Source organism: Oncorhynchus mykiss, chromosome 19, assembly GCF_057628025.1.
Source record: "Oncorhynchus mykiss isolate SJ-2025 chromosome 19, ASM5762802v1, whole genome shotgun sequence".
Taxonomy (NCBI): Eukaryota; Metazoa; Chordata; class Actinopteri; order Salmoniformes; family Salmonidae; genus Oncorhynchus; species Oncorhynchus mykiss.
In genome coordinates this window covers 52,252,011-52,323,537 of record NC_143040.1, presented here as the reverse complement: position 1 = coordinate 52,323,537, position 71,527 = coordinate 52,252,011, and the positions used below count along the sequence as shown (strand labels likewise).

The window sequence follows — 71,527 nt, the reverse complement described above, 5'->3', positions numbered from 1 at the left end:
GACGAATGGACATGTCAATCAGTTCATCCAGGGAGAGGGTGGTGTCCCGACACGCTAGCTCCCTGCGGACATCCTCCCTGAGGCTATAACGGTTGTGGTCCATCAAAGCTCTGTCGTTCCACCCCGCCCCTGCAGCCAAGGTCCGGAACTCCAGTGCAAAGTCCTGCGCGCTCCTCGTCTCCTGTCGCAGGTGGAACAGCCATTCACCCGCCGCTCGGCCCTCCGGTGGGTGGTCGAACACAGCCCGGAATCGGCGGGTGAACCCGGGGTAGTGATCCCTTGCCAAGTCTGGGCCATTCCACACTGCGTTGGCCCACTCCAGGACTCGCCCCGTCAGACAGGAGATGAGGACGCTCACGCTCTCCTTCCCTGAGGGAGTCGGACGAACGGTAGCTAGGTATGATGGGAGAGGAGGTGCGGCTGCTCCTGCTGACTCCATAGTAACAGGTGTGGGATTCTGTCACAGGTGAATAGGAGTGGAAAGTAGGAGTCAGGTGCAGAAAGCAGAGGGTTCAAGAAAAATAGCCTATTTATTCCGGCACAAACGGTCATGCCCAAACACAGGGCGGAAAACCCTGACCAACCCAAAACACAGGGTAAAACGGTCTGGAGCACAAAACCACAGCCAACACTAAATGTGAACACAAAATAATCCCACACAAACTAGAGCGGGCCTAACAAGCTTAAATAGGCTAGAAAATCAAGAAAACACAAATAGGAACATGTGCAACTAATAAGAGTAAATTAACAGAAAAGGAAAAAGGTATCGGTGGCGGCTAGTAGGCCGGTGACGACGACCACCGAGCACCGCCAAACAGGCAGGGGAGCCAACTTCGGCGCGAGTCGAAGGTTACTCGCATCTCAGTACAGTTTTTAACCCAGTAGCTAGGTTTTCATCCAATTGCTGACAGATTTTCACGTGAATATTCTAAAACCTACATAAAAACAATATGCGTATTTTACCACCAGAGAAATGTTTCCATCAATTTAAAATAACTTTTGCGGTTAAATTCCCATGTACTGAATAAAAAATACAAGTTACAGTGCCTTGCGAAAGTATTCCGCCCCCTTGAACTTTGCGACCTTTTGCCACATTTCAGGCTTCAAACATAAAGATATAAAACTGTATTTTTTTGTGAAGAATCAACAACAAGTGGGACACAATCATGAAGTGGAACGACATTTATTGGATATTTCAAACTTTTTTAACAAATCAAAAACTGAAAAATTGGGCGTGCAAAATTATTCAGCCCCCTTAAGTTAATACTTTGTAGCGCCACCTTTTGCTGCGATTACAGCTGTAAGTCGCTTGGGGTATGTCTCTATCAGTTTTGCACATCGAGAGACTGACATTTTTTCCCATTCCTCCTTGCAAAACAGCTCGAGCTCAGTGAGGTTGGATGGAGAGCATTTGTGAACAGCAGTTTTCAGTTCTTTCCACAGATTCTCGATTGGATTCAGGTCTGGACTTTGACTTGGCCATTCTAACACCTGGATATGTTTATTTTTGAACCATTCCATTGTAGATTTTGCTTTATGTTTTGGATCATTGTCTTGTTGGAAGACAAATCTCCGTCCCAGTCTCAGGTCTTTTGCAGACTCCATCAGGTTTTCTTCCAGAATGGTCCTGTATTTGGCTCCATCCATCTTCCCATCAATTTTAACCATCTTCCCTGTCCCTGCTGAAGAAAAGCAGGCCCAAACCATGATGCTGCCACCACCATGTTTGACAGTGGGCATGGTGTGTTCAGGGTGATGAGCTGTGTTGCTTTTACGCCAAACATAACGTTTTGCATTGTTGCCAAAAAGTTCAATTTTGGTTTCATCTGACCAGAGCACCTTCTTCCACATGTTTGGTGTGTCTCCCAGGTGGCTTGTGGCAAACTTTAAACGACACTTTTTATGGATATCTTTAAGAAATGGCTTTCTTCTTGCCACTCTTCCATAAAGGCCAGATTTGTGCAATATATGACTGATTGTTGTCCTATGGACAGAGTCTCCCACCTCAGCTGTAGATCTCTGCAGTTCATCCAGAGTGATCATGGGCCTCTTGGCTGCATCTCTGATCAGTCTTCTCCTTGTATGAGCTGAAAGTTTAGAGGGACGGCCAGGTCTTGGTAGATTTGCAGTGGTCTGATACTCCTTCCATTTCAATATTATCGCTTGCACAGTGCTCCTTGGGATGTTTAAAGCTTGGGAAATCTTTTTGTATCCAAATCTGACTTTAAACTTCTTCACAACAGTATCTCGGATCTGCCTGGCCTTGTTCTTCATGATGCTCTCTGCGCTTTTGACGGACCTCTGAGACTATCACAGTGCAGGTGCATTTATACGGAGACTTGATTACACACAGGTGGATTGTATTTATCATCATTAGTCATTTAGGTCAACATTGGATCATTCAGAGATCCTCACTGAACTTCTGGAGAGAGTTTGCTGCACTGAAAGTAAAGGTGGCTGAATAATTTTGCATGCCCAATTTTTCAGTTTTGATTTGTTAAAAAAGTTTGAAATATCCAATAAATGTCGTTCCACTTCATGATTGTGTCCCACTTGTTGTTGATTCTTCACAAAAAAATACAGTTTTATATCTTTATGTTTGAAGCCTGAAATGTGGCAAAAGGTCGCAAAGTTCAAGGGGGGCGAAGACTTTCGCAAGGCACTGTAAATCGGTTTCCAGGGCATTTTCAACTCTACTGATAGTTTTGTCACAAACAATGTTGTGTTATATAGCAAATGTGCCCGTTCTGGTCTTGACACGTGCTCCAGGCATTGTACTTGATGACAATATTATGGACATAAAGATCAATATAATGTTTATTTGTCAAACGGCAGCCAATCATCGATCATCATGTCATCAGAAGAATACCCTAGATATTTATTGGAAAGGAGCATCAACCTCATCCCCGTGCACTTTCACCACCCTGTAACCGGGTAAAGAACATGGCCCATCTAGCCTTTTGGTTTTTCGTTTATTCACGTTGTTTTGTATTTCTGTGTTCAGTTAATAAAAATCATGAACACGTACCACGCTGCACTTTGGTCCACACCTTCTTCATACGACGACCGTTACAAGAGGCAGGAAATCAAGTATTTTAGGATATGGTTACTGGAAGCAAGACTTATACACTCATATGATGTTGCTACTCAGCTCTTTATTTTACTCTTTATTATTATTATTATTATTATTATTATCTTTCCTGAAGCCTAGTCACACCCTCACATGTACATATCAACCTCAAATACCTCATACCCCTGCACATTGATCTGGTACTGGTACTCCCTGTATATAGCTCCACATTGATCTGGTACTCCCTGTATATAGTAGCTCCACATTGATCTGGTACTGGTACTCCCTGTATATTGCTCCACATTGATCTGGTACTGGTACTCCCTGTATATAGCTCCACACTGATCTGGAATTCCCTGTATATAGCTCCACATTGATCTGGTACTGGTACTCCCTGTATATTGCTCCACATTGATCTGGTACTGGTACTCCCTGTATATAGCTCCACACTGATCTGGTACTGGTACTCCCTGTATATAGCTCCACATTGATCTGGTACTGGTACTCCCTGTATATAGCTCCACATTGATCTGGTACTGGTACTCCCTGTATATTGCTCCACATTGATCTGGTACTGGTACTCCCTGTATATAGCTCCACACTGATCTGGTACTGGTACTCCCTGTATATAGCTCCACATTGATCTGGTACTGGTACTCCCTGTATATTGCTCCACATTGATCTGGTACTGGTACTCCCTGTATATAGCTCCACACTGATCTGGTACTGGTACTCCCTGTATATAGCTCCACATTGATCTGGTACTGGTACTCCCTGTATATTGCTCCACATTGATCTGGTACTGGTACTCCCTGTATATAGCTCCACATTGATCTGGTACTCCCTGTATATAGCTCCACATTGTTCTGGTACTCCCTGTATATAGCTCCACATTGTTCTGGTACTCCCTGTATATAGCTCCACATTGTTCTGGTACTCCCTGTATATAGCTCCACATTGATCTGAGCTCCATTCTTGTGTATTTTTGTTCCTCTTGTGTTATTATTTTAGTCTACACCTGTTGTTTTTGGCGCATGTGACAAATACGATTTTCTTTTATTTGACATAATCCATTTAACATACTATGGTAGATGTTTATAGTATGTAACATTCAACAACAAAAATGTTTAATTTTGGTTCCATATGGATTTATCAATCATTCCCACAATGTTATTTTGTTTTGGAAAGAACCCATGCTTGATTAACTGTAAGCTGAGGTTCATCATGTGCTCTCTTCAGTGCCCATTGGAGGAGATCTCAACAAAGTATAAGCCTCAATTGAACCCAATTAACAATGAGGTTTAAGTGTCAGAACATTTTGATGAGATTTAACCCACAACATGAGGCAAATTTGACCTTAATAGGTTCCCATTAAGCATCATAAATTCATGATTTTTCAAACCATTAAACCTTAACACATCCCACTTAGGCTTACTCAGCACAATGTGCTGACGAGGTATACTTGAGCTTTGTTCACAGGACAAATCACTTAGTCTTCCATTGACATCAATGCATGACAAAGTGAATTGACTTAAGTGAAAGTTAGGATTTGCCGTCTGAGAGCTTGCTTACGGTAACAAGGGATGACACCACAAATAAGAGATCAACAGGGATTTCTGTCACTAAACATAACTAATCATTAGACTCCAGAAGAGCAGGAGGTAAGGTTCACTTCAGGTCAGAGCTCAGAAGGCTAACACTGATAGCTAGCGACACCACTGAGAGTGAAGCTCTCTGTCTCTGTGTATGAAAATCAATTAAATCTTGTTAGGGTCATGCGATCCTGGGTGAGAGGACTGTCTGAGAGGAATGGGAGTGGAGAAGTGTGATGGGGGGAAGGCAGTGTTTCTGAGGCTGGGGAACAGGCCACTCTCTCCTGTCTGCTGCAGAGGCCTCCAGGCAGGAAGACACTCTAGGCCCTTCCCGTCCCAGTGCTTCAGACAGATGTTAGGAAAAAGGGCTCCATTCATCATGCCACTTTAATGGCAGCTCTTTGAACTTCCTTTTATTCTGTGTCAACCTGTATCAGTCAGTGCAGAGGCAGCTTTATCAACTCAGGCTGTGGAGCTGTGGATCTGACCTTTATCTGCTAGATGTTACAGGCTATGTCCCACCATCAAAACCAAAGTGTTCTGTAAAGCGGGAAATACAACTCACAGCCTTTTTCACAACTTCATTACCCAATCTGGGATTTCCACACACGACATTAACCTCTACAGGACCAGTGTCCCTCCACCTGGACAGTTGAGCTAACGTGGGCAAATGTGATAAGCATGACGTTGTAAGTAACAAGAACATTTCCCAGGACATAGACATGTCTCATATGGGCAGAAAGATTAAATTCTTGTTTATCTAACTGCACTGTCCAATTTACAGTAGCTATTACAGTCATAAAATACCATGCTTTTATCACGGCAACTGGCTTGATACATTCACCTCTGAAGGTAAATAATGTACTTACATTCAGTAATTGTTGTGTTTGATAAAATACATTTTTATATTCAAATGTAGGAACGGTTCTAAAGTTTGAACCACCCCTCCCCATCAATCTAGATGTGTGAAGGTTAGTGTATTTTCTGTTTGGAAGCTATGTATGACCTTCCTGGGAGTGTGTAAACTTACATTTTTTATTACAATATCATTTTTGTATGTTCTCTATAGTTATGTACTTCAAAATGTATCAATTGACCAATTCGGCACATTTAGGCAGACTTGATACAACATTTTCTGACATATTGCAATGGTTCACGTTGCACTTACACTGCTGCCATCTAGTGGCCAAAACTGCCTAGACTGCAATAGTATATTATGGCTTTTCTTTTGCATTTCAAATATGTTAAAAAATGTATATAAAATAAACATGTAACAGATGTAATGTGTTGTATTCTCCTACATTAATTTCACATTTCCACAAACTTCAAAGTGCTTCCTTTCAAATGGTATCAAGAATATGTCATTGTCCTGTTGAAAAACAAATGATTGTCCCACTAAGTGCAAACCAGATGGGATGACATATCGTGGCAGAATGCTGTGGTAGCCATGCTGGTTAAGTGTGCCTTGAATTCTAAATAAATCACTGACAGTGTCACCAGCAAAGCACCATCACACCACCTCCTCCATGCTTCACGGTGGGAACCACACATGCGGAGATCATCCGTTCACCTACTCTGTATCTCACAAAGACATGGCGGTTGAAACCAAAAATCTAACATTTGGACTCATCAGACCAAAGGACAGATTTCCACATGTCTAATGTCCATTGCTCGTGTTTCTTGGTGCAACCAAGTCTCTTCTTTTTGGTGTCCTTTAGTAGTTTCTATGCAGCAATTCGACCGTGAAGGCCTGATTTACGCAGTCTCCTCTGAACAGTTGATGTTGAGATGTGTCTGTTACTCCGTGAAGCATTTATTTAGGCTGCAATTTCTGAGGCTGGAAACTTTAATTAACATATCCTCTGCAGCAGGTAACTCTGGGTCTTCGTTCTCTGTGGCGGTCCTCATGAGAGCCAGTTTCATTATAGCGCTCAATGATTTTTGCGACTGCACTTGAAGAAACTTTCAAAGTTCATGAGATTTTCTGGATTGGCTGACCTTCATGTCTAAAAGTAATGATAGACTGTCATTTCTATTTGCTTATTTGAGCTGCTATTGCCATAATATGGACTCGGTCTTTTACCAAATAGGGCTATCGTCTGTATACCACCCCTACCTTGTCACAACACAACTGATTGGCTCAAACTCATAAAGAAGGAAAGAAATTCCACAAACTAACTTTTAACAAGGCACACTTGTTAATTAAAATGCATTCCAGGTGACTACCTCATGAAGCTGGTTGAGAGATGCCAAGAGCTGGTGTGAGTTTGTGTTAGATGGGAGACAAGGGTGACATGGGAAGGATTGGTCCACATAGGCTTGCCCCTAGTCGACTCCCGCTGACGCCATGACTGATACACCAGTATTTCTACTTGCACATCATAATTTGTACATCTATCACTCCAGTGTTAATTTGCTAAATTGAAATTACTTCGCTACTATGGCCTATTTATTGCCTTACCTCCTCACGCCATTTGCACACACTGTATATAGACTTTCTTTTTTTATTTTGTCTTATTGACTGTACGCTTGTTTATTCCATGTGTAACTCTGTGTTGTTGTTTGTGTCGCACTGTTTTGTTTTATCTTGGCCAGGTCGCAGTTGTAAAAGAGAACTTGTTCTCAACTAGCCTACCTGGTTAAGTAAAGGTGAAATAAAATAAAATACTAATGAGTTGGACCGCAGAGTGAAGGAAAAGCAGCCAACAAGTGCTCACCATATGTGGGAACTCCTTCAAAACTGTTGGAAAAGCATTCTAGGTGAAGCTGGTTGAGAGAATGCCAAGAGTGTGCTTAGCTGTCATCAAGGTGGCTACTTTGAATAATTTAAAATCTAAAATACATTTTGATTTGTTTAACACTCTTTTGGTTACTACAAGAGTCCATATGTGTTATTTCATAGTTGTGATGTCTTCACTATTATTCTACAATGTAGAAAATAGTAAAAAATAAAGAAAAACCCTTGAATGAGTCAATGTGTCCAAACTTTTGACTGGTACTGTATCTGCATAACATGTTGACGAAACAACCACCATGTGTTTACTATACTGTACCGTTTTTGTATTTATGTTAGAAGGACTTCATATCAAGATCACTGTATCATAATTCAACCATGCAGCCTATGGGGGCTACAGAGTTGAGCAGTCAGGAGAGAGCAGGAAGAGAGGCCCTGTGCTCCATGGTCTCGGCTACAGAGTTGAGCAGTCAGGAAAGAGCAGGAAGAGAGGCCCTGTGGTCCATGGTCTTGGCTACAGAGTTGAGCAGTCAGGAGAGAGCAGGAAGAGAGGCCCTGTGCTCCATGGTCTCGGTCCTTGAGTGCTGCTGAGCACCCAGCAGGCTTCAAGGGTGAACGGTCATTAAGGAGCAAAGTTTTAATAAGCCTGCAGACAGACACGCTCCTACACAGCCCAAGTGCCAGGAAAGGTGCTTTTCTTTTGTGCACTCACTTCTTTCTCCCTCATGACTCCAGATATCGTGAATGACCTGCAGCCAAACACCGCTCAGTCTCCAACATTCACCCATAACACAGGATGATCAGTAGCTTTTCAGATAATTTGTCAGTAGCCGTTGTCTTACATGGATGGGTTGACCCAGTAGTCATAAGATTGTTAGTGCCTTCCTGATAAATTGAGGAAGGCAGGGTTGGGAGGTGGTGGGAACATGGACACATCAGTAGGGTGTCAGGCTGCCTCCTTGCTCAATGGCCTCTCGGAATCATCCCCACTCCCTCACAAATTTACACTAGATGTACTGTACACCATAACCTTCACCATGCAGGAATACTTTGAATAGCTCTCAATTCAGATAAAACTTAAAATACACACACTATAATACCTATGGTCCAGGGGCAAATGCCAGAACCAGGAGTGTAATATAACTGTACTGGAGAAGTAGTACTATAACAGTCATCTGTTCCACTGTATGCTCTGATGGTGGATGGACAGTAGAAGAGGATGACAGTGGGGAAAGAGAGAGGTTGTGTCAACAGGCGGTAGGTTGGATCGAAGGGGAGTAGGCAAGGAGGCTGTGGCATTACCACTAGACCATCCAGGATGGTCTCAAAACAACCTCCAGTCAAAGTGAGTCACCCAGTTTCAGTCCTTTCACTGTCCTTTTAAAATTTGGCCCATGCTGGGAACTGTCCTATTGAGACTTTAGGGAAAAGGTTGGTTAAAAAGGTACAGAATGACAGCTTTGGAGACAGGCACCTGACGACAGACAAAACAAATATCAGAACCTGTTAACGAACAAAATAATATTTCACAATTATCTTTCAGCATTTTGTACTTAAGTAGGCTGACTCCTGGAATGTGGCAGAAAGCAGCCACACAAGTAAACCCTGAGAAATGAAACAAGCACTTTACCTTGTTACATTGATTTACATCATGTTCTCTCAAATATGAATATGTTTTATTGATCCTCAGATAGTGTAGCTATACTTCCTACTGCGAATGAGAAGAGTTACAGATACACAGTGACACACTTTACAAATATACTGTAGGTTACAACTTTTAATGTACTGTCTGGGAGGTGTTGGGTTAATGCTCTTCAGCTGCCCCATGGCTGTTGGGAATCATACCTTTCATTCAGAAAAGAGTGTGTTTAATTGAAGTGTGTGTCTGTGGAAGTAGGACCATAAGGCTGTCAATGTTTTACAAAATATAGTGTGTTTTGAGTGAGCTGATGAAAGCCAGTCAGCGTTCACAGCCCTGTTAACCATGGATGGTCTGTGGCACTAATATACAGCCCTGTTAACCATGGATGGTCTGTGGCACTAATATACAGCCCTGTTAACCATGGATGTATCCAGAGCATTCTCAGGATCCCTTTGAAAATAAACACTCAGTCGCGTTTGGCACCATGACTATGCACATTCTAACAAGACAGAATTTCCTCACTCATGAAATGGACAGCAGAGGAGAGTTGGCAGAGAAAAACCGTGATTTCCATAAGGGCTGTAGTAGTGGCCATGTTTGTGTTTGTCCTACTGTTTCCTTCAACCACATTTGTGTTTTCATCCCCCTTATGGATAGCCTGTGACTGTGATGAGAAGCTGAATAAATGCTAGCTGTGATCACTTGGTGAGGGGTCAGATCACCTGTCCAGCAGTCTGCTGAGGTGTGACATGTTTGCTGGTTGGAGACTGGTCTGCTTATCAGATCAGTGCATCATGTTTAATGATGATCAATGGTGTCAGCTAAAACGTATCTTTTAAACTGGAAATCGTTTCAAAGTATTATTCATTATATTCAGAAAGGCATGTGGGACCAAATCCGGATTCAACCTGTGGTGTGGACTGAGCAAGGCCTAACTAAATAGAGAACACTCAATAGCTTTGGCTAAGGCGCAAAAGTACAACATTAGGTCAATTAAAAAAAATGTCTATTGTTATGACAACTTTGTTCTTGAGTGAAGGGGGAATGAAACAAGTATGAAAATTAATTATGAAAATTAGAACTGCAATAAATGCTGTACAGGTTAACCAAGTAATTTGGGAATGTATAGTATGTTGTACATATATCATAACATACATATAGCATTCTGCCATATCCAAATATGTAGACTAAATATACACTGAGTACAAAAACATTAGTAACACCTTCCTAATATTGAGTTGCACCATATTTTGCCCACAGAACAGCCTCAATTCGTCAGGGCATAGACTCTACAATGTGTCGAAAGCATGTTGGCCCATGATGACTCCAATGCTTCCCACGGTTGTGTCAAGTTGGCTGGATGTCCTTTGGGTGGTGGACCATTCTTGATACACAAGGGAAATTGTTGAGCGTGCGACTGGCACCTACTACCATACCCTGTCTTGCCCATTCACCCTCTAAATGGCACATATACAGTTGAAGTCGGAAGTTTACATACACTTTAGCCAAGTACATTTAAACTCAGTTTTTCATAATTCCTGACATTTAATCCTAGTAAAAATTCCCTGTTTTAGGTTAGGATCACTACTTCATTTTAAGAATGGGAAATGTCAGAATAATAATAGAGAGAATTATTTATTTCAGCTTTATTTATTTCATCACATTCCCAGTGGATCAGAAGTTTACATACACTCAATTAGTATTTAGTAGCATTGCCTTTAAATTGTTTAACTTGGGTCAAATGTTTTGAGTAGCCTTCCATAACCTTCCCACAATAAGTTGGGTGAATTTTGGCCCATTCCTTTTGACAGAGCTGGTGTAACTGAGTCAGGTTTTGTAGGCCTCCTTGGTCGCAAACACTTTTTCAGTTCTGCCCACGCATTTTCTATAGGATTGAGGTCAGGGCTTTGTGATGGCCACTCCAATAACTTGACATTGTTGTCCTTAAGCCATTTTGCCACAACTTTGGAAATATGCTTGGAGTCATTGTCCATTTGGAAGACCCATTTGCGACCAAGCTTTAACCTGACTGATGTCTTGAGATGTTGCTTCAATATATCCACATAATTTTCCTATCTCATGATGCCATCTATTTTGTGAAGTGCACCAGTCCCTCCTGTAGCAAAGCAGCCCCACAACATGATGCTACCACTCCCGTGCTTCACGGTTGGGATGGTGTTCTTCGGCTTGCCTCCCCCTTTTTCCTCCAAACATAACGATGGTCATTATGGCCAAACAGTTCTATTTTTGTTTCATCAGACCAGAGGACATTTCTCCAAAAAGTACGATCTTTGTCACCATGTGCAGTTGCAAACCGTAGTCTGGCTTTTTTATGGTGGTTTTGGAGCAGTGGCTTCTTCCTTGCTGAGCAGCCTTTCAGGTTATGTCGATATAGGACTCGTTTACTGTGTATATAGATACATTTGTACCTGTTTCCTCCAGCATGTTCACAAGGTCCTTTGCTGTCGTTCTGGGATTGATTTTCACTTTTTGCACCAAAGTACGTTCATCTCTAGGAGATGTATGACGGCTGTGTGGTCTCATGGTGTTTATACTTGCGTACTATTGTTTGTACAGACGAAAGTGGTACCTTCAGGCATTTGGAAATTGCTTCCAAGGATGAACCAGACTGGTGGAGGTCCACAATTTTTTTCTGTCTTGGCTGATTTCTTTTGATTTTCCCATGATGTCAAGCAAAGAGGCACTGAGTTTGAAGGTAGGCCTTGAAATACATCCACAGGTACACCTCCAATTGACTCAAATTATGTAAATTAGCCTATTAGAAGCTTCTAAAGCCATTTTCAAAGCTGTTTAAAGGCACAATCAACTTAGCGTATGTAAACTCCTCACCCACTGGAATTGTGATACAGTGAAATAATCTGTAAACAATTGTTGGAAAAATGACTGTCATGCACAAAGTAGATGTCCTAACCAACTTGCCAAAACTATAGTTTGTTAACAAGAAATTTGTGGAGTGGTTGAAAAACAAGTTTTAATGACTCCAACCTAAGTGTTTGTAAACTTCCAACTTCAACTGTATAGTGTAGCTAACTGGTAATGCTTGTATCTTAACAATAGCTTATAGAATACAACCACACACAGGGCCATAACCTTGGACTAAAGTTATTTCTAAATGAATGCCATTATGTAATAGTGTCACGTGTGCTCCCTCTCCTGCCTCTAGGCCACCAGGTTGCTCGTGATGGTGCACACCTTTGTCACCATCGTTACGCTCACCTGGACTCTGTCTCTTCCCTGATTACCTATATGTCACTCCATTTGGTTCCTTCCCCAGGCGTCATTGTTTCTGTTTCCTGTCTGTGCGCTGTTCGTGTTTGTTGTTTTGTTCATTTTTTTATTCAATTATGCACTCCCTGAACTTGCTTCCCGACTCCCAGCGCACACGTTACAAATAAACTCATTCGTTCTGTTTAATGTCAATGCCAGACCTCAATGAAGAAGCCTTTATGGTCGAAGTCTGCGCTGACATGTTTTTTTCTGCCACAGAAATCTTAGTGTAGCCAGAGTTCTCTAAAGAAGCAACACACGGATCAAAGATTGATTCGTCGGACGGAAAAGGACGTGTTCAAACCATGGTGTGTTTGCACAGGGTGGCATATATGACCAAATTTGAATCTTCGTCCAGGCTGGGCTGACCCATGCTGAGAGCCCGGCTAGGAGGTTGAGCCCCCTCTGTGACAGCAGCAGTGTGGAATGGGCTGCCTCAAAAGGCAATTTTAATGACTTTTAGGAATTATCACTGCTAACTAGCTTTGTGGAGAATGACACTGGGGGAAAAAACAGAGAGAGAAGGGTCAAATCTTTGATGTCAGAATGGCTCCATCCTGCATGAGTGTGTGCACGTGTGTGAGAGAGAGAAAGAGACAGAAAGAAAGATAGGGAGAGGGACTAAGAACTTGCATTTTACTCCATCCATTCCTGCCACAAGTCGTCTCAGTCAGGGCCTCCAGCAGCTGTTACTAGTTCCTTTCCACCTGCCTCCACCCCACAAGGACCTAACGTCCCTCTGACCAGGTTCTGCAGCTCTGCAGCCTGGAGAAGAAACACCAACGGGCCTCTCTGAACTACAGCCCTGTCCAAAGGAAGCAAATAAATCAGGAGCCTGTCAGACTCTCCTCTGTCAATCAACACAGAAGGGCAATATACTGCATGTATTTTAAATTCATGAATTTACGTGCTGACATTCCCAGGCAACATGTCTTCCTCTTTTAGACATCAAGATAATTCATCTGACTTTGATGTTGTCACTGGTAATTATTAGAGTATTTTAAAGTGAAGTCATCTCCAGATGTTTCTCATCTTTGATGTCTGATTCAAAGACCATTCTACCACTCAAATCAGTCAAAATGCCTGAGAAATCACAACTTCTTTAATATATAAGCTAATAACAATGCCGTCTGTCAACTTTACTGAACCTTCTTACACGTTTTAATTTAGCTCACTAAAAAGTCTGAAATGGGTCCAAGAAACCTTTCTTGGTAAAGGAGAAAAAAGCTTTGAAATAGGCACGGATCATCTTACTGAAAGAGTAAAGGTAGTTATTAAAAAGACAGATCCTTTTTACACGTTTCTCCCTGATATTCCTGTTCGAACAGTGTGACGACTCTCAGAGGACCTCCGCTGCTGAGGCTTCTCTTCCAATCACCATAAAAGAAAAATATACAGCCAGCTCCTTCCACGGCTCCCACTCCAAACAAAGTCAACACAGTCTGCCATGGCTGTGGGCCTTCTCATGTATCTCACATGGATCTGGCCTTTAATGTCCTCCCCAGAGGGCATTGGATGTTATCCTCATCACCACATTGGGTGGCTGACACTTTTAAACAGGAAGAGGCTCTTGCACTGACCCGCAGCACTAACACAGTTAGCAGAGAGGATGGTGTGAGTGTTATATCACATCCTGCTGGCACCTGGTAATAACTAAGGGACCAACAGTGTCATAATGTGTTGAGAGATGGAGAGAAGCATGGAAATTGTTCACCTTTGCCCTCATACAATAATCAGGAATTAGCTCAGTACTGGTAGGACAGTGGAAATCAAGGACATTCATTAACCCGTTAATATTCTTGTGAAATAAATACTTCCAAGCAGTGAGATTATACACATGCTAATTTACCTTGCATGTCACAGCCTGATCTGTTTCACCTGTCTTGTGCTTGTCTCCACCCCCCACCAGGTGTCTCCCATTTTTTCACATTATCTCCTGTGTATTTATACCTGCGTTTTCTGTTTGTCCGTTGCCAGTTCGTCTTGTCTTGTCAGGGTTTACCAGAGTGTTTCCCGTTTTTCCTGTTCTCAAGTTTTTATTTTTTAGTCTTCCTGGTTCTGACCTTTCTGCCTGTCCTGACCCTGAGCATGCCTACGGTCCCGTACCTGCCTGACTCTGACCTTGTCACGGCTTCTAGGAGTAGTGGGTGGAGGAGTCAGGCGCATAGAGCAGAGTTAGTTCAAACGTGGGTCTTTATTCCAGGAACAGAGTAACGGTCACGCCAAACGCAAGGGCGCATAAATAACCAAGTCCAAAAAAAAGGACGAAACCGTCCGGAAAAAGAATTTCCCCCACATGAACAGAAAAACAAAACAAGCCCGCACAAAAGCAGGCGGGCATACCGGGTTTAAATAGCCCAAAACAAAACCCAAACAAGAAAGAGGTGAAACTAATCAGACAAAACTAACTGAAGCAGAAAAGGGGATCGGTGGCAGCTAGTAGGCCAGCGGCGACGAGCGCCGAGCGCCGCCCGAACAGGAAGAGGTACCATCTTCGGCGGGATTCGTGACAGACCTGGTTTACGAACCTCTGTCTGCCCTCGACCTACCTTTTACATGCCCTCCTTGTTATAATAAATATTCTGAGAATCGTACTATCCGCCTCCTGTGTCTGCATCTGGGTCATTTTGGGTCTTCACCCTCAAAATACATTACATAATCTGTCAAGCAGAAACACTTCTGAACTAACCTATGCGTGTAGACACAAATGGCTGGACTCAAATCAGCCTTACCACACATCATAGCTTTATATAGATTGAGTGGTGGTGGGCATGGAGGCAGTATAGTTACCTAATAGTACTCAGTCAATCTTTCAGTCGTGTTGAACAGAGCCTCACCCTGTTCTCTGTTACCGCACCACCAGGGTGGTCCCATGGATCTGTAGGCTGTTGAGAAGGCTTGGCAGAGGATATCACCCATGCCAGGCCCAGACAGGAACGTCCTTCACTGACTCAGCCGTTTCCAGCAGGTGTATTCCCCCTGGTCCCTCTGTCCAGCCCAACCCACCCTGTCCTTCCACCCACCCCACCCATCCTCCAATCAGTCCTCCTCAAGAGGCAAGTCCCTCAGTTCCCCCTGCATAGCTCCAGCCCTGCTCAGTGCCAGTGCAGACACATGCACCACTGTCCTGGCCGAGCTAAACGCAAGGCTGAGCAGCTTCCTTATTTTGCAAATTTCTACATCCTGTCTTTGGTGCTCCTTTCAAACCCCTGTAAAAAATGTTTTGTCTATTTTCCCCTCCTTCCTACACTGTGTGTGATTGCTCTAGCAACCAAATGTGATTGGGAGAGGGTGTCATAGTACAGTACCATTACTGACTGACCCACACAAAGAGGTGCCACTGATAGTGGGCTTATGATACATGTGGTCACCAGATGTTGCTATTGTTGTGGTTGTTCGGTTGTTGACATATTTATCCATTTAAAACCTCCTCTTCTCTAATTGGGGGAAAGCAGGGGCAAAGAATACATTCTCCACAGACTTTATGAATACATTCTCCACAGACTAGATCAACTGTGTGATTACAATTCTCACAGAGACACTTGGTGCTGCACATACTCACTCCTCTCTCTGGCACATACCATAGCTCCTTGACATGGAGAGACTCATCCACAGACCACAACACAACCACTGTGGTGTGTCTGTTTTACAGTAGAGAACCAGGCTCAGCCCCTCAATGAGGAACAGGCGTTAAAAATAATCCAGGCAGAGCAGGCTCGGTTACAAGAGACAGAGAATGTATATCTCGCTAATTTACGAGTGCAGATTGCACTAAATCTAACTTAAACCAACACTACTTTGAATTTCCATAAAATAAGGTTCCTGGTCAGGACAATGTTCATTGTCATCAACTGTTACAGCAGAACCTCATTCCAAGGATTTACTGAGGGTAGTAAAACAAATATACTGTAAATGAAGCCCTGTGTGTCACCAGGGGAACTGCAACAGAAGCAGGAAATATACAACAGCTATACTATATAGCGATATAGCACCACTTTGTACTGTACTCTCCCTTCAGATCCAAGACCGGATACATCCAATCTCTCATACAGTATTTGTGTTAAGTCTGAACAAAACTCTTTGAAGAGCAGCAGTGCTCCGACCTGGCTGGGTTCAGGTCCTCCTGAGTGGCCGGGATCACTCTGTAAGCCTGCAGTCAGTCACTGCGGTTGGAATAGGGGCTTGTGCCAAACCCATTCCTGTGACCTGCCAGCCAGACCTTGGTGCATGTCGAGGCCTTCAGAGATGTAAACATCCACTCAAGCCCCAAAGACTTGTGATACCAGCAGGCAGAAAGGCTCTCATTGTGCAGATTGAATTCATGACATTGACTTTGACTGTGACCTTGAACTTAAGCATAGCCGTCCCATGGCCAAGGTCCCCGCCATTCGCACACACACCAGGAGAACATGTCTTCAACTGTACCATGTCCTTCTGCATGGGTGAACATCAAGTGTTTTAATATGCGTTTGCTGCATAAGGGACAATTTGACATGGACATGTTTATGTGACCAGGAGAAAACACTGTGCTGTTCCATGGTGTTTGTTTTACTTACCTTTACACGGTTCCTGTTTCCACTTTATAACCCATTCATACCTGATATGGTGGTGCTGGGGGACCCTGTATGCTGGGGGACCCTGTATGCTGGGGGACCCTGTATGGTGGGGGACCCTGTATGCTGGGGGACCCTGTATGGTGGGGGACCCTGTATGGTGGGGGACCCTGTATGCTGGGGACCCTGTATGCTGGGGGACCCTGTATGCTGGGGGACCCTGTATGGTGGGGGACCCTGTATGCTGGGGGACCCTGTATGGTGGGGGACCCTGTATGGTGGGGGACCCTGTATGCTGGGGAACCCTGTATGCTGGGGGACCCTGTATGCTGGGGGACCCTGTATGCTGGGGAGAGAGAGACAATTGAGGACGTCTAACAATGGAGGACTGAGCTTCAGAGAGCCAGGCAATGCAGAGGAAATATGAGGACATTAAATGTTTCCCGACACAGAAAATAATACGGCTGCACATCCCAGCAGGACCACCAACCCCATGAATCAAGGTGGCCTCCTCCAACACAATATATAACACAGACAGTGACAGACTGGGGAGCATTCCATTTACTCTAACTCCAAACATCTTTCCAAGTCCATTGCTAGTTTTTTAAAATATTTTGGATGAAAGAGGATGAAAGAATCTGTACATGTCTGACCTCAGCCTGCACTATGCAAGGTCTTGGATAACCCGTGTTGGTTGTTTTCTAACGAGGACGTAGGCTACATTTTAGAGAGAACAGCTGTGTGTGGCCTCTTCACGGCCCCTCTCTTTCCCTTTTTGACATTAACATTTCAACACCATAAATATCTCACATTCTGTAGACACTGTAGTGACTTCACCTCCCGTGGATTAGCATGAGAAATCTCTGTATTTAAAGCGTTCACAGCCACTTGCATCACCTATAGTCTATTGTACTGTATGGAGGCAAGTAGTGGTGGTGTAGCTGAGGGTATGGAAATCTCTCACCCTGGTACATAGCTCCTGCTATGAGGTCAGCGAGAGCAGCAGGAATGGTCTCTGCTCCAGGCCTTGTTTAGATTGGAGTCATTCCGAGCGTCCCAATAAGGGTGATGAGTTCCAGGTCTCAGTGCAAACAAGAGAAAGGAAGTAATGAGTAAGAGAGAGATAGAGAGAGCGTGAGGGAGAGCGAAAGAAAGAGAGAGAAGGAGAAAAAGAGAAAGAGAGGGAGACAAAGTCTTTATCAGCCGCATCCTATCCACACATTCCTCCCCCAGTGATCTGCCAGAGCGCCGTCATCAGCTGGCAGCCCATCTTCCCCAGGATCATATCATAAAGCCACACACTGCTGGCCCTGGCAGCGGTCCAGCAGGAATTTCTGGAGGGGACGGAACCGGTGGTGGTAAATATCCACCAAAGTAATTTAGTAAATCGATCACTTTGTCAGAGCTGTTGTGACTGCCCAGCCGCTATGCTCTATTACAGGGGCTGAGTCACTGGCTTACTAGGGCTCTTTCATACCGTCCCTAGGAGGGGTGCGTCACTTGAGTGGGTTGAGTCACTGATGTGATCTTCCTTTCTGGGTTGGCGCCCCCCCTTGGGTTGTGCCGTGGCGGAGATCTTTGTGGGCTATACTCGGCCTTGTCTCAGGATGGTAAGTTGGTGGTTGAAGATATCCCTCTAGTGGTGTGGGGGCTGTGCTTTGGCAAAGTGGGTGGGGTTATATCCTTCCTGTTTGGCCCTGTCCGGGGGTGTCATCGGATGGGGCCACAGTGTCTCCTGACCCCTCTTGTCTCAGCCTCCAGTATTTATGCTGCAGTAGTTTATGTGTCGGGGGGCTAGGGTCAGTTTGTTATATCTGGAGTACTTCTCCTGTCCTATCCAGTGTCCTGTGTGAATTTAAGTATAATCTCTCTAATTCTCTCTTTCTCTCTTTCTTTCTCTCTCTCAGAGGACCTGAGCCCTAGGACCATGCCTCAGGACTACCTGACATGATGACTCCTTGCTGTCCCCAGTCCACCTGGCCGTGCTGCTGCTCCAGTTTCAACTGTTCTGCCTGTGATTATTATTAGTGGACCATGCTGGTCATTTATGAACATTTGAACATCTTGGCCATGTTCTGTTATAATCTCCACCCGGCACAGCCAGAAGAGGACTGGCCACCCCACATAGCCTGGTTCCTCTCTAGGTTTCTTCCTAGGTTTTGGCCTTTCTAGGGAGTTTTTCATTTCCACCGTGCTTCTACACCTGCATTGCTTGCTGTTTGGGGTTTTAGGCTGGGTTTATGTACAGCACTTTGAGATGTCAGCTGATGTACAAAGGGCTATATAAATACATTTGATTTGATTTGATTTGCTCTACTCCGTGCTGAGAGCATTTGGTCTCATTTTGAGGAGGATGCTCCATGTGGCTGACGTTCTCCACAGTTTGGACCTAGGCCTAAGGATCCGATCACACGTAACATGAAGTCAGTCCTCCATAGTGCCTGCGAGGAGAGGAGGATGGAGGCCCATGGAGAAGTCTTGCCAAGGCTGCTCCTGGAGAGCGCCTGCCTGCCTGTCCTATCCTTTAATATTGATTGAGACTGGCCCCTCAATCAGCACGGATGATAAATACCTACAGCCAATCAAGTTGCCAGTTAATCAGCGCTGTCCAGTCAGGTAATCAGGAGCCCATGTTGGATTTGGGAACAGGCGGCCCTGAGGCTGTCCAGCAGGAGAAAACATCAGTCATGTTCTTCAAACATTAAGACTGCCGGGCCACACTTCTACTCTCTGTTCCACACGGTACAGTACTGTCTGTGTACAATTATCCTGTAATGGGCTAGCAGACAAACAGATAGACTTCCCCTCAGGAATAGAATGGTTAAGTCGGGAGAGGAAATGGAGCTCAACCCTTTCAAGGCAATCCAATGGTTTCAGCTAACCACCCACAACGGCACTTGTTTAGACCATTGCCTAAGAATTGAAACATTGTCAGAAATTGATGATGTCCCAAAGGATTCCTATTGATGAAGATGATTCTGTGAATTCATTGTATACATCATAGATTATCTTCACACGATATTGCTCATGGTAGGGGATTAACAAATCAACAAACAAACAAATATGGCACAATATCACAATGGAGGGCCAGAGGCAGACATTTTGATTTGTGGTTCTTATGTTTCGAGCATTCCTGCAGGGAATTTGAAAGGGGCCATTATGCAAATACCCAGGTGCATGCCAAGACTGAGGGACTGAACCCCTGTTTCCGAGTGCTTCAAGATGCCTTCGCCTAGCCCTGATAGGATTTACACAACAATGGTCGGAGGCAGGCAGTTTGTGAGCATGTGAATCTAGTGGGGAGGGCCAGGGGTTTTGCATGTTTGGAGTACTCCCCATTCCAACAACAAAACCATTGAATGCTAGGCTTGGCTCTACACTGGATATATGTAGTCCATGCACAGTGATGGTTGTCTTAACCTGCCATTTTACAGGCACAAGTTTACATTCAAGCCTTCTTTTGGCACCGGTTATCACTTCTGTATACTCAAGTATCACATTCCAGTGCACAGTAGAACACTCAATTGGTTGACTTAATTAAGTATTTAACTGATGGGAAACCAGTCTTATTGAATGAGGTGTATTTATTTTTAAACAGCAATGAGGTGTGAGTAGGCTGGTTCGCTGAAGTGAATCAACTCACTAGATAAATAAATCAGACATCGGTAATCTGGACCATTAATCATTGGACTCTAACTCTTCCTGACTGTGCAGGACTGGAGATTTCAGGACAGGCGTGTTGGACAGTTGAAGAGAGGAAGGCCCCTCATCCGTTACTCTTAGTGGGATCTGTCTCTAGAGTTAGCGGTAAACTGTGCTGACTGGAGGGAGTCTTGCCATGCTGTTGCTGCTTTACTTCTCATGTAGAAATACTGCCCCCTTGTGTTTGAGAGAACATCGTATTCTGTTGGAATCATGTGATTCATTATATATTTTTTTAACCTTTATCAGGGAGTTGTACTGAGACCAATGTTTATTTTACAGATGAGCCCTGAATTACAGAAAAAAAACAGAAATACACACATCGATAAACAAATACATAATGTTAGAAAACACAGTCGGAAATTTTTATAAATTAGCAGAAGCTCTTATCCAGAGTAATTAGGATGAAGTGCAGTGCTTAAGGGCACATCAACCGATTTCTCACCTAGTCAGGTCTGGGATTCAAACCAGCGACCTCTCAGTTACTGGCCCAATGCTCTTAACTGCTAGGCTACCTGCCGCCCTTAAAAACAAACACATTCATAATAAGGTCCTCAATCAGCTTTCTTTAGAAGCACCAAAACATCAAATTGAAGAACATTTTGAAGTATGTTCCACCAATACAAAGCAAAAAACCTCTAATGACTAAAGTGATGAGATGGCATACTACTTTACAGGCCTACAGGCCAAGGCAATGATGAAAGAAAGTGTGTCCATTGTTATGAAGGTCATTTTTTATGCACTAGCTAAACATAACATGCCAATCACACAAATGACAGGCATAATAAATATATCAATAGTAGGAGGGAAGTGAAAGCAGTCTGGTAGCAAACTAGAAGCTCCAGTCCAGGTGAAGAGCAGGGCTCCAGATATTCTCAGCATGTGGCAGTCAGGCAGCATCTGGTTATACTCTACATGTAATCTTAATGAAATTCTAATGCAACATTAGGCCTTCCCATTTCTGCACCGGGAGACTGGCCTGTCACTAGATGGGATAATTGAGGCCAGGCTATGGTGAGGCTGCCGGATGAAATCTCCTCTCCTCTCTGTTCCTTTGATTGTGTCCAAGGACAGACCACTGGGATGTCACATAAAATAGAAATCATCCTGGAAGGAGCAAGACCTTGTCTGTCTTTGGGAATAATCTTTCATTTTGGACTGTGGAGAGGAGGGTTGGTGCGTCCAGGCTGCAGTGAAAGGGCACATGCTGTATCGACTAGCCAGCCAGGCTGCTGCGTTCATTACTGTCATGTAGTTCCACCACACTCTGCTCAGTCAGCAGTCAGAGAGCTGGGGCCTTGTCCGGATTCTCATACTCACAGCATTAATCTCACTCTACATCAGAGAGGGTCAGACACAGGGCTCTCCTCAAAGTTTGTAGTCACTACTCAGGGGGCCATGGATTGGTCCCTGAACTCTTTTTGAACGGTAATAATGAATCAATTCAATGCTTTGATCACTAAATTACACCCAAACATTGTTCAAATCAATGTCTGGTTTTGCATAATTTCCCCCCTCATTTTTTATTAATGGAATTTGCAATGAAGGTGAACCTTATTTGACCAATGTAACTAAGCATACTTGATTGATTTTTTGCCATACCATAATGGAGTAAATTAATTGCTTGCTTATGGTGGTGCAATGTGTCAGATGATGGAATGCCATAGCTCTCTGTTGTTCATGACAGCTAGTAGGCCCTCTGTTCTGAGACCAGTGTCTCTGAAGATGTTGTCCATGTAAACTCAGCTAAAAAAGAAACGTCCTCTCACTGTCAACTGCTTTCATTTTCAGCAAACTTAACATGTGTAAATATTTGTATGAACATAGTATTCAACAACTGAGATATGAACTGAACAAGTTCCACAGACATGTGACTAAAATAAATGGAATAATGTGTCCCTGAACAAAGAGGGGGGGGGGGGTCAAGATGTTACCCCACTCTTCCACCAAGGCACCTGCAAGTTCCCGAACATTTATGGGGGGCAATGGCCCAAGCCCTCACCCTCCGGTCCAACAGGTCCCAGACTTGCTCAATGGGATTGAGATCCAAGCTCTTCGCTGGCCATGGCAGAACACTGACATTCCTGTCTTGCAGGAAATCACGCACAGAACAAGCAGTATGGCTGGTGGCATTGTCGTGTTAGAGGGTTCTGTCAGGATGAGCCTGCATGAAGGGTACCACATGAGGGAGGAGGATGTCTTCCCTGTAACGCACAGCATTGAGATTGCCTGCAATGACAATAAGCTCAGTCCGATGATGCTGTGACACACTGCTCCAGACAATGACGGACCCCACCTCCAAATCGATTCCGCTCCAGAGTACAGGCCTCAGTGTAACGCTCATTCCTTCGACGATAAACACAAATCCGACTATCACCCCTGGTGAGACAAAACCGCGACTTGTCAGTGAAAAGCTCTTTTTGCCAGTCCTGTCTGGTCTAGCGACGGTGGGTTTGTGCCGATAGGCGACGTTGTTGCGGTGATGTCTGGTGAGGCCTTACAACAGTCCTACAAGCCCTCAGTCCAGCGTCTCTCAGCCTATTGCAGACAGTCTGAGCACTGATGGAGAGATTGTGCATTCCTGGTGTAACTCGGGCAGTTGTTGTTACCATCCTGTACCTGTCCCGCAGGTGTGATGTTCGATGTATCGATCCTGTGCAGGTGTTGTTACAAGTGGTCTGCCACTGCGAGGGCGATCAGCTGTCTGTCCTGTCTCCCTGTAGCGCTGTCTTAGGCGTCTCATAGTACGGACATTGCAATTTATTGCCCTGGCCACATCTGCAGTCCTCATGCCACCTTGCAACATGCCTGAGGCACGTTCGCGCAGATGAGCAGGGACCCTGGGCATTTTTCTTTTGGTGTTTTTCAGAGTCAATAGAAAGGCCTCTTTAGTGTCTTAAGTTTTCATGACCGTGACCTTAATTGCCTACCGTCTGCAAGCTGTTAGTGTCTTAACGACCGTTCTACAGGTGCATGTTCATTAATTGTTCATGGTTCATTGAACAAGCATGGGAAAAAGTGTTTAAATCCTTTACAATGAAGATCTGGGAAGTTATTTGGATTTTTACCAATTATCTTTTAAATACAGGGTCCTGAAAAAGGGACGTTTCTTTTTTTGCTGAGTTTAAGTTTCATGTGGTCTTCTGCTAGTGTCCAGCTAGGAATCCTTGAAACAGTCACCAGCAAATCTCAGCCTCCTTAAACAAAGACAAATTGACACAAAATGTAATAATCTCCATCACGTTTTAATTCCATGAACAATAAAGGGACTGCAGAGCAGGAACCCTGACATCCATCAGCCCACAGTTTTGTCATTTATTTGACACATAAAAAATTCCCACCTCCAAGCTGTAGGCAACTATGTCACAATATGTACACCGATCCAAAACCAAACCACACCAACCACTGAGCTTTCCCCATCACTTGAGCTGGAATCTTAAACACTGAGAGCAGGACCTGCTTATGAGTGAAACACTATCTGAACAATAACTTTAAAATCACAGCTGCCGTTTCTTTTTACATCTTCATTTTTAAAAAAATCTGAACTGCATTTAAACTATTTACACTTTTGTAAATGCACATGGTTTGATTAAGAATATTTAATATCTTGATTCCTATAGTACAATGCAATGCTACTTCTGCCAAGTCTTGTGTCTGACAGCAGCTACCATTTCAGTTGACTAGGTCATCTGATTAGTCTAACATTTCAATGCCCATAGACTTTCAGTCACTGCACTGACGCTAGTTAGCATCGGGAAACTACCTCTAACTGGACACAGAGACATACAAATGGTATCCACGAGTTGATCTGACTCTGGGAAAGTAGACAAAATCCAGAAGTATCCCTTTAAGACTTTGCCCTAGGCAAATCATGGTGGAGGATGAAAGCTCACTGTGTCTCAAAGGAGAAATTCTGAGTGACTGGGAGGTGTGTGCAGTCAAGTCAAGTTATTCTGTTAGTACGAGGAGCTTGGGAAGTGATACGTGTATTCTGTTCAACAAGAGTGAGGTGATGTTTAATTAAGTGGAAATCTATTAGTGGCTGCAAATGCTAGAAGAGTTGAATAACAATAACGTAACCCGTCATGGGTTTGCATTTGTGGTAAGTTGTGAGGCTAAAGATTCAGGTGAATACAAAAAATACAATAATATTGCATAAGAATGTGTCTGCTTTAGGCTACTGTGCTATGTTCTAGATGTTGGCTTTCCTAAATAGCCTGTACATGTGGGTAGCTGCACACTGCAATATGGGGTATCTGTACTTTACTATTTATATTTTTGACTACTTTTACCTCACTACATTGTTTAAGAAAATAATGTACTTTTTACTCCATACATTTACCTTGACACCCAAAAGTACTTGTTTCGTTTTGAATGCTTAGCAGGGCATGAAAATGGTCCAATTCACACACTTATCCATTGAACATCCCTGGTCATCCCATCACTGCCTCTGATCTGGTGGACTCACTAAACACACAGGCTTAGTTTGTAAATGATGTCTGAATGTTGGAGTGTGACCCTGGCCATGCCTAAATAAATAAAACAACTAGAAAATGGTGCCATCTTGTTAGCTTAATTTGAAATGATTTACACTTTTACTTTTGATAATTAAGTATATTTTAGCAATTACATCTATTTTTGATAGTTAGTATATTTTAAACCAAATATTTGTAGACTTTTACTCAAGTGGAATTTTACTGGGTGACTTTTACTTGAGTCATTTTCTAATAAAGCATCTTTACTTTTACTCAAGTATGAAAATTGGGTACTTTTTCCAATCCTGAAGAAATATTCATCTTGTGTTTCCTGTCTCAGTATCCCTTACTCAGGTGGCTTATCTACTGAGTTGTAGGAGTCAGAGACAGCACACTATGGGTAGTAGTTAGAGAGGAGGCAGCTGAGATCACACAACCATGGGCAGGGACACAGAGGTACAGGGACACACACACAGGGGATGCATAGATGAGATGCGGAGGTAAACCCAGACAAGACGGTGAATGAAAACCAACAGTCAAGAGCACAAGACATGACAGCTATCAAGATAACCTTGAGTTCCAATCTCTTCACATGTTAACATCCAATTGATATTCCCATGTCAAACTGCAAAAACTACCAACAGTAATATCACTGTTGTTATACTAGTCTAGGCTTCGTTTAACTACACACTTCTCCAGATTAAGTCAGAGGCAAAGGGCTTGAATAAGGCAGGTTTTAAAAACAAAAACTGTTACGGCTCAAGACAAATAGCATTGTCATCAACAAGTCATCAACGGTATGGGTGAAAACAACATAAATCAGTCCATAAGTTAAAACAGACACACTGACATGGGGTAGCAAACCGTTTGTTCTTTTGAAAATCCATGTATTTGTAAACTGAAGTCATTGTGGATGTGAAACGATGATAACTAAAAAATACATGAAATCAGCTGTAACGTGTTAAACTCCCACCAATAAAAAAGTATGACCTCAAAGATCTATCAAGTACTTTTAGTCCCTTCTGTTTGAAAATATATCTGAACTGTTGCTATGACAACCTTTTAACATGCATGTACACATATTGAAATGAAAGAGGGATATAATATATACTGTATATACATTTGACATTTTAATCATTTAGCAGAGCGACTTAAAGTATGAGTACATACATGTTCATACTTTTCACAGTATATACACACACATCCTTCCCTGATCAGGTAAGGCCAAAGTGCTATGGGGTGCGCAGCTTCTCCACACTTTGTGTAGGCTGCTTTTGCATTTAAATGTTCCTCAGCTTTTTTCCAAAATAAAATTCAAAAAACCAAAACAACACCAAGCTCACTAGGCTCTTTAACTAGCTCTATATTCTGTCTCAAAAACGTAAAATTCAACAGCTCTAACATCTAGAATAAAACTACCCAGCCTTTTCTAACACTAGGTCATGTTCTTCATTAGAAAAGCAAACATTGTACAGTATATACACATAGTGCAGACACCTGACGACGTCCCAGAGCCTACTGGACTTCCTGTGGAATTCCTTTAATGCCCTCTACCGCTGAAAGAGGATCATGGGTAGCCCGTGTGAGTCGAGGAGGGATGTCCATTGTCCAAAGCGGATGGAGCGGGTAACAGGCGTACCAGGGGCCTGGTTGGTGCTGGTGTCATTGGTACCCCACTGCTGTATGAGCTGGACCACAGTGTGACCAGAGTCTGGGGGTGAGCTCCAGGGATAGGGCCACTCAGAGTCTGGGGGTGAGCTCCAGGGATAGGGCCACTCAGAGTCTGGGGGTGAGCTCCAGGGATAGGGCCACTCAGAGTCTGGGGGTGAGCTCCAGGGATAGGGCCACTCAGAGTCTGGGGGTGAGCTCCAGGGATAGGGCCACTCAGAGTCTGGGGGTGAGCTCCAGGGATAGGGCCAATCAGAGTCTGGGGGTGAGCTCCAGGGATAGGGCCACTCAGAGTCTGGGGGTGAGCTCCAGGGATAGGGTCACTCAGAGTCTGGGGGTGAGCTCCAGGGATAGGGCCACTCAGAGCATGCCGAAGCCCTCACTGCCCTCACTGATGGCCAGCTTCAGCATCTTGTGCAGCTCCTCATAGGAATCATAGGTGGGGAGGCAAAGCTGGTTAAAACTAGAGAGAGAAGAATTCACAGATAGTCAGTCACTTTACAGTTTTTTATGAGACAAGTAGTGTGTCTGTGCATTACTCAAGTAAAGAACTGAAACCGACTGTATAGCACATGTTAATGAATGTGTAAGAGTGCATGTGTATGTGTCTGAGTGTGTGTGTGTTTGTGAGGGTGCGTGCATGCCCGTCCACTCACCAGGTGTGTGCGGTGGGCAGGGTGCTGTGTGTGGGAGCAGCAATGATCTGGAATGAGGGGCAGAGGGTGTTGAAGCCCCCAGGGGGAAGCTGGGAGGAGCCGGTGGTGAACTGCAGCAGGCGAGCCAACTCCTCCTGGGTGAAGCTGGACACCACGGCCCAGAACCACTTCATCACCTAGCACAACACAACACAGTCAGCATGGTGCACAACACTAACACGTTTGACACATCTCAATCAATATAACGCTGTAGCAAAGCAGTGTCGTTCACCATCTACTATGGCTCCGACCAGGTGGTGTCACACACCTTCTCTCTGAAGTGCCACGACCCTCCTACGACCACAGCATGGGCCTTGAAGTCCTGGACATTGATGTCTCCTGTACCGCACATCAACAGCTGGGGACAAACAGACATTTAGACGTTACAGTGCCATAGGCCTGAGATTTAGAAAGTAGGACAAGGCATGCAAGCTTGGAAAGTTTGATAGGGGATGTAATTAGAGACAAAATCAGTTTGTTTTTCAGTTTGAGTTTTATTCAACATACCTCCAGCTCATTCTCATCAAATATGGCCAGGAGGTTCTCCGGAACAAGTTCATTCAAACCTGCAATTCACAAAACAGTTCATTGCCAAAAGCTTGGTTGCCTATCCCCTTAAAGACATTCCAGATTAGATACAGGGGTGAATGTGAAATGACTCCCTAATATATGGGTGTTTGTATCCCTACCTTTGAGAAAGTGCTCCACCTCGTCTCGCACCTGACTGGCGAGCCTGTACTGGGCCAGCAGGTTCAGATAATGCATCTTGTTCTCATTGTTGACAGCAATCTGAGCTCCTCCAGATATCAGCTCCACCACCTGAAGAGTGACAGAGTAACAGAGCTCAGGACATGACTGACAACACACCCACACACAGACCACGCACTGCCTTTCTAGGAGTACTAAGCAGTCTGCCAAGGAAATAATTATTCTGTTTTGTTAGTGCTTTCTTTTTTCTGTGAGATGACATGGTGGATAAGGGAAGTCATGTCAAACAGAAAGGTTCCCTCGTCACCTTCTCCAGCTGTCCTGACTTGTACTTTTCCTCAGCAAACACCAGGTCCATTTCACTGACATCATTGTTTAGGATGAAGCAGACTTTCGTTTTGTAGAACTCCTGATCATCCGTCTCAAAGTACTGCCGTGGAAAATTAAATACAAATACAGGAAAATAGATTTAAAATAAACGTGTCATTCTAACTCGGTGAAACAACAAGGATGACTTATCCACTTAGAGCAGCAGGATGAGATCTTAATGTTCTAGAAACACCACAATATACACCTCATACGCTATGAAATAAACAGATCGCCTTTCTAACCAGCCAAAGCATTGGGAGAGAGGTAGGCATTGGGAGAGAGGTAAGCATTGGGAGAGAGGTAAGCATTGGGAGAGAGGTAGGCATTGGGAGAGAGGTAAGCATTGGGAGAGAGGTAGGCATCGGGAGAGAGGTAGGCATCGGGAGAGAGGTAGGCATCGGGAGAGAGGTAGGCATTGGGAGAGAGGTAAGCATTGGGAGAGAGGTAGGCATTGGGAGAGAGGTAAGTATTGGGAGAGAGGTAGGCATTGGGAGAGAGGTAAGCATTGGGAGAGAGGTAAGTATTGGGAGAGAGGTAGGCATTGGGAGAGAGGTAAGCATTAGGAGAGAGGTAAGCATTGGGAGAGAGGTAAGCATTGGGAGACAGGTAAGCATTGGGAGAGAGGTAAACATTGGGAGAGAGGTAAACATTGGGAGAGAGGTAAGCATTGGGAGACAGGTAAGCATTGGGAGAGAGGTAAACATTGGGAGAGAGGTAAACATTGGGAGAGAGGTAAGCATTGGGAGACAGGTAAGCATTGGGAGACAGGTAAGCATTGGGAGAGAGGTAAACATTGCGAGAGAGGTAAACATTGGGAGAGAGGTAGGCATTGGGAGACAAGTAAGCATTGGGAGAGAGGTAAGCATTGGGAGAGAGGTAAGCATTGGGAGAGAGGTAAGCATTGGGAGAGAGGTAAGCATTGGGAGAGAGGTAAGCATTGGGAGAGAGGTAAGCATTGGGAGAGAGGTAAGCATTGGGAGAGAGGTAAGCATCGGGAGAGAGGTAGGCATCGGGAGAGAGGTAAGCATTGGGAGAGAGGTAGGCATCGGGAGAGAGGTAAGCATTGGGAGAGAGGTAAGCATTGGGAGAGAGGTAAGCATTGGGAGAGAGGTAAGCATTGGGAGAGAGGTAAGCATTGGGAGAGAGGTAAGCATTGGGAGAGAGGTAAGCATTGGGAGAGAGGTAAGCATTGGGAGAGAGGTAAGTATTGGGAGAGAGGTAAGCATTGGGAGAGAGGTAAACATTGGGAGAGAGGTAAACATTGGGAGAGAGGTAAACATTGGGAGAGAGGTAAGCATTGGGAGAGAGGTAAACATTGGGAGAGAGGTAAGTATTGGGAGAGAGGTAAACATTGGGAGAGAGGTAAGCATTGGGAGAGAGGTAAACATTGGGAGAGAGGTATACATTGGGAGAGAGGTAAGTATTGGGAGAGAGGTAAACATTGGGAGAGCGGTAAGCAATGGGAGAGAGGTAAGCATTGGGAGAGAGGTAAGCATTCGGAGAGAGGTAAGTATTGGGAGAGAGGTAAACATTGGGAGAGATGTAAGCATTAGGAGAGAGGTAAGCATTGGGAGAGAGGTAAGCATTGGGAGAGAGGTAAGCATTGGGAGAGAGGTAAGCATTGGGAGAGAGGTAAGCATTGGGAGAGAGGTAAACATTGGGAGAGAGGTAAACATTGGGAGAGAGGTAAGTATTGGGAGAGAGGTCCATCTCTAGGTCCTCAGAGGATGTGGGACTGAGACGGAGGACATACTTTGTAGTTCATCCTGAGTCCGATGAGCTGGGCCAGGAAGGAGCGGGTGAAGCGAGCGCGGACCAGCTGCTTGTAGGCCCCGCCCAGGGCTGACTCGTACAGGCACTTCCCCACCACGCGCCCCGCAAACTCATACATCTTCAGACGCAGGTGGACCGGCCGCTCAGCGTTGGGGTGGACCTGAGAAGATAGACGGACAGACACAGTACCTCACTATCCTATTGGCTAACCCCAGCACTAGGTCACTGAATCCTGGCCTTAGCCGTATTGTTCTAGTTGTGCTTGTGAGAAGGGAGGTCTTACCAGGCCCTGGTTGTCGTCACTGAAGCGAGTAAACAGCTGATTGGTGGTGTCAAACAGGGTCTTACAGACGAGCTCAAACCACTCCCTTCGCGGCCCTCCCCAGTCCAGAGCTAAGGGCCCACACAACACATATACTGCGTCATTCAACAGCCCTCCCCACACAACACCAGCTGACTGGCCTGTCATCTGCTGATCTTACCTTCCTCATCCTGAAACACCACCTCAAAGTTCTTACTCCAGTCCGACACGGAGAAGTTCCGGGTGGATTTCAGAGACTGGGGAGAGATAGACATGTTAAAACACTGTCATTTCCACACTCAATATCACCTTACAAGTCTGCAGTAGCAGTTCTTAATCTCACTGTGGCTCGGAAAATAGTTACACTGTGGGTTCACTCACAGAGTCCAGGATGCAGTGGCGTGTGATCTTCAGGCAGGTCTTGGTGCGAGGTCTCTTGGAGTGGATGTGTCTGAGCTCCCTCTGGAAGAAGCTCACCTTGTCCTGGAACGTCTCCGAGCCACCTGTCAACGGCACAAAAACCATCCAGTCTCAATGCTTCTACAGAGGCCAAAAACGATCTATACCAGGTACACCCCCCAGTGTTATTGGACTTGAAAAGGAGGGATACCAACCGATATTCTTGTGCAGGAAACGGATGAAGGTGGCAGCCATGATGTTTCTGTCTTTACAGCTCAGCTCCACTGGCGGCTGGATCCCATCATCCACCACAAGAGTCAAGTACTTGTGAACGGGGTCAGGGCCATAGTATGTGAACTGAAGGGGCAGAAAGACGAGGGTGAACACACAAGCTCATTAAACCTACTGCTAAAGGTCAGACAATATTATGTGGAAATCACACGGTGTTTCACAGCATGGCTGCTTGTCCTACCTTTGTCCCTGGGCAAACTCGAAAGGTGAAAAGGCGCCATGGAATGATTTTCAGGTAAAACTCCTTCACTGACAGTTGCTGTGTAGCAGAAAAGTAAATGGTCCAGTCAATGACAGAAGTCTGCAACAAACCCGGCTGTAGAGCATGTGGTATGTCTGGTCAATACAAAATCCTTTCTATCCTTTCTTCACCCACCTTTGGCGATATGTAGCAGTAGACCTTTTTTGGTTTCTTGACCTTCTCCGGCTGGCCCTCTACAGGGGAGTCATGCTCGTCCTCCTCGTCCCCCATGGAGGGCCGTCTCTGAGGGGCCATCAGAGCCGAGGCTGGGAGCTGCCACGAGGAGTTACTGTAGTTACTGTAGTTCCCTGTGCCGTAGAGGTACGCCTCAAAGTAGATGCTGATCCCTGTGGTGGACACGTTCTTCTCCACACACTTCTTCTCATTCTCTGTTTGGTGGAAGGGTAGCAATTGAAACAAAAGAGTGATATGAGAACCCTACAACCACAGCTTTTCCTCCACCAAGACGAAAGTCTAGACTCTACATGTATTTCACTGTGGAGTATCTCATTTTGAGTATGATAGGCTGAAAATACATGTAGCAACTTGGTGAAATACCATTTGATCCACTATCCTATCACCTTCCTTCACATGGGCCTGTTCAATCATATCCTAAAATAGGACCCTTACTCACCACTGAGAACAATGATGTCGAACTCCCCGTTGCTGAGGGGCAGGTCGGTATAGGAGATGCGTGCCCGGAAACAGCCCTTCTTCCTCAGGGTGATTTTCAGCAGTACCTGGCACAGCTGCTTGTTGGATGACACTGACTTACAGTAGTACTCCTCCAGGCTGTCGTCATCCACCGTGCCCAGCTGAGAGGAGGAAGACACAAAATTGATTCCCATTGTCCAATTCCACAGTCTAAAATCAGGAAACAAATTAATTTATTCTGTTGTATGAGTGTTGTGTCCTGATATTGGGTTCTTACCGAGTGGACGTGGACACTGTAGTTGACTTCGTCTATCAGTGAGGTGGAATTACTGGTGGGGTTGCCATATTCGTCCCGAGGCTCGATCTGCAGGGTATGCTGCTGGCCATATACTAAGACCAGGGTGGAGAAGTGGTAGGCTATCTTCGTTTTGGACGGGTCCACTGTCCCTGAAATGGACACAGAACATGTGGGGAAGAGATGAGCATTCAGGGGATATCTCAAATTAAAGTATGTAGTGTTTACCAGTACAATACATACATAGGGCCTGAGACAACAGAGGAAAAACAGCTTTCATTTACACAAAGATCCAAGTTGCTTCCATGTGAAGGGATCGTTTCAACACTTGTCAAACATAATTGAGCAAAGCTGTAGAGCATAATACAAATATTTCCAAAAATTGTAATAAAAAATCAGATTCAGATAAAATGTTCAGGAAAATATCGATATTGCCTTAAATAAATGTTATGATCATCCTCACCTCGTGCTATATTTCGTAAACAAAGCCGAACTACAAAACATATTGTGATGATGAATACTATTAACATACTTATTATCATGTTATGAGGACAAGCCATGGAAAGAACATTGGAAGAAACGTTCAGTGGTATCAATTCTGGTCTGGGTGGTCATTAATCATTCTTACTGCGCAACGTCAAAGTTCTGTTCTTTATCGTACGCAAAAACACAATTATCAATATCAATTACTTAAACGTCCTCATGTCATCCATGCTTCGCAAATATATTACAAATACAGCACAGTCCAGTCCTGAGATGGGTTAGTCACACAGTCCAGTCCTGAGATGGGTTAGTCACACAGTCCAGTCCTGAGATGGGTTAGTCACACAGTCCAAAAGGTCATGACTTTCTTTACCTGATTTGAATATCTTGTAGTAAGGGCTGTAGGCCACGTTGAGTCCTCCCAGTTTGACAGCTACCTCATAGCGTCCGGCCTTGCGGACAGTGAAGGCCAGTTTGACCACATTGGACTCTGGCTCCTGCAGAACCTCCTGGGTGATGGGGATGTCTAGGGCCAGCTCTATGTGAGTGATGTTGACCCTTAACCCCACGGGTCGGTGGGCAGGGAAGGGCTGGCCGTTCTTGTAGAAGAGCTTTGGTAGAGAGTCAGAGCAAACCATGACAAACCATGGCAGGACGTCTAGTACCACAACTTGTGCCAACAGTCTATTCTCACCTTGATATTGAATTGTATATTGTATTGTTGGGAAAAAGCTAGCAAGTAGGCATTTCACTGTACTGTTTTACACCCGCTGTGTTCCGTGCACGTGACAAATAAACCCGAAACTTCATTGTGTGCTTTATGTCCCCAATAGAAACCCAACCGATAAGACAAATAACAGAATCACTGACTAAAATCCGCAGAAACAAAAAAGTGTATCCCTCCTCTACATTCTCTTTAAAGGCCCATTGCGGTAAAACCTGATTTCCTGTTTTTTCTCTCTCTACACTATGAGGTTGGAATAATACTGTGAAATTGTGAAAATTATGATAGTGCCTTTTTAGTGTGAGACCTGCTTAAAAAGAATACCTGAAGATTTAGTGGGATGGAGTTTTTGCCAATTAGTTAATAGAGAGTTCCAAACCCCCCTTGGGGTTTCACAAAGAAGAAAACATATCACATGACTGAAACTTAAAGGAAAACTCCACCCCAAAACAATATTTTGGTATTTGTTTCATTAGTCCATTGTTGACATAGTCCCAAAATGTGAGGGAGAACTTTAACCCTTCTCCAAACCTTTCTGCCAATAACAGCTTGTTTTCAGTTTTTCCCTCCCCACTCAAACCACTCACAGACAGTCCTGGCAACATTATTGCTTGAGAAATTGCTCTTTGCTAAGTAGCATTTTTTTAAATGATTTTTGACCATTTGAATTGAAAACAACCACAGTAAGGTACTTAATTGTTACCCAGAAATGATTTGATATTGAGATAAAAAAACATCTACATTGGACCTTTAATATTTGAGGTGGGTGGTTGTGCTCTAATCGTAGTTTCAGAATTGTAGTTTCAGAAATTGAACTCTTAAAATCCAGAAATGACTGAAGTATCCTAGATATGTGATTTCAAGCAGATAGGTAGGAAAGGATCTTACGTGAACACGGAAGCTCATAGTCTGGCCCACTTCCTGTGGGTCCTTCCAATCCCAGGACACCTTGCAGGAGCGCGGGTCCAGGTAGTTCCCTCGTACATAGTCGTAGATGCTGCGGTCACCCCTTCTCCCGGGATCCTCATTCTGCAGGAAGCTAACCACCCGCGCAGCAAGCTCACATAGGAACTTGATGGTAAAGACAAACGCTATGATGGAAACAGTAATTCCACCTGCCAGGGGGAGACATTCAGTCAGAGACCTTGTTTGAACACACTGAATGTGATTAAATGCACAGCATACAGAGGATGGCTCATAGAGGTCTTCACGGGTCCAACAGACCACAAAATTTGGAGATCTGACACGGGACCCAAGCGGGTCCAGGTCCTAAATTCAGACTTTTGTCTCGGATCTGTGACGAGTCTGATATAATTGGCACGGGTCTCGGGTATGTGCAATTCAAATTGATTTACCGACTGGACCTGATTGGACCTGTCCTCTGTTAATTTACTGTTTGTGTGATGAGAAATGCGCGAGCTTGTTATCTCTGTTAGCCAATTGCAACTCAATAAATTGTATAGTTATGTTCGACTGAAAATGGCTCCAGCTGCTCACCTCACCTGCTGGAGAGAGACAGTAAAATGAGCCTTGGCCTAGGCTACTGTTGATTGTGAAGATTAAGTTATTTTTCATTGAAGTAAAACGAAAGTTAGAGGAGAAAGAGTACAGTAAAAAGAAGCCGACAAGGGTAATGTCCTCGGGGACAAGTTTTAATATTATAGTGGACAAAGATGAGAAGAATGTTGGTGGCCAAATGGACTGTGTGCAACTCACTATTCAGGTTTGATGCAATTGTCTACCTACCATTAATTTATTTCCATATTTATTATTGAATGTTTAGTCATTATTATTACTGTAAATACTTTGTATTATTATTGTAGGCCTATTTTATCATCTAAACGGTTTCTCTGCATAGCCTATGCAAGTTTTTTTTTTCATTTTGTTGAGACATTTTCATTGGCTAAATTAAGTTTGTCTTTTCAATTTTGTGATCCGTATTTAGTTTAAGGTTAAAAGTAGGCCCGTTGTAAAATAAATAGCATTAACCTATTACTGTAATTTGTTGAGTAGGCCTACGGTAGGCAATGACCTTTGTTGGTATTAGCTGCAATATACATTGCATTTGGAAAGTATTCAGACACCTTGACTTTTCCCACATTTTGTTACGTTACAGCCTTATTCTAAAATTCATTAAATATTCCCCCCCCCCCTCGTCAATCTACATGCAATACCCCATACACACAATACCCCATAATGACAAAGCAAAAACTGCAAAAAAAAATAGCACATTTGGGCAAATTTGTTAAAAATAGAAATATCACATTTACATAAGTATTCAGATCCTTTACTCAGTACTTTGTTGAAGCACCTTTGGCAGCGATTAAAGCCTTGAGTCTTCTTGGGTATAGACGCTACAAGCTTGGCACACCTGTATTTGGGGAGTTTCTCCCATTCCTCTCTGCAGATCATCTCAAGCTCTGTCAAGTTGGATGGGGAGGGAGCGTTGCTGCAAAGCTATTTTCAGATCTCTCCAGAGATGTTCGATCGTGTTCAAGCCCCGACTCTGGCTGGGCCACTCAAGGACATTCAGAGACTTGTCCCGAAGCCACTCCTGCGTTGTCTTGGCTGTGTCCTTAGGGGAATTTTCCTGTTGGAACCTTCGAACAGTCTGAGGTCCTGAGCACTCTGGAGCAGGTTTTCATCAATCATCAATCCTGACTAGTCTCCCAGTCCATGCCGCAGAAAGAAATCCCCACAGCATGATGCTGCCACCACCATGCTTCACTGTGCGGAATGTTGCCAGATTTCCTCCAGATGTGACGCTTGGCATTCAGGCTAAAGAGTTCAATCTTGGTTTCATCAGACCAGAGAATCTTGTTTCTCATGGTCTGAAAGTCTTTTGGTGCCTTTTGGCAAACTCCAAGAGGGCTGTTATGTGCTTTTTTACTGAGGAGTGGCTTCCGTCTGGCCACTCTACCATGAAGGCCTGATTGGTGGAGTGCTGCAGAGATGGTTGTCCTTCTGGAAGGTTCTCCCATCTCCTCAGAGGAACTCTAGAGCTCTGTCAGAGTGACCATTGGGTTCTTGGACACCCATTTGACCAAGGCCCTTCTCCCCCAATTGTTCAGTTTGGCCGGGCGGCCTGAACTAGGAAATGTCTTGGTGGTTCCAAACTTCTTCCATTTAAGAATGTTAGAGGCCACTGTGTTCTTGGGGACCTTCAATGCTGCAGAAATGTTTTGGTACCCTTCCCCAGATCTGTGCCTCAACAAAATCCTGTCTTGGAGCTCTTTGGACAATTCCTTCAACCTCATGGCTTGGTTTTTGCTCTGACATGAACTGTCAACTGTGGGACCTTATATAGACAGGTGTGTGACTTACAAAATCATGTCCAATCAATTGAATTTACCACAGGTGGACTCCAATCAAGTTGTAGAAACATCTCAAGGATGATCAATGGAAACAGGATGCACCTAAGCTCAATTTCGAGTCTCATAGCAAATGGTCTGAATACTTAAGTAAATAAGATATTTCTGTTTTTATTTTTAATACATTTGCAAAAATGTCTAAAATCCTGTTTTCGCTTTGTCACTATGGGGTATTGTGTGTAGATTGCTGAGGATTGTTTTGTGTTGAATCCATTTTAGAATAAGTCTGTAACGTAACAAAATGTGAAGTCTGGATACTTTCCGAAGGCAGTGTAAGCCTGTTCAAAACTTTTTGGAATGTTTTATTCTGTTGAGCCATTTTCGGTGGCCAAATTAAGTTCCAGCTGTAATGTTGTGTTTGCCGCAATATAACAAAATTACCGGTATTCCCGGTAGGCCTACTATGCTACTCGCACACAAACCATGAAAAGGAAGAACAAAAGAGGGAAAAAACTTTATTTAATGCAGCAATATAATAACCTGTTCGTATTTTCACTAGAAACAATGACTTGACTTACTTGTGATATTACCCTAATAAAGTTTTGTGACGGTTTGGTGTGTTATGACTATTATTAGGCTTAGCTACTGCAGGCCTTTGACTGCGGTGTGCACTGGCACTCCAAGTGACTCCGACAGTTGAACTTGAGGTGAGGCAGAATGTTTTAGGCCTACCAGACTTACTCCTTTAATCTAACAATCACAGGAGGTAGGTGGCACCTTCATTGAGTAGGACTGGCTCGTGGTTATTACTGGACACTATAAAGTTTTGAACTTTGAAACAACAAATTTCGTTTTTTTGTAATTGGTTATTTGGCGTTTGGACAAACGGTGGATAATTTGGCCAATATCACTTGTTTACTAATGGCGCTGGCAGCGCCAAGTTGGAGGTTTCTTTCTACTATCGGATCTGAACGGGTCTCTCGGCTCCGAACCAGTATGGGTCTGTTTTCCATGGTCTTTTCGGAAAGGGTCTGACTGTCCTCGGGTCCCTTCGGAACGGGTCTCCGTTTTTTGAAATTAAATGTATGCATATCGGGTTGGGTGGGAAAGCCACGGATCCATCCAACGTTTTGGACCCGTGAAGATCTAATGGCTCATGCTGATCTTATTAGTGGAGAGACCATTTGCAATGCAATTGTAGAAAAATGACTTCAAAGAATGCTTTAAAGGGATTGTTCACTTTCATCCAAAAGTATCTACATTGATTCTGAAGCTCAAACAGTCACTTATAGAAGCTTTGAACAAAGCAAATATCGAACCCATGACTTGATTGGGATTTGTGCCACCAATGCCAAAAGTTAACCATGTGGAAACAGTGCCAGGGAAATGAACCCAGAGCATGGATTGACATCATACCTTCTCCATAGACTACTTACAGGGTAAGGAAACCCATGTTGTATTTTTGAGTGAACTATCCCTTTAAGGTCTATTTCCTTGAATGTGCTGTGGAGAAGCAGTAATTGTATGGGTAAAGCCTGGAAATCTTGGGACACACAAACAGTATCTGTAGTTCAAATATATATATATATATATATATATATATATACACAGTATATCTGAATGTTTTCTTGATTATTTATTATTTTAAAAAATATATATATATTTTTAAATGTAACCTTTATTTTACTAGGCAAGTTACAACTGTACTAATATTTTCAACAAGTACTTCCTGATAATTCTAATGACAGGGTAGTTTAGGCCCCAGGCCTTGCTGACAGGCGCCCATCCCCTACTTCGAACGGCTACTGTCAGTAGAACTCACTCACCAATCACGTAAAACATGAGGTCCCTTATCAGAAAGCACAGTGCTACAGTACAGCCAAATATAAAAGCTCCCGCTGAAAGAGAAACAAAGACAGGCATCATACTTTACTTGACTTTCACAGCACAGAAAAAGCTTTTGACAGACATTGCATAATATTCTGATGTGCCCTACGCCCAGGGCACTAAAGTGGTCGCATAAGCTCCTACATATTTTGCTGTGTGACCTGACATTTTATTTTGGGAGCACCAGTACGACCAGGACAAAAATTACTCTGATAATGACTGTTGTAATGATAGGTTTCACTGTGCAGTTGTTTCTGAGTACCTTAAGAGACAAAAGTGAGCACAGATTTGTTCAATCCAAAGCCTACATGTAAAGAATATAAAAAAATATTAAAGAATGTATCAGTGACTTGTATTTCTTGCAACTTTCTGAAGATGTAACGGCAGGGGAATTGTGTCTACCACTTTGTGTAGCCAGTAATCAAATCAAATCTGATTTGTTACATACACATGGTTAGCAGATGTTAATGCGAGTGTAGCGAAATGCTTGTGCTTCTAGTTCCGACAATGCAGTAATAACCAACGAGTAATCTAACCTAAGAATTTCACAACAACTACCTTATACACACAAGTGTAAAGGGATTAAGAATATGTAAATAAAGATATATGATTGAGTGATGGTACAGAACGGCATAGGCAAGATGCAGTAGATGGTCTTGAGTACATTAAAAACATATGAGATGAGTAATTTAGGGTATGTAAACATATTAAGTGGCATTGTTTAAAGTGGCTAGTGATACATTTTGTACATAATCTTTTCCAATATTAAAGTGGCTGGAGTTGAGTCAGTATGTTGGCAGCAACCACTCAATGTTAGTGGTGGCTGTTAAACAGTCTGATGGCCTTGAGATAGAAGCTGTTTTTCAGTCTCTCGGTCCCTGCTTTGATGCACCTGTACTGACCTCACCTTCTGGATGATAGAGGGGTGAACAGGCAGTGGCTCGGGTGGTTGTTGTCCTTTATGATCTTTATGGCCTTCCTGTGACATCGGGTGGTGTAGGTGTCCTGGAGGGCAGGTAGTTTGCCCCCGGTGATGCGTTGTGCAGGCCTCACTATCCTCTGGAGAGCCTTACGGTTGTGGGCGGATCAGTTGCCGTACCAGGCGGTGATACAGCCCGACAGGATGCTCTCGATTGTGCATCTGTAAAAGTTTGTGAGTGCTTTTGGTGACAAGCTGAATTTCTTCAGCCTCCTGAGGTTGAAGAGGTGCCGCTGCGCCTTCTTCACCACGCTGTCTGTGTGGGTGGAACAATACAGTTTGTCCGTGATGTGTACGCCAAGGAACTTAAAACTTACCACCCTCTCCACTACTGTCCCGTCGATGTGGATAGGGGGGTGCTCCCTCTGCTGTTTCCTGAAGTCCACGATCATCTCCTTTGTTTTGTTGACATTGAGTGTAAGGTTATTTTCCTGACACCACACTCCGAGGGCCCTCACCTCCTCCCTGTAGGCCGTCTCGTCGTTGTTGGTAATCAAGCCTACCACTGTAGTGTCGTCTGCAAACTTGATGATTGAGATGGAGGCGTGCATGGCCACGCATTCGTGGGTGAACAGGGAGTACAGGAGAGGGCACCCTTGTGGGGCCCCAGTGTTGAGGATCAGCGGGGTGGAGATGTTGTTAGCTACCCTCACCACCTGGGTGGGGGCGGCCCGTCAGGAAGTCCAGTACCCAGTTGCACAGGGCGGGGTCGAGACCCAGGGTCTCGAGCTTGATGACGAGTTTGGAGGGTACTATGGTGTTAAATGCCGAGCAGTAGTCGATGAACAGCATTCTCACATAGGTATTCCTCTTGTCCAGATGGGTTAGGGCAGTGTGCAGTGTGGTTGCGATTGCGTCGTCTGTGGACCTGTTGGGGCAGTAAGCAAATTGGAGTGGGTCTAGGGTGTCAGGTAGGGTCCTTGACTAGTCTCTCAAAGCACTTCATGATGACAGAAGTGAGTGCTACGGGGCGATAGTCGTTTAGCTCAGTTACCTTAGCTTTCTTGGGAACAGGAACAATGGTGGCCCTCTTAAAGCATGTGGGAAAAGCAGACTGGGATAAGGGTTGATTGAATATGTCCGTAAACACACCAGCCAGCTGGTCTGCGCATGCTCTGAGGACGTGCCTGGGGATGCCGTCTGGGCCTGCAGCCTTGCGAGGGTTAACGCGTTTAAATGTTTTACGCACGTTGGCTGCAGTGAAGGAGAGTCCGCAGGTTTTGGTAGCGGGCCGTGTCAGTGGCAGTGTATTGTCCTCAAAGCGAGCAAAGAAGTTGTTTAGTCTGTCTGGGAGCAAGACATCGTGGTCCGCAACGGGCCACATACCTCTTGTGTCTGAGCCGTTGAATTGCGACTCTACTTTGTCTCTATACTGATGCTTAGCTTGTTTGATTGCCTTGCGGAGGGAATAGCTACAGTGTTTGTACTCGGTCATGTTTCTGGTCACCTTGCCCTGGTTAAAAGCAGTGGTTCGCGCTTTCAGTTTTGCGCGAATGCTGCCATCAATCCACGGTTTCTGGTTTGGGAATGTTTTAATAGTTGCTGTGGGTACGACATCGACGATGCACTTGCTTATAAACTCGCTCACCGAATCAGCGTATTCATCAATGTTGTTGTTTGACGCAATGTGGAACATATCCCAATCCACGTGATCGAAGCAATCTTGAAGCGTGGAATCAGATTGGTCCAGCGTTGAACAGACCTGAGCTCGGGAGTTTTCTGTTTTAGTCTCTGTCTATAGGCAGGGAGGAACAAAATGGAGTCGTGGTCAGCTTTTCCGAAAGGAGGATGGGGGAGGGCCTTATATGCGTCGCGGAAGTTATAATAACAATGATCCTGAGTTTTACCAACCCTGGTAGAACAATCGATATGCTGATAGAATTTAGGGAGTCTTGTTTTCAGATTAGCCTTGTTAAAATCCCCAGCTACAATGAATGCAGTCTCAGGATATGTGGTTTCCAGTTTACATAGAGTAAAATAAAGTTTGTTCAGGGCCATCGATGTGTCTGCTTGGGGGGGAATATATGTGGCTGTGATTATAATCGAAGATAATTCTCTTGGTAGATAATGCGGTCGACATTTGGTTGTGAGGAATTCTAAGTCAGGTGAACAGAAGGACTTGAGTTCCTTTATGTTGTTATGATCACACCACGTCACGTTAATCATAAGGCATACCCCCCCGCCCCTCTTCTTACCAGAAAGATGCTTGTTTCTGTCGGCGCGATGCGTGAAGAAACCAGTTGGCTGTACCGACTCCGATAGTGTGTCTCGAGTGAGCCATGTTTCCGTGAAGCAAAGAACGTTACAGTCTCTTATGTCTCTCTGGAATGCTATCCTTGCTCGGATTTCATCAACCTCGTCTGCCCCTTTTACAGCGTCGTTGTTTTGGTTCGCCGGCTGGGATCCGATCCATTGTCCTGGGCAAAACACAGGATCCGCTTCGGGAAAGTCGTATTCCTGGTCGTAATGATGGTGAGTTGACGTTGCTCTTATATCCAGTAGTTCCTCCCGACTGTATGTAATAAAACCTAAGATTACCTGGGGTACCAATTTAAGAAATAACACGTAAAAAAACAAATACTGCATAGTTTCCTAGGAACGCGAAGCGAGGCAGCCTTCTCTGTCGGCGCCAGATGTGTACCACATGCCAAAACAGTCATTTATAAAGGCTTTAACATAAAACTTTCCATATTAAATGGAGGCAGGCTTACCTGGCAGAATGATATGATATAATGATGATTTGTATCAATCGGATGCTATTTTTTTTTCTATCAAACTCTGCTATTGAGCATGCAGTACAGAAACACCGCCAGCCAAACACCAGTCTCTTGAGTTCAATTGAAATTAAAGGGAAACTATGTTTTTCTTTTTTTCCTTAGACCTCAAAAGTGGTCTCCTGATATGGTTAAAATGGTTGTGCAATTCAAATGATATATTCTCTACAGATCACTTAATTGGAGTGCCAGAATGAACTCTTTAACAATTCAAAGTATGATGCTACAAGTCTATACAGATGCTTGTGGCATAATAAAACCCCTGTTCATAAACCATGTCACAGGTCATTCCAAAACCAGCATTTGTTTACACCTTGTTCAGTCATGTTACCTCATTAGCTAGCTAGCTAACAACCTGGTTACTTTATCAGTATATCTAAACATTTGGAGGCAAAGAAAAAAGCGAAAAGGGATAGCTTCTTTATAAGATCAATGATCATAGCAATGAATGAATGACTGATCACTTGCATGTCATCACTCACAAACTTGATGACCTTAAAGAGACCGTTTAGAATTTTCGATGTAATGCGCTTCAATAGATAGTGCTTTTGCACAAAGTAGAAACCTAATATTACACAAATGACTGTAATTATCAACATTTTAGCTTTTTATAATAAACAAATGTCTTTACCGGGTTAAATATTTGTTTCTAGAGCACAACATGTAACAAGTAGCAAGAATTCATATACACCCAATATGCTAGATCTCAATCAATTCAAAAATATATATATATCTTCTGGTGCTCCTAGATTTGACATTTTAAGTGATTTTTATTTATTTAGAGCACTGCCTACGCCCTTCATTCTCACAGGCTTGGAGGATTGATCTTTTTATTTCACTTTTGCTTTCTGATATACCTGTAGATAATAAACCTTTAAAACTAGAACACATACCCATGTTGGACTCTGCATCCAGGACATTAATCCGAAAGTCTAATTGGTCCATGTTGTCCTGCACTAGCCAAGCACAGTAGTGTGTGGACAATCTGTGTATTCACCGATGCGTCACACCACAAAGCCAAATCAAGCTTTTCCAGAAATAGGACTTAGGCTATTCTTGGCATCAGAGAAGATACCTATCATAGGTAGCATAGCTATTTGCTTATTGGGAGTGTACAAGCCAATGAGAATCGGTGTGTACTACAGTATGTAAATTAGGATAGGCTAAGAAATTGTACATGAGAATTGTAATGTAACAACATAGGCCTAGGCTACTTTCTTTCACATTATGTCTTAACTGTCTTAATATGGCCCTGTAGTAACAGTCAACTTCTCCTTTACAACACCTAGTTTTGTTCATCTGTGTGGCTATTGCTTAATAAAAAGTTCAATGCTAGGTCCTTGCAATTAGGGCTGGCATAATTACCATATAACCGTGTAACCGATGGTTAGGATGAAGGCCACCATGAAAATAAAATAACTGTCATAACGAACAGCTGACTGAAGTACTATCACCATACTTAGGTGCCGATACGATATTTATTGTGATTCTCACGATTCTATATGTGTTGCGATTCGATACAGTGAATTTAATTGTGAATCGATGTTCCAGACATATTGCTCACCACATGTCTGTTGCAGAGGGACAAGAGAGAGCCATGAGAAAACTAGTTTTGATCAGTCATGGAAATAAAAGTGCTGAAAACAAATTTGCTGCATATTTAAAAAGATAAGAGATCAAGCTATGAAGGACAAATACTGGAGGGTTGGTGCAGGTACATCCAACTGGCACTAACATTATATTGCGATATAGTATCTTGACGACGATACGATAACGTCAAAAATAATATCCCCATCACTATTAACAACATTCATGAAACGTCTTCAACGCAGCAGCAACACAAATAGAAATATAATGAATTTAACAGGCTTGGAACTAACTTTGGCAATTTCACTGGAGAAGTTATGGGTACCTGATGCAATCATTTCCATGGTAATGTAGACTGTTCATTCAAATTATGTTAACTGATGTGTAGCACATATTGAAGAGTACAATTCCTGTTTTTACTTCCTGCTTTGCTCTTATGGATACACTTGCAAAGGCCGCCAGTCACAGCCCTACTTGCAACGCATCAGTATCTTCTACAGCCAGTGTCTAAAATCACTCTTAATCCATGGCAGACGCATTGCACTCACCGATAGACCACTTCTCATTCAGGCGCCTTTCAGCAAGGCTGTGCACGAGTTGGATCTCGTAGTCCTGGTCGCGGCTCCCCCTAGAGGCCTGGAGAACCTTGACGCCCGTGGACAGCTTGATGTAGTCTTCGTAGTAGTATCCCCACGCAGCAAGAGAGAGCTGCAACTGGCTGTCAAACTGGGCTAGATCATCCAGAGTCATACAACCCAAGGTCTTCAGTCTTCAGTTGGACCACAGTGCAATATGATCAAACACAGAGAAAAAACAGTCAATTGTATTCATTCACCTCTAGCATGGCCACAGTCTCAAAAAGGATAATACACAGAACGACTGAACAAGTAGAACCTGACTTTAAAGCTGGGTTGTAGTCTGTTATTGCTTTAAATATTGTGTACTTTATCATGCATGCAAAGCAGATATTGATCTATCACCCTGTTCTGCAATGTACGACAGTAACCTTAACATGATCTACTAGGTTACATTTACATTAAGCCTTTAAGGGGCAAGTAAATAATAATAATAATTTATTACATTTGTAAAGCGCTTTTCATTATCCAGGAATAATCTCAAAGTGCATAAAATAACAATTTAAATAGAAAAACAGTTAAAAAACAAAATAAATATATATTGAACAAAAATATAAACTCAACATGCAACAATTTCAATGATTTTACTGAGTCACAGTTCATATAAGGAAATCAGTCAATTGAAATACATATATTAGCCCCTAATCTAAGGATTTCACATGACTGGGCAGGGGCGCGGCCATGGGTGGGCCTGGGCGGCCATAGCAGGAAGAGAATGGGTCCTAGCACCGACCCCTGTGGGACACCACAGGTTATGGTGGACTCCACTGATCTTGCCTCACCAAGGGTGGCGCACTGCTTGTGGTTAGAGATGTAGGAGGTAAACCATAGAGAATGGCACCAAATGGGGTGGCTGCAGTTTTACGGGCTCCTGACCAATTGTGCTATTTTGTGTGTTTTTTTTGTAATTTTCTTCTTTTTTTGTACATAATTATTCCGCCATCGTTTATTATGACCGAAAAGAGAATCTGAACATCAGTACTGTGATTACTCACCTCGAACTGGACTAGGATTTTTTCATTAATGAGTCAGACACAAAGGATATACTGCTCCTCCTGGACCAGGCCCAAATCCCTGTCATTTGTATGAAGAGGAGACGCCGTTACAAAGGTCGAAGAGCCAGATGGCTGGCGAGACTGCGCTGGCGAGTAGATAATCCGCCTTTACCCTCCGTTTTACTGCTAAACGTGTAATCACTGGAGAATAAATTGGATGAGCTCCGTAAGATCAGGAGGGGTAGTATGTCTCTTTGATAACAACAGCTGGTGCGCAATCTCGAAATATTAAGGAAGTCTCATGGTTTTGCTCGCCTGAATTAGAGTGTCTCCTAATAAGCTGTAGACCCCACTATTTACCAAGAGAGTTTTCATCTATATTCTTCATAGCTGTCTATTTACCACCACAAACTGATGCTGGCACTAAGACAGCACTCAGCGAGCTGTATAAGGCCATAAGCAAACAAGAAAATGCTTATCCAGAGGCTGTGCCGGGAACTTTAATGCAGGAAACCTAAAACCCATGTCACATGTGCAACTCGCCCTCCATTAGGCAAATCTGACAATAACTATATCCTCCTGATTCCTGCTTACAAGCAAACACTCAAACAGGAGGTAGCATCGACGTGGTCAATACGGAAGTGGTCTGATGAGGCAGATGCTAAGCTACAGGACTGTTTCTGGAATACGTTCCGGGATGCATCCAATGGCATTGAAGAGTATACCACATCAGTCACTGGCTTCATTAATGTATCGACGATGTTGTCCACACAGTGACAGTACCGGTACCCCTTGTATATAGCCTCATTATTGCTATTTTATTGTGTTACAATTTTTCCTTTAGTTCAGCAAACTTTTTTAAAACCCTGCACTGTTGGTTAAAACCTCTACGGGATCGGTGTCCCCCCATGGGACGGTTGAGCTAACGTGCACTAATGTGATTAACATGACGTTGTAACTAACAAGAACATTTCACAGGACATAGACAAGGACATTTCACAGGACATAGACTTGTCTTATATGGGGAGAAAGCTTAAATTATTGTTAATCGAACTGCACTGTCCAATTTACAGTAGCTATTACAGTGAAAAAATACCATGCTATTGTTTGAGGAGAGTGCACAACAACAACAAAAACTTTTATCATGGCAACTGGTTGATACATTCACCTCTGAAGATAAATAATGTACTTAAATTCAGCAATCTTGCTCTGATTTGTCATTCTGAGGGTCCCAGAGTTAAAATGTAGCATAGTTTTGACAAATAAATTCTATTTTTATATTAAAATGTAGGAACTGGGTTCTACAGTTTGAACTTCTGCTATGTCTGCCACCTTGCTTCAGGTCCTGAGCTACAGGCAGTTAGATTTGGGTATATAATTTTAGGCAAAAATTAAAATAAAGGGTGCGATCCTTAATTAAGGGCTTGTAAATAAGCTTTTCCCTGTTGTATTCGGCGAACTGATTAGAGTTTAGGGCAGTCCCACAGATGGCAGTGTGCTCTCTGAGGCGCTGCAGTAGAATGTGTGATCTACTGTGTCGAAAGCAGTACTAAGGTCCAAAAGAAGGAGGAGTCAGAGTGGGCTTAGAGTTGGAGGATACAATGTTCTCTCGGATGGTGTTGATTTTAGCCTTGAAGAACTCAGAAAATCTGTTGCATTTTTCAGTAGTTGCTGTCGGAGGGCCAGAGTCTGTAGGATGGAGAAGACGACTGATGGTGGAAAACAAAGTCCTATGATTTCCTCGGTCGTTGTCAGAGTAGAAGGTGGAGTGGGCTGCTTTTAATGCTTTTAAATAACAAGCCTGGTATTCTTTATAGACCAGGAGATGGACAAATAGGCCAACACTTCTCCACAGACGCTCTCGCTTGTGGCCATGGGTCTTCATGGTAAGCAGCTCCTCTGTGAACCATGGGGAGAACTGTTTGGAAGGATACTTTTTCAAGGGCAAGGCTGTTTAAGGTGTTCCTTAGAGTGCTGTTATACAAGTCAACCATCTATCTCATCAGGGATATCAGACTCATGACAGTCAGCTTGTAGGAGAGGGCAAACAGACTCCGGGAAGACGGACGTGTCAAGGGACTTGTTGCTTTTGAATTTAATAGTGCACTTATGGCAGAGCTGAAGTGCAGGAGTACTCACAGACATTGTAATGGCCCTATGGCCAGATACACATCTCAAGCACATCGAGGTCTGAGGCAGGGACGTCTCCAGTGATGAAGTCTAAATAGTGTTAATTGCTGAAGGATGGGGCTGGAGAAATGTAGCTACTCTCAAATTCATAAACAGAGCTATGGATGCAAGGACTGACCATCCATGAGATTACAGTTTTAACCATGTTTTGAGGCTATACAGTGTTTGTTTACAATTACTTTGTTTGAAAACAAAGGAGTAAAATAAGTTTATATTTTGGGTAATGATGGGGTAAGAAAATTGCCCATTAGGGATTTATTTATAAGTTACAGTGACAAGAAAAAGTATGTGAACCCTTTGGAATTACCTGGATTTGTGTATAAATTGGTCGTCAAATTTGATCTGATCTTCATCTAAGTCACAACAATAGACAAACATAGTCTGCTTAAACTAATAACACACAAATTATTGTATTTTTCTTGTCTATATTCAAATCGAAGTTTATTTGTCACGTGCGCCAAATACAACAGTGAAATCCTTACTTAATACATCACTTAAACATTCACAGTGTAGGTTGGAAAAAGTATGTGAACCCCTAGGCTAATGACTTCTCTAAAAGCTAATTGGAGTCAGGAGTCAGCTAACCTGGAGTCCAATCAATGAGATGAGATTGGAGATGTTGGTTAGAGCTGCCTTGACCTATAAAAAACACTCACAAAATTTGAGTTTGCTATTCACAAGCAGCATTACCTGATGTGAACCATGCCTCGAACAAAATAGATCTCAGAAGACCTAAGATTAAGAATTGTTGTCTCGCATGAAGCTGGAAAGCGTTACAAAAGTATCTCTAAAAGCCTTAATGTTCATCAGTCCACGATAAGACAAATTGTCTATAAATGGAGAAAGTCCAGCACTGTTGCTACTAGTGTCTGTCCTGCAAAGATGACTGCAAGAGCACAGCGCAATGCTCAATGAGGTTAAGAAGATTAAGAAGAATCCTAGAGTGTCAGCTAAAGAAATCTCTGGAACATGCTAACATCTCTGTTGACGAGTATACGACATTTAAAACACTAAACAAGAATGGTGTTCATGGGAGGACACCACGGAAAAAGCCACTGCTGTCCAAAAAAACATGTATTTATTTTACCTTTATTTAACTAGGCAAGTCAGTTAAGAAAAAAATATTATTTTCAATGATGGCCTAGGAACAGTGGGTTAACTGCCTTGTTCAGGGGCAGAATGACATACAGGGGCAAAAAAGTATTTAGTCAGCCACCAATTGTGCAAGTTCTCCCACTTAAAAAGATGAGAGAGGCCTGTAATTTTCATCATAGGTACACTTCAACTATGACAGACAAAATGAGAAGAAAAAAAATCCAGAAAATCACATTGTAGGATTTTTAATGAATTTCTTTTAAAATTATGGTGGAAAATAAGTATTTGGTCAATAACAAAAGCTTATCTCAATACTTTGTTATATACCCTTTGTTGGCAATGACAGAGGTCAAACGTTTTCTGTAAGTCTTCACAAGGTTTTCACACACTGTTGCTGGTATTTTGGCCCATTCCTCCATGCAGATCTCCTCTAGAGCAGTGATGTTTTGGGGCTGTTGCTGGGCAACACAGACTTTCAACTCCCTCCAAAGATTTTCTATGGGGTTGAGATCTGGAGACTGGCCCGGCCACTCCAGGACCTTGAAATGCTTCTTACGAAGCCACTCCTTCGTTGCCCGGGCGGTTTGTTTGGGATCATTCTCATGCTGAAAGACCCAGCCATGTTTCATATTCAATGCCCTTGCTGATGGAAGGAGGTTGTCACTCAAAATCTCACGATACATGGCCCCATTCATTCTCCTTTACACGGATCAGTCGTCCTGGTCCCTTTGCAGAAAAACAGCCCCAAAGGATGATGTTTCCACCCCCATGCTTCACAGTAGGTATGGTGTTCTTTGGATGCAACTCAGCATTCTTTGTCCTCCAAACACGACGAGTTCAGTTTTTACCAAAAAATTATATTTTGGTTTCATCTGACCATATGACATTCTCCCAATCTTCTTCTGGATCATCCAAATGCTCTCTAGCAAACTTCAGACGGGCCTGGACATGTACTGGGGCTTAAGCAGGGGGACACGTCTGGCACTGCAGGATTTGAGTCCCTGGCGGCGTAGTGTGTTACTGATGGTAGGCTTTGTTACTTTGGTCCCAGCTCTCTGCAGGTCATTCACTAGGTCCCCCCGTGTGGTTCTGGGATTTTTGCTCACCGTTCTTGTGATCATTTTGACCCCACGGGGTGAGATCTTGTGTGTTATTAGTTTAAGCAGACTATGTTTGTCTATTGTTGTGACCTAGATGAAGATCAGATAACATTTTATGACCAATTTATGCAGAAATCCAGTTATTTCCAAAGGGTTCACATACTTTTTCTTGCCACTGTATATTCTTCAAAAATCAAATGAGTATATATCATGAATTGAAATGTCAAAAAATGTACGTAGCTCTCGCAGATTGCCCCTTTAAGGTTCATATAAACATTAAAGTAAAATAGTGTGGTATGTATTGAGTCATGATGAAATGGCTTCCTCCACTGACAGATGTATAAAATGGTATATGGGTAATCTACTCAAGGAACAAAAGCTTCCCATAGTTGACAGCTGCTGTAGCTACTAGAAACAAAGTATAGTAACCACTATAACCCAGCTGCTCATGTTCACAATTACTTCAGGTAGGGAGTGAGTGTCACTGCTCAGACAGAGGTGAACTCATACTGTACTACAGTAATATGCAGAGGAGGTCAGTTAACAATCCCATTTGTATGACTAGCCCATGAATCACAATGAAATATCTGAATGTGATGCAACTGAAAACCGATATTTATTCAAACATTAGACAGAAAAAAGGGTCTGCTACTCCGTCCACTGAGAGCTACCCCCATATCCGCAGCATTGCATAACATCTACCATATTGTATGTGTAACAACACCTTAAAGCGGCATTCAGCAGTTGAAACAATAACAAAGCCGACTCCCCGCCCCGTTTCGGTAAAAAGCTGAAGGATGGGGCAGGAGAAATGTAACCAGTCTCAAATTCATAGACAGAGCTATGGACGCAATGACTGACCATCCATGAGATCACAATTTTTAACCATGTTGAGGCTTTATAGTGTTTGTTTACACTTACTAATTTACAAACATTGGAGTAAAACAAGCTTATACCACAGTTGAATCTAGCTCATAAGTTATATTTTCAAGAATAAATGGGTACATATAATACATGTATAAGTTTTTAAAAAATGGCTGTAGCAACTGTGGATTGCCTCTTTTAAGTGACCCTCTGAAATATGGTTTCCCAAACTTGGTCCTAGGGCCTAACCTCTAGGTGCACGTTTTGGTTTTTGCCCTCGCACTACACAGCTGATTCAAATAACCAACTCATCATCAAGCTTTGTTTGTTTAAATCAGCTGGGAAAAAACTAAAATGTGCACCCAGGGGGGCCCTGGGACCGAGTTTGGGAAATGCTGCTCGGAAACACTGCAGCCACAGAGCTTAATGTCACCAAGTGCAGCCAGCCATGAATGGGGATGCTGCCCCCAAGTGGACATAAAAACACATCTATCTCTCAGAGAAAGACAGAAAGTGAAAGAGGGACCTCAGTGTTTCACAAAATGAGTGAATTCAGTAAGATGTTAGTGCACTAACTGTAAGTCTCTCTGGATAAGAGCATCTGCTAAATGACTCAAATGGAAAAAAAGTCATGCAGAATCGTTTAGTAATGTTAATTGTGTTTATGTGATGGGTTTGAATCTGCCCATGACAGGTGAGAGGGAGGTGCTATGCTGGTAATAATTAGTTGCATGCTTGTGTAGTGGCACTGACAACATGGTGGTGGTATGCTTACGTATGATAGTAGTGCTCAAGGCTCTGAGAGCAGAGCCACTCCTGGAAGGCAAAGTCTCGCAGCAGCTGGATATGAGCCTCTGCGATGTCCCTCCAGCGCCGCTTCTCTCTCACCACGTACTCCAGACGAGTCAGAATACTCAGGCTCAGCTCCTCCAGAGTCTCCACATCTACACACACAGGCAAAGACAGACACAGACAAATCAGCCAGAGCAGAGAAGGATCTAGTCTATAGCCTGCCTTATCATAAATAAATTCACCTCAACAACACCAGATTGAGGCCAAGATAAGAATATACTCCTACCAGCAAACAGGCAGGCCCTAAATCACTAAAACCACAACATCATGAGCTTTGGGAAATTACACTAACCTAAAACCAAGAACTCTACCTCTTCAACGGCAGAGAATGAGCTAAATAATTTCACCCATTGGCTGAACATTCAAGAAAATATCCTTTGAACTGTGTAGGCTTTTGTACAAACTCCAATGGATGAGTAAATTCAAAGATGATCAATTCCCCTTGTTGTAAAAGAACTGGGATGCTGTGAATCAACTACAGAATAAATCAATGAAGATGTTACTGTGTTTGGTTGCAATCACATTAGCCTCTGGCTTCTTTACATCAGAAATAGTTCAGAGATACCAAACTGACACTGTTCCATGTCATTCATAAACGCTGGATCTTATCAAGTTGCTGATATTTTGTCAACTGACCTTCAAGTAAGTGTTTGTATTCGGAGAGACTGTGGCCTTGAATCCATTCTTCAATCTGACTTTCTTTGCCTTTCTTCCAGCGCACCTCCCAGAAGAAGATCCACGAGACTGAGCAGAAGAGGAAAGTCAGCAAAAAGCGGAGGTCCATCAGACCATCTTCAGCTCTGACTCAGACTCTTCTGCTCCCCACATAGGCTGGGCCAGGTCCAAAATACTGCACGATAAAATAAAAAGTTGCAAATTATGTTCATTCTCCAGCTTCTTCACTGGTAAAGAGCTATAGCAACAACAACAAAAACATCACAGGTTTAAGTCAGGCAGCTCATGAAAGGTAAGCCTAAACAATGACCAAGACAATTAAAAAGTTGTGACCATGCTCATCTAGCAACTAAGGTGCTTTCATTATACGGTAGCAGCATAGCCAGAGAAGGCATGCATGAATGTTAATGTCTCACACTGGAGGAGTGTTGAATGATGGGATAGGACATGTAATCCAGATGACATATGCATGAACTGGCAAGGTTCTTAAAATGTCTCATTACTTTTATCTCATAATCTAAACTAAAGACCACCAAAGTCCACAGCGACAAAAACATAGAATAAATGCATTGGCAACACCCATAGACATAGATTGTCTACAAGAACAACATCCCCACAAGATGCATATTTGCTACAGCACCCCTAATGATTGGTGTACAAAATTCCCCACACATTTCCAGACTCCCCACCAACCACCAGTCACCCCCACTTCCTGCAGGGGCGTTATCTCCTTCCCCCACACATTTAAGTAGGCACACCGGTAACTAATCAGTGTTGAGGTCAGGATAAAGATGAGTCTGTGACAGTAGGAGTGAAGTATTTGGAAAAAGTGCACCCTTGCCTTTTGGCTGATCCATTTGTGGTTTCAAGGTGGGTGCTGTGGAGTCAGTGAGGGTAACCAGAAGTGGTCTTGTGATAATTGTTTGTGTTTCTGCTGGGCAGAGGGAGCAGGCGCTCCGCATTAAATGAATGTGGGTAAGAGATTTGTTTGCTCAAGAAAAAAAAAAGTGATAGTGGAATAGCAGTAAATGTAAAAGTTACCTAACGGAAGGGGAAGATTCCGGTGTTTGTGATGCTCGTTGTTTGGTGCGGCGCAGACAGGGTGGCGTGAATGGTGAAACAGAAGTCGTTGTCTGTTCTTTTGAGTTTTGTTTGAGTCTTTGCCAGACAAAGTGATGTTAGGATATGTAAGTTAAACTGTATGAGATTTTGTGCCGACTACATTACGTTGTTGCAGGTGTCAAGCTTATGGGCATGTGGCAGCAGTGTGTAGGAGGGAGGTTCCTAGGTGTGCAGAAGGGCATTAGACAAAGGACTGTGTAGAAATGGGAAAAGTAGTGGTATGTGGCAATTGTAGGGGTGCCCATGGGCCTGGGGATCAGAAATGTCCCGTGCGAGAGGCAGGTTGAGGTTTCCAGGGATAGAGTAGTGCAGAAGTTGTCATATGCTGCGGCAGTGAAGAAAGTAGAGGAAGATGGGTCAAGGGGGAGGGATCCTGGAGTGGTGTCAGTAGTAGATCTGTACCAGTACAGAGGGATAGGATAACAAGTGATAGATGTTTCAGTAAGACTGGATTTTTAGCATTTATAGCAATGGTTATCAACTGTACTGCAGGGATGGAAGGTCATTTGCAGAAAATTGAGGTTGTGGTGGCAGCTGCAGAGTATTTGGGTGTGCGAGACTTGACATCAGAAGAGTTACATGGTGTGTTAAGTGATGGTGTCCCATCCTTTCAGGTTGTTGGTCTGAAGTAGGACTAAATAGATTTAAATAGTGGAGGAGTGTGGTATTTTTTAAAAGTTTGTGTGTAGTGATTTTTTTTTCTTTTTCTTCCCCAAGCAAAGTATATGGGAGTTGTACTCCAGTCTAGTAGGTGGCAGTAATGCAACATTTATTAGATGCCAACCACCCTTACCCTCATTGAAGAAGTAATCAATGTTGATACCTCATGGACTGGTAGTGTGATGTGTTTGGAAGATGTGTTATGTGCTAATATATTCCTTTCACCTGGATTAGGTACTAAGTTTGTCCTCTTTCCTTTTGGTGTTGACTTCCTTGGTCAGTGTGATTTGTTTGACCACAGCCTTTGTTAGCTTGCCTTAGCCATTATACTAACGTGTACAAAGAACTGTGATAATATAACATCTGTGGTGTTAGGAGTAATACTTATGTGTTGTGCTGATGTAGCATATTCCTTATTTGATTCCCAGAAACCATCCAACAGTCATCATAATTTAATAAAAGCTCAAAAGGTTACCCTATCTTTGTGTTCTTGCAGACACACCCATTTGCATTGCCTCCCACACATCCCTTAGTTTCTTTTACCTATTTTTCATGGTGCTGAAACCTGGGTTGGTAACGCAATGGGGGAGGGGGCTACCAACCAGCTAAGCTTTACCCGGGCCAGCTACCAGTCCAGCCTTGCCAGGCCCAAGTCCAACAACCAGCTCAGCCTTACCAGGCCCCCTACACCTACCTTGAGCCGCCGGCCAGCTACCCCCAGCCAAGATGGGAGGGATACCAGTTGCAGGTCGTTCTACAAAAAAACATTAATTCAGAAAAATATTAAATCAAGTTTTTTTGTACAGAGTAAGATCTTGTTTTGTACAGAGTAAGATCTTCCCCTTGCATGCGTGTAGATCTTTGTTTTGGTCGCACTGTGATGCGCCGTCATCTACTTCTACACGTGGCTGCGTTGCATAGAAATGTCTAGTTCCTGCAAAGATGCTGGGAAATGCTAGATGTGGTTTGCTGGCTTTTGTAGAACCACTTGCAACTGGAAACTGACATTTCTAAGATACTTAGTTTTTGAGTCCGTTTTAAAAGTATCTCCATGAACAGGTTAGTTTAAAAATCTACGGTGGCGGTTTGTATGGGGCTTTCCTGTTATGGACACCAAAAGTAATTGGCTCCCGAGTGGCGCAGCGGTCTAACGCACTGCATCTCAGTGCTAGAGGTGTCACCACAGACCCTGGTTCGATTCCAGGCTGTATCACAACAGGGCATGATTGAGAGTCCCATAGAGCAGCGCACAATTGGCCCAGAATTTGTTCTTAACTGACTTGCCTAGTTAAAAAACATTTTTTTTATAAAAATATGACATTGTCTGGGGTACAATCTGTAGCTTGATGTTGACCACTACCTCAAGCTCAACCTCGACAAGACGGAGCTCCTCTTCCTCCCGGGGAAGGCCTGCCCGCTCAACTTCTCCATCACAATTGACAACTCCACTGTGTCCCCGTAGCAGAGTGCAAAGAAGCGGCGCAGGTCCTAATCCAGACACTTATCTTCCATCTGGACTTGTGCAAGTCACTGTTGGCTGGGCTACCAGCTTGTGCCATCAAACCCCTGCCATTTATCTAGAACGCTGTAGCCTGCCAGGTGTTCAACTGTCTCAAGTTCTTCCATGTCACCCCGCTCCTCCGCATACTACACTGGCTTCCAGTCGACGCTCGCATCCACAAGACCATGGCACTTGCTTATGGAGCAGCAAGAGGAATTGCCCTTCTCGAAATTCAGGTTATGCTCAAACCCTACACCCCAACATGAGTACTCTGTTCTGCCACCTCTGGTCTCTTGGCCCTCCCACCCCAACAGGAGGGTAGTTCAACTCGGACCAGTCCAAGCTCTTCTCCGTCCTGGCACCCTAATAATGGAACTGGCTTCCCCCTGAAGCTAGGGCAGCAGAGTCCCTGCCCATCTTCTGAAACCCTATCTCTTCAGAACATCTTAAATAATGTCACAGCACTCCCCCCCCCCCCCCCTTTTTGCCTTTTGTGAACTATACTGAACAAAAGTATAAAAGCAAAAATGTCTACGATTTTACTGAGTTAGTTCTAAAGGTAATCAGTCAATTTAAATAAATTCATTAGGCCGTAATCTACTGAACTGGAACAGGCTGCCAATCCAGAGCATTCCAAACATGCTGAATGGGTGACATGTCTGGTGACGATGCAGGCCATGGAATAACTGGGAAATGTTGAGCTTCCAGGAATTGTGTACAGGTCCTTGAGGCATGGGGCTGTGTATTATGCTGAAACATGAGGTGAGGGCGGCGGATGAATGGCATGCCAATGGGCCTCAGGATCTCGTCCCGGTATCTGTGTATTCAAATTGCCATAGATTCAAATGTATTTAAAAAATGCCTGCCCACACCATAACCCCAAAGCCACCATTGAGCACTCTGTTCACAATGTTGACATCGGCAAACCACTCGCCCAAACAATGCCATACAGTTTTGCAGTTTTGGGGCCGGTTGGGCGTACTGCCAAATGCTCTAAAATTACATTGGAGGCAGCTTATGGTAGAGAAATAAACATGAAATTCTATGGCAACGGATCAGGTGGAAATTCCTGCAGTCAGCATGCCAATTGCACACTCCCTCAACTTTACATCTGTGGCATTGTGTTGTGTGACAAAACTGCATATTTTAGTGGCCTTTTACTATCCACAGCACAAGGTGCATCTGTGTAATGATCATGCTGTTTAATCAGCTTTTTGATATGCCACACCAGTCAGGTGGGTGGATTATATTGGCAAAGAAGAAATGCTCACTAACAGGGATGTAAACAAATTTTTGTAGAGAATTTGAGATAAGCGTTTCGTGCATATGGAAAATTTCTTTGATCTTTAATTTCAGCTCATGAAACTTGGGACCAACACTTTGTTGCGCTTTATATTTTTGTTCCGTGATCCCCCCCTTACTAGCTCTGACTTTGCTGATAGCTAGTTTATTGAGGAAAATGTACTGTGACATGTGGTTGTCCCACCTATCTACCTTACCGTGAATACATTAAAACGCTCTGGATAAGAGCGTCTGCTAAATCTAATGAAATGTGATTTGTCACATGTGCCGAATAGAACAGGTGTAGACTTTACAGTGAAATGTTTACTTTACAAGCCCATAACCAACAATGCCGTTTTCCCTAAAAAATAAGAAATAAAAGCAACAAATAATTAAAGAGCAGTAGTAAAATATAAATAGCGAGGCTATATATATACATGGGGTACCGTTACAGATTCAATGTGCGGGGGCACTGGTTAGTCGAGGAAATTGAGGTTACATGTAGGTAGAGTTATTATTTTTTATTTGGGGGGGGGGGGGCTTTGCCCTTTCCACACAGCCCCTCACCCACTAGGCTGTATTTTGTTTTGCTTTAAAGTATGTTCCACATTTGGGGCGGCTATAGAAAATTCCCCACCCACGTCCAGTCAACGCTGCGGGGTGGTACTTCCTTCCCTACACCATTAGGTAAGCACACCTGCACTTAATCAATGTTGATACTGCTTGGGAGATGTTATGTGCTAATATAGACTTTTCCTATTATTTTCACCTGGATGATTTATTTACTAAGTTTGTCGTCTTTCCATTTGGTGTTGAAGTCCTTGGACAGTGTGATTCATTTGCATGGTGTTTGACAACTGCCTTTGTTAGCTTGCTTTCGTCAATGTTGAGCTACCTTTGAATATATATATATATATATATATATATATAAATAATATAAATATATGACGTGTTTAGCTATTATTCATTCTGTTGTACTGATGCAGCCTATTCCAACTGTCATCCTGATTTAATAAATGGCTACCCTCTCATTGTGTTTTTGCAGACACGCCCATTGCGTTGCCTCCCACACATCCCCTTAGTTTCTTTGAGCTATTTTTCCGATGGGGAAACCTTCAAGGGTGAAATTATACCTGCTTTGCATATGACCCCTAATGAATGACAACTAGGTCACGGAAGCTCTCTATCATTAAGGAGGTTGTTGGGCAGCAGATCACAGACCTGATAACTTCAGGAACGCTGTAAAATGAAAGTTTAAGTAATCAATATGCCTTGCTAAATGCTGGCTCCTTGGGTGTACGTGATACGTTACCTGGCTGGGTGGAAAAGTCGATCAATTAATGAGACAGCAGCAGCTAACTGTCGTTAGCTCAATACTCCATGTGTGTTTAGACAATACATCAATATCAACAACCAAAGTGATTCATGTGTTTTAGGCTATGCACACTGGCAGGGATTATAGTCAGCTAGCTACAACATAAATTCCTTCAGGACAAGTACAGACTAACTAGCTAGCTTGTTGCTGATACTGTAGCCTACGTTAGCTACCTACGATGTACGTTAAGCCGTCAATGTCAACTCAAAATCGAAATGTGGTATTCCAAAGCCAAATTCAGTGATACATGTAATAATTCACCGCTCACGCATAGCTACGTTCAAATACATCAGATAAATCTATTTTAATTTTAAGAATAAAAGTCCTACCTTGAATGTATTTATTATATTTAACTAGCTAGCGGCAACCGGAAGCCGAGATGCGCAGGGAAACAAACGTCGATTGTTGATGACGTTTAGACACAGTCACACGAGGGCTGTAGGCAGTTATACAAGTCAGCTGTTGTATTTTTAAAAACAAAACATGGTAAGTCGTACGATAATTGATCAAAATACAAGGCCATCATTTAAATATAGACCGTGGTTCTTGATTCGGCAGTTGGAATAATTTAAAATCTATTTCAATTGATGGGAGTTCGTATGCCTTTTTTTGCTCTGCTAGCTTAGCTGGCTAACAGTAGTCACTTGACTTGAGCTAACTGAAGTGTGCATTTTTGCATAAACTTAGCAAACGCTATTCTTTACTTCTGACTTGTATTTCCATATGTTTACTTTAGGGGAAACGGAAGACAAAGAAGTTTGCATCAATGAAGAGAATGATAAGCTTGAAAGATCAGAGAATGTGAGTTTCTGCCAATGATGTTAGCTAGCACGAATATGAATCATTCACACCGTCTAGTTTGACTGATAAACCATGTCAATTTTGTGGATTAGCTAAACGTCAAGCTAACAAGTTGGCATGGATTGTCAGAAATATCAGATAGCTAGCTTCCTTAGACTCACTCATTTCTTTAGTTTGACTAAGACATACTTTATCATGATATATTCCAGTTGAGTCCTCATGGTATTGACTCTGAGTTTCTTTAGAAACGAGAAAGATCGTGCCAAAGTACAAGAGACAAAGAAAAAGGATCCATCGGAAATAAAGGAAAAAGAAGTGTAAGTAGCTTCACAAGTAGGCTGGTTGCCATCTCTGTTCAGCTATTAGAATCTACTCCTTGCCACTCCTTTCATTTGCCAAAGAGACTGGCCTTTCAGCAATCATCAAATAGGAACATTCTATCGTTAATGAGCCCGAGGAGATCAGAGGATTTTATCCTGATTTGATAACTCACAGCTATCATCCAATCACGTTTATACAGATTACACTTTGGAAAACATTCTAACTTAATTCATACATTTGATTGTAAACATTGGAACATTGGGCATTATGATGTAATACATTTCCTTGTAAACATAAACATTGGGCACATGGAGAATAGAGGATTCCCGTTCATTTCATTTTTGCCACCAGCCAATGTGATTTCATCACACAAAGTTCTTGTGTGATATGGAGATGCATCAATTGCGCAAGAAGGGAACAGTGAAGACTTGTAAGTTAAAGTTAATTCATTGGCTGGGCTATTAATCCACCATTTGTATGCTAGCCTGTGTATTAGTCCTAGCTTACTATAGTTTAGCATTATGTATAATGTAGCATATGCCTACTTTTTGATGGACTACAGCCAAGATTTGAAGGCGGACCTAGGTTATGAATACGTTTTTAGGAAGAAATATGATTTGTGAGTGTCAGATGCTCTGGTGGCTATGATTGGTGGGTCATTTTACGTTGTCTGTGAGTTTGAATTCTCTCAATATCCATTCAGAAAGTTTTCTAAAGTAGCCTGTCTGTACTCCCAAGTCATGGTGATCAGCATATGTGCGATGAATGACGACAGGTGCCGGTTTTGCGTTTCTTTTCTCTCGTTAATGGGATGTAGCTGAAGAAAACACAGCTCGATAGACTCTTGTAGGCTAATATTTTCCTTATTATTTCTCTCATTGCGGAGTTCTCTCTAGCTACTTTGAGCAATGGATGCCAAAAGGCCAGTCTCTTTGGCAAATGCAAGGAGTGGAATGTTAGCTAAAAAGACTGGTACCCAGACTACTTCACAAATATCAGAACAAACAAATGCACCCATAACTCTTAACTAATATTCAGTATATTATGGACAAATGATTGATTATAGGTCGATACCTTCTTACTGTGTGTTCACACATTTATTTTCCTACCTGCAGTCCAAAATATCCATCGTGCCTGTTCTTCCAGTACAACACTCAGCTTGGTCCCCCTTATCACATCCTGGTCGACACCAATTTCATTAACTTCTCCATCAAGGCTAAACTGGACATAGTTCAGTCAATGATGGACTGCCTGTATGCCAAGTGTGAGTATCTGGCAAAGTTTATTCAGTGTGAACTCAGTTAATGTAACTAAGGAATAACCCGGTGTATTTTTAAATTATACTCTTGCTTGTTCAAGGTATCCCATGCATCACAGACTGTGTAATGGCTGAGATAGAGAAACTGGGGATGAAGTATAGAGTAGCTCTGAGGTAACTAGCTGTTGTGAAGACCAACATCCAGATACACTACAGACATTCAGACGCATACACACACGTTCTGAGGGTATTATCAACGTTCCATAGGGAAGGTATATGACGGATGCATTTTCTGCCTCTGTAGGATAGCCAAGGATCCTCGGTTCGAACGACTGCCATGCACCCACAAAGGAACATACGCTGATGACTGCTTAGTTCAAAGGGTAACCCAGGTAATGTAGTTTAATCTACTAAATTGACAATGTATTACATTAGGGAAACTTTTTAGTCATTAGAGCACTGTGGTTTTATACCAGAGAAGAACACCAATTCAATCATGTATCTTTCACAGCATAAGTGCTACATCCTGGCAACTGTGGACAGGGACCTGAAGAGAAGGATCAGAAAGATCCCAGGAGTACCCATCATGTACATCTCCAACCATAGGTCAGAATTAACATCAGATTATCAGTGTTCAATTGGTCATTTGTGGTTATCACTGTTTCATCGCTAGTTTATCTCTCTCTCATATAAAATGTCTTATACCATGATCTTTAAACCATGTCTAACCGTAATATTTTTCACAGGTTCAACATTGAAAGAATGCCTGATGACTATGGTGCTCCAAGATTCTAATATTCAGTTGATGGAATTGAAATTCTAGTTGGACTGTGGCTTTTGTTGAGGAGGTTTTGATTTGTTTACCTGCTCATTGTATATTGTTAAAGGACTTAAGTTTATGCTCTACATTTTTAACAGAAATGGATGACAGAGTAATAATTTTGCAAATTTAATGACTGGTGTATTTCTTACTATTCCCAAAACTGTTTTTCACTTTGTTCCATAAAAGTACAAATGCATTCTGTCAAGGTGTGAAAATTGAAATAAATTAATGGAAGAATAGTCGAATGTATCCAGTATTTTTGCTGTCATAGTGTGAAGAGGTAGGCTATACGTCATTAGTCATGGAGGGTGCATTTATTATAAACCTTTAAATTGTGCTGCATTTCATAGGCTACCTAGTGGTTAGAGCGTTGGACTAGTAACCGAAAGGTTGCAAGATCGAATCCACGCGTTGACAAGGTAAAGATCTGTCGATCTGCCCCTGAACAAGGCAGTTAATCAACTGTTCCTAAATCGTCATTGAAAATAAGTGTTCGTTCTTGACTGACTTGTTGTCTGTTTCAGCGGAGGAAATGTGAAGCTCGTTGAACCCGTCTACGCATGCCCAGCTGCTATAGATCTGGGAGTGTCTGAGCGGCGCAATATTGTAGCAGGCATGAGATTAGCTCTCGCTACTCTGTAGCCATGGGCGTTCAAACTGGATTGATTTGGACTGAAACGAACAATATTGTGTCGTAAAATGGACTAGACTGGAATGCGGACAGTAACTAAACGGAGTGTCGAAGAAATGTGATCGTATCCAATCTATCCCGGCGTTGTGGATATAGACCGAATGACCTCTGGGATAACGGTGCCGGCGGGTATTGGGGGTTTTTAATACAAACTACTGTTTGTTGTCTGTATACCCTTTTGGAAGATGCTATTTTTCCCCCTTATGTTGTAGGCATTATGTGTATTCATAATTTCCCAATGTGCTTAGTTCAACTTCATTGTTGAAGTCTTATTTTCATGATGCCTAAAAATTCACGCATTTTCTAGTTTTAATAATATATTGTCTAGTTTCAGTATTTCAATGATTTACTTGACTTAACCTGCATTGTGATGTTTCTAAAGTGCCAATAACATTATCGTTCAGACATGACTTGATGTAGGCTAACTATAATTCCCTTTAATCCCTGCTTTTGCAAAAAAAAATATATATATAATTGAACTCATCTGACATAAGTGGACAATTGTAACAACTACTGTAGCTTTAACTCCGCATTTGGGTGGAACATATGATTGTGTGCCATTTTGTTCATAAGAGGTACAGTATTTGAATTTGGAGACTGATACAGCCTGCAGTTTTGCAAAGTTCTACATATCCAGCATGTCATGAATTGCTCATGTTTCTCACCTGCTGTGGGAGTGTTACTTGCTGAGAAACTGCAATCAGATTGACAGTTAAAGGGCAGGGCACATAGGCTGTAAACCATCTGTGCCAGGTTCCAGGACTGGGGTCCCTTGTGTGGGGGGATGCTAAGGACCACAGTGGGGTGTGTGGGGGTGGAGGAGAGAGATGAGGATGAAGGTGAAGAGGATTTGCGGGACGGAGGGGTGCCCTTCTTCGTAAACAGGGGAGGCCTACCGGTGGATGAGGAGACTTGGGAGCAGATGTGGAGGCATGTGGCTCGGATTCACCCTAATGGGGAGGCCATAGGGACACACATCCGGGGAGCCAGTGATCTGCCCAAGGTAAGAGCAAGTGAAGTCCTCACCTAGACACCCTACTCTGTTGTTTTCAGTTTGACAGCTCTACAGACTACACTCAGTCTATTTCAACAATGTGAAAGTAAAAAATAATCAGCTTTTCCTCCCGCTAGTATATAGCGTTCAATGTGTCCTAGTCACATTTATTTACCGTAAACTATCATTCAAGATAAACATGCAGTAAACTATTCAGGAGGATATATTGTCCCATAGCATAGGCCTAGTATATGATGCTACATGCTTAATTCGATTCACACTAGAGATGGAGTGAAGATAACCCACTATGCAGAATGTTTAACTGACTCAGTTACGTCTCCTCAGATAACAAGTGGATGAAGCTGTCAAAATATGCAGCATTTCAAACCACACAGATACACATGCAGTCATAACATGCCACCAGATGTACAAGTGCTGTGCTGTCCAGATGAGGTTAAATGCTGCCTCTGTGCTCATAAGGAATTCCATTATATATTCAATTAATGTAGCATTGTGAGACTTGCTATATGGAACAATTAAGATAATGACCATGCCCATAAAGGATTGTTGTTAAGTTAAACAACAGGACATTCTCCAGCTCTGTGAATATAGGGATTGTGTGATACTAATGCTTCTTGTTGTGCTTTGCCTCTCCCCCATAGATTCCTACACCAAGTGTGCCTACATACCAGCCAACCACCAGTATCCCACAGCGCCTGGAAGCCATACAGAAATACATCAGGGACTTGCAGTATCCTTTGCCTGGAATGGTAGAACTGCTTGGTCACTATTGCCAAGCTCTGGACCAATGATGAATAGCCCAGGTAGCCTAGATAAAGCTGTGACTGTTCATTGGAGCTGTTGTTGGTCATTGTCAGTCTCTGTATGATTGTTTATCCCAACCTGTCAGTCTAGATAACAGTTTAGGTACGTCAACAAAATGTACAGTAGGTTGATTATACATTAATAAATGTGTAGATATGTTAAATTCCATGCCTGATGCTAACACACTATGCTCTGGGTTGGAATTCAAGATATGTCTCCTGAAGTATGTGTTAGCCATGCACTCTATGTATTTATAAATAATTCATAGATATAGGCACAAGCTGATTTCATGCAAATGGAAACTGGGTCACACAGTAGATGTACTGAAGAAGATTATGGTGATTGGTAACTCACTGAGGTCCTTTGTAGCTCAGTTGGTAGAGCATGGCGCTTGTAACACCAGGGTAGTGAGTATGATTCCCGGGACCACCCATATGTAAAATGTATGCAAGCATGACTGAGTCGCTTTGGATAAAAGTGTCTGCTAAATGGCATGCATATATATATATATATATATATATATATATATATATATATATATATATATGTTTACTATTATTTACTCTTACTCATTATTTTATGACAATATGTGTCATATGTCACATCTCAGAATGTAGACCATGTTTAGACTATAATCTATTTTGAGCATAAACATTAGTATCTCTCAGTTCAAGGAGCTCATCCATAATTCACAAACGAGGAACTATGAATATCAGAAAGCACTTAACGGGGTTCATTCCCCATGAGAATACGTTCAGTGCACAACCCAGAGGGTCTGTTTGGACATTTCCCATATTGTTTCACTCCCTCTGCATTTGTATGTACACTGGACAAAGATATAAAACCAACATGTAAAGTGTTGGTCCCATGTTTCATGAGCTGAAATAAAAGATCCCAGAAATATTCCATACTCATAAAAGCTCATTTCTCACAAATTTTTTAACATCCCACTTAGTGAGTATTTCTCCTTTGCCAAAATAATCCATCCATCTGACAGCTGTGGCATATAAAGAAGCTATTTAAACAGCATTAGCATTACACAGGTGCCCCTTGTGCTGGGGATAATAAAAGGGCACTGAAAAATGTGGAGATTTGTCACACAATACAATGCCACAGATGTCTCCATTTTTGAGGGAGCGTGCAGTTGGCATGCTGACTGCAGGAATGTCCACCTGAGAATTTAATGTTAATTTCTCTACCATAAGCCGCCTCCAACGTCATTTTAGAGAATTTGGCAGTATGTCCAACTGGCCTTACAACCGCAGACCACGTGTATGGTGTCATTTGGGGGAGCGGTTTGCTGATGTCAATGTTGTGAACAGTGCCCCATGGTGGGGGTAGGGTTATGGTATGGGCAGGCATAGGTTACGGACACAATTGCATTTTATCGATGGCAATTTGAATGCACAGAAATACCGTGATGAGATCTGAGGCCCATTTCTTTTAAAGGTATCTGTGACGAACAGACTCATATCTGTATTCCTAGTCATGTACAATTAGTATATTATGCCCTAATGCATTTATTTCCATTGACTGATTTCCTCATAAGAACTGTAACTCAGTAAAATCTTTGAAATTGTTGCATGTTGCATTTATATTTTGGTACAGTTTACTTAACAATATCCTACAGGTACAATCACACGGGAACACAGTTTTTTGAAATCAAGAAGAGCAGGCCTCTTACTGCGTAAGTTTCACAGTTTCTTCTATCCCATTCCTGTTTCCTAATCTTTTATTTTAGCTTAGCTCTTAGATTATCCTGAGGGGATCATGGCCTTGTAGGGATATTGTAAATGTCAGACAGTAAGCAACATGGCAGCTACCTGCCAGAGAGAATCTCAGGGTTTGGTGAAATAGCTTTTCCTGGGGCCGCAGAGGCCACAGTGGCAGCAGACAGAGGAAGTAGCTATGCATGTTTACCGATTTGCTTTCATATTATGCTGATCATGACAGAAGCTGAAGGAATTGGATATCTGAATCGGCTGTATGTCTGTTGCACCCAAGGGCTTTGCGACCAGGAACTGTTATCATAGCCTAATAGGATCTGTTTCCCCGGCAGAAGCTTCTAATGCATTTTGCTTACTCGGTTCTTGACATTTAGCACCAGATGGTTTTATTTCAATGTCTCATGCAAAATGCCAGTTTTAATAATCAAATGTATTTATTTTTCCTAAAGGAGTTAGTCATTTTCCCTTTGCATACACAAAGAACCTGTAATATGTACAAGTGTCTTTCAGGCCTTTTAGAATCCATGTTTATAATTTCTACCTTTTAGAGTAGACCATTTTGTTGCCTTGCCTTCAGGTGTATTCTAACCCTCATATTCTGTGTAGGTTGATGGACATCGCCAAGGAGATGACCCGGGAGTCACTGCCAATCAAGTGTCTGGAGGCTGTGATCCTTGGGATGTATCCTTTCCTTTAAATAGCTTAGGTGTTCCACGTGAAAACTGTAATGACTTTCTTATGCCACTGTTACCTGCACATCATTTTATTTCTCATCTACCACACTCAGCAGCACAAGATGTGTCAATGGGGTGATAAATGATGACCTGGAAATGTTGTTTTCCAAATGAGTGCTTGTGGGAAGCTAAAAAAATAACATGGAGTGATGCCTCAGTGTGGTAACAGGGATTTAGAGACACAGCTTTATGGGCACAATCAGGGCATCCAAGTATTATGTGATTAGAACTGACTAGTGTGCTCAGTCTGAGAATACTGTATGCAGACTAATGTATTCTTGTCTTAAAAACAGATTAGTGGAGCTTAAACAATTGTGGTTTATGTTACCATGTAAAGGGGCACTCCAGTTGGAGCAGTGATAAGGTTTTTCAATGTCCTTGACCTTGCCTGTCCCAGTTACCTTACCAACAGCATGTCGGGTGTGGAGCGCTTCCCCCTCAGCTTTAAAACGCAGTTCTCAGGGAACCACTTCTGCCACATCGTGCTGGGGGTGCACAGCGGGGGCCGCTTCGGGGCACTGGGCATCAGTCGGCGGATGGACCTCATGTTCAAACCCCTGGAGTTCCGAACACTGGCTGACCTGGTGCAGGAGTTTGAGGGGGCCTACATGGGTTACTGGCATACCCTGAGGAAGGTGAAGATTGGCCAGTATGTGTCCCATGACCCCCACAGTGTGGAGCAGATAGACTGGAAACACTCCATACTAGATGTGGATAAGCTGACCAAGGAGGAAATGAGGAGAGAGCTGGAGAGACACACTCGGGACATGAGGATGAAGGTAAAGGACCCAGGGACACAGAGACCATGTGTTAGAGTGCAGGAATGTGATGGGATGTACAGAACTAAGGCAGGACATGTGCACACATCTGAGGACTGAGATGGAAAAATGTCCATGAGCCAAACCATGTTAGGGATCCATGAAACAGACCTGTCAGCTTCCTAGGATTCTAGTGATTGCATTAGGTCCAACAGGCACTGAACTCCTAGTTTGTAGACTTCCACAGTACCAGTATGGAATTTAGATTTGTGTCAAATGAAATTGGGATACATCTGAGCTCCATGTTTTTGATTCATGTGATGGGGAAGCACCAGGGTAATTTTAATGTGAATCCTTTCTGAGCAGATGGAAAGCCCCTGTTAATCGCTGAGATTCTGACTCCTTTTGACCCTCTGTCTCATCATGCATGATGACATGGAGTTGACCTTCCATTTCACTAGCTATAATCCTCAAATGATGACCTCATGCGCTATCATCCCAAACAGTAATGAAAGGATCCTTAACGCAGGGCCCTGTGTATAATAAAACTAATGGGATGGCTTTGCTCTGCTCGGTTGTGCGCCATGTATGATTGCCTCTATCAATCAATGGCTGATATTTTTAGGGAGCGGGATCTCTCCCATTCACAAGACCCACAATCACATTAAAGATGCAGAGGATTTTACCATCATCACCGTCAACACTGTGCCTCCAGCATGTTAGGGCCTCTCACCGAGCAGCTCACCTTAGTACTACTCTAAGTAATTGAAAGCTGATGATCGGAGTGTTTGTTTGCTACTGACTTTCCTTCCACCTCGCTACTCTGCATTTATTGATGTGCTGTATTTTGAAAGACAAACGTTTAGTAATTGGAGTCTTACTTGAACTGCACTTTTCCTTAGTCTGTACAGAGGATATGACCAGAACTGTTTGTGTACCTCGTTTGTGTTTCCCCTTGTTGCTAATGTGAGGTAAACAGAACTGAGTGATTGTCTTTCAGATTGGGAAGGCTGCGCCCACTTCACCCACCAAAGACAGGAAGTGTAACATGGGCTCGCCCCACCGTAACCCGGGCAGCCCCATGCGCAGGAACAGCCGCATCGAGAGACGGTAATACTGATTGTGCACTATAGTCAGATATCAGGAGATGCTTAGTCTCACTATAGTCTCTCTGACAACACAGTAAATATTCATTAGGTCAATAAACAAGGTGCTAGCTGTAGTGGAGAGGGCTCTGCACTGATCTGAACAAGCACTAGAGGCTAGATGTCCTATGACGTAGTCCAAGAGGATTCTCTGAACAGTAATCTTTGTTGTAATCTGTCATGAGAAGTCATATCTTTTTTTTCTTTTTGGGGGGGTGTACAGTCCATCAGGAGAGAAGAAAGTTCTTGATCCGAAGTCCCCTCCAGACATGAATGGATATCAGATTCGAGTGTGAGGAAGATTTCACTTCATAAAATCATCCTGCAAAACAAGACCGTAGAATGGTAGGGTTCTGTCCAACTAAAGGTTAGTTCCGGGGAATGGGCTTTTGTGTTCAGATTCGAAATAGGTTTGTACTGTGTAAGCAATTTATTTAGGGTATTTTGCATTCAACAAACGTGAGGTATACTGTACAGAGCATGGCCATGTCAATAACAGATTTTTGACTAGATGTAAGTTCAAAGCCTATAATTCTAAGTTCTCACAATGCTCAACTTTGGGGATATCAAACAGTTGTTTTACACAGCCAAATCCATTTAAATTATCTTGTCTAACTGGTTGGCCTATTCACAAGAATTTCTCTCCAAAAATGTGGCATGGGCCATTCATCAGCCCTGTGGTTATTTGTTGTTACCAGGCTTTTTGTAAAGCCAGAAGCTTGGTAGTGTAGTCCATTCTACAATATAATTGGTTCAGACAGCATTTAAGGGTCAAACAGGCATTGATCATGTTTTTAAAGATGTTCTGTAGGGTTTTGTTAATATGCAATATTACATTTAGCTTATTTCTTAACATGTAAAGTGCTGCAATTGGAAATATCATAGCAGATATCCATGTTGTCAATCAGTTATTAAGAATGACAATTATTGTGAGGATTATGTGCAATCTGTGTCTCCATGTTGTACTGTAAGTGTGTAAATACATTGAACCTTTAACCTGTTAGCCCTGCTGGACAGTAACTGCTTTTGTAGTGACTAGTTTGCAATCCACTTACCTTGTGCCTTTTAGGAACATTTTAATAGACAGTGATAAAGAAAACAAGTATTACTGGGTGAATCGTTTTTTCAATTTCACTAGGAAAATACACTGTACAATCCATCTACTCGATCCCAAATAGATGGTAAATTGAGCTATCAACACCTTACCCTGTGTTTGTGTGTTCTGCTATGGAGATGATGCGTGTGATTGAATATTGGGTCTTTCAGTGTACAGTAGTCTATTTAAACCTTTCAAAGCATGAAAAGTGTGATATGTTTTAGGATAGTAAGAGAAAGTAGTCAGTGTGGTCAACAGAATTTTTAAATTCTGGGGTCACTCAAGACAAACTCTCACACTCTCATAAAATGACTGCAACTAAGTGCGAAGGATGAAGTTGCAGCTGATATGGTTTGACATTATTTTGGGGGAAAGAGAGATATTTTGAAGGCAGCAGTTACTTTTATATTGACATGGTCTGATATTTTTGCCTTCGTACAGTATAAATAACATTATTCTTATTATCTTAACACATAGCCTTATTGTGGTTGTCTAGCTCTATTTAATATTTACCATTTTTATTAAAGGTGCAAAGAGATTTGTTTACAATATTCTCATCTTCATTTTTAAATGACATTTAGGCCAGAGCACTTGAGAAATTGGAGTCTGCACCATTTAAAAAAGAAATAGTGCCTCGGAGCACATTGATTGGTTGGGATTCCTTGAGCCTCTTTCATTTTAACATAGAGGTTGTTGTCTTGTACCAAAATATTATATGACCATTTATCACTATGTAGGACTTCCTATTGATTTAGAAATAAACTCTCCTCACCTCTCTCCCAATTTAATCTGTTGTGTTGATTTAGCTGACTTATGTCATGGGTCAGATGCCTGTGAGTTTATTGGAGCTTCAGCTACATTAAGAGATCTACAAAATACAACAATGGATCAAATGTAGAGCTAAAATCAATTAATACAGTTATCAAACAGTGTGCTGAGGACATGGAGGGCACACTGCCAGTCTACATACCAACCAAGAGTCCAAATTGGGCAGTGTGCACTCATCTGAAATACCTCTGCCACACACAGACGGACAATTCAAAGAATAAACGACGAGCAATAAACATTTCCTCCTTTGATTGTCCACAAAGAAACCTTAATACAAATCCCATACTGAGGATCTGTGCACTAGGGGACTATACATTTATAAGACCATAAACAAAGACCTCTGCTTGCAGCCACACTAATTAGAATAACATTTTCTGTATCTTCTCTGTTGCATGCTGGTACACTGTGAGAACTCCTAGCCCATTTTGGGCTTCAAGACATCCTTAACTGTAAATCACAGGAGTTTTTTTATATCCTTTTTCTCTCTGCAATTGTGTTTGTGTTCCTTAGTGCAAAGATGTGATGATGTCACTGAGATTTTATCTAAGGTGGAATAACAAGAAATATTGTAACCAGAAATCACCTGTACGGCTTTGTGACACTTGAAACTGAAATAAACAAGCAACTGGTATTTGACTAGATTTGTTGAAAATAAATGGTGTAACATTGAGTGATTATCGTACCTATTTTCCCATTCAGCAAATGCTTTATTTTTTGGGGTACTGTGCTGGCTGTCTGCAGTGCACTGTACTGACGCCCAGGGATCCTGCTGCACATAATCAATTAAGTCTAATGGAAGCCTCACTGGGTGGATAGTCTACCTGACAGCACTGCAATCGGCTAACAAGGCTTAACTAATGAATCGCTGCCAACCTGACACATTTCATCATATCATGGGAGCACAGAGGACTGCCATGGTTGCTGCTCTCCTGAACACCCAGCCTATCTTTAACAGGGGAAATCCATACATGAGGTAATGTTTTGTG

General features: G+C 42.9%; 3 protein-coding genes across 5 annotated transcripts; 2 read left to right on the top strand and 1 right to left on the bottom strand.

Moving 5' to 3' along the window:
* Window positions 1-25,922: 25,922 nt before the first annotated feature.
* On the bottom strand, window positions 25,923-58,967 carry LOC110498360 (apoptosis-resistant E3 ubiquitin protein ligase 1). Of its 2 annotated transcripts, XM_036954880.2 has the most exons (23): window positions 58,870-58,967; window positions 55,078-55,137; window positions 52,563-52,776; window positions 51,850-52,018; window positions 44,744-44,964; window positions 38,795-38,866; window positions 34,546-34,772; window positions 33,307-33,544; window positions 32,433-32,602; window positions 32,136-32,316; window positions 31,637-31,890; window positions 31,442-31,519; window positions 31,185-31,326; window positions 30,952-31,073; window positions 30,752-30,827; window positions 30,553-30,662; window positions 30,250-30,429; window positions 28,435-28,557; window positions 28,109-28,238; window positions 27,927-27,985; window positions 27,688-27,777; window positions 27,381-27,556; window positions 25,923-27,187 (listed from the first exon to the last, which is right to left on the bottom strand). In XM_036954880.2, the coding sequence occupies exons 3-23, from the start codon at window positions 52,708-52,710 to the stop codon at window positions 27,085-27,087; spliced, it is 3,069 nt and encodes a 1,022-aa protein (XP_036810775.1). In that variant the 5' UTR covers window positions 52,711-52,776; window positions 55,078-55,137; window positions 58,870-58,967; the 3' UTR covers window positions 25,923-27,084. The 2 variants fall into 2 exon arrangements, with proteins under 2 accessions (XP_036810775.1, XP_036810776.1); XM_036954881.2 differs by lacking the exon at window positions 55,078-55,137.
* LOC110497930 (rRNA-processing protein FCF1 homolog) lies at window positions 58,497-61,982 on the top strand. The gene is made up of 8 exons (XM_021574406.3): window positions 58,497-59,026; window positions 59,277-59,341; window positions 59,587-59,658; window positions 60,778-60,926; window positions 61,022-61,094; window positions 61,225-61,312; window positions 61,432-61,526; window positions 61,667-61,982. Exons 1-8 carry the CDS (start codon window positions 59,024-59,026, stop codon window positions 61,713-61,715), a joined length of 594 nt encoding a protein of 197 aa, XP_021430081.1. The 5' UTR covers window positions 58,497-59,023; the 3' UTR covers window positions 61,716-61,982.
* Window positions 61,983-62,218: 236 nt separating this feature from the next.
* On the top strand, window positions 62,219-71,197 carry LOC110497929 (tubulinyl-Tyr carboxypeptidase 1). 2 transcript variants are annotated; one of them, XM_021574405.3, is made up of 8 exons: window positions 62,304-62,563; window positions 63,188-63,437; window positions 64,091-64,179; window positions 65,884-65,940; window positions 66,587-66,661; window positions 67,112-67,493; window positions 68,473-68,582; window positions 68,841-71,197. In XM_021574405.3, exons 2-8 carry the CDS (start codon window positions 63,219-63,221, stop codon window positions 68,911-68,913), a joined length of 1,005 nt encoding a protein of 334 aa, XP_021430080.3. In that variant the 5' UTR covers window positions 62,304-62,563; window positions 63,188-63,218; the 3' UTR covers window positions 68,914-71,197. The 2 variants fall into 2 exon arrangements, with proteins under 2 accessions (XP_021430079.3, XP_021430080.3); XM_021574404.3 differs by having other exon boundaries at window positions 62,219-63,437.
* The last annotated feature ends 330 nt before the right edge of the window (window positions 71,198-71,527 follow it).

Excerpts from the sequence above, each read along its gene's own strand:
- LOC110498360 (XM_036954880.2), bottom strand. The coding sequence starts at position 52,710 with ATGGACCTCCGCTTTTTGCTGACTTTCCTCTTCTGCTCAGTCTCGTGG. Across the intron at positions 38,867-44,743 it reads GAATGAGAAGTGGTCTATCG|CGGGAGCTTTTATATTTGGC; the intron begins GTGAGTGCAATG and ends TTTCTCTTTCAG. Across the intron at positions 28,239-28,434 it reads AGTCAGGACAGCTGGAGAAG|GTGGTGGAGCTGATATCTGG; the intron begins GTGACGAGGGAA and ends GTCACTCTTCAG.
- LOC110497930 (XM_021574406.3), top strand. Across the intron at positions 59,659-60,777 it reads GAAATAAAGGAAAAAGAAGT|TCCAAAATATCCATCGTGCC; the intron begins GTAAGTAGCTTC and ends TCCTACCTGCAG. Across the intron at positions 60,927-61,021 it reads GGACTGCCTGTATGCCAAGT|GTATCCCATGCATCACAGAC; the intron begins GTGAGTATCTGG and ends TGCTTGTTCAAG.
- LOC110497929 (XM_021574404.3), top strand. The coding sequence starts at position 63,219 with ATGCTAAGGACCACAGTGGGGTGTGTGGGGGTGGAGGAGAGAGATGAG. Across the intron at positions 65,941-66,586 it reads AAGAGCAGGCCTCTTACTGC|GTTGATGGACATCGCCAAGG; the intron begins GTAAGTTTCACA and ends TATTCTGTGTAG. Across the intron at positions 68,583-68,840 it reads AACAGCCGCATCGAGAGACG|TCCATCAGGAGAGAAGAAAG; the intron begins GTAATACTGATT and ends GGGGGTGTACAG.